Here is a 72,089-nt window from a genome sequence, read left to right as displayed (position 1 = left end):
TGATTGTTGCAATGGGTGGGTCCTGTTGTGGCCAAAGAGTCTGCTTCGTCTGGAGGCGGCCGGGAGCACACCCACGAGCACGCAGCCTCAGCAAGGTATGAACATCAACACCCCACCTACCCAATTAGCGTCGGGTGTCGGGTTGGGTGATAGCGGATGTTGGGAATCGTAGCATAATTTAAAATTTTCCTACGCTCACCAAGATGCATCTATGGAGTCTACTAGCAACGAGGGGAAAGGAGTGGATCTACATACCCTTGTAGATCGCGAGCGGAAGCGTTCCAATGAACGTGGATGACGGAGTCGTACTCGCAGTGATCCAAATCACCGATGACCGAGTGCCGAACGTACGGCACCTCCGCGTTCAACACACGTACGGTGCAGCGACGTCTCCTCCTTTCTTGATCCAGCAAGGGGGGAGGAGAGGTTGATGGAGATCCAACAGCACGACGGCGTGGTGGTGGATGTAGCGGCTCTCCGGCAAGGCTTCGCCGAGCTTCTGCGCGCGAGAGAGAGGTGTTGCAGGGGAGGAGGGAGGCGCCAAAGGCTGTAGTATGCTGCCCTCCCTCCCCCCCCTTTATATAGGCCCCCAAGGGGGGTGCGCAGCCCTTGGAGATGGGATCTCCAAGGGGGGGGCGGCGGCCAAGGGGGAAGGGGTTGCCTTGCCCCCCAAGGCAAGGGGAAACTCCCCCCTAGGGTTCCCAACCCTAGGCGCATGGGGGGGAGGCCCAAAGTGGCGCCCCAGCCCATTAGGGGATGGTTCCCCTCCACTTTCAGCCCACGGGGCCCTCCGGGACAGGTGGCCCCACCCGGTGGACCCCCGGGACCCTTCCGGTGGTCCCCGTACAATACCGATAACCCCCGAAACTTTCCCGGTGGCCAAAACTGGACTTCCTATATATAATTCTTCACCTCCGGACCATTCCGGAACCTCTCGTGATGTCCGGGATCTCATCCGGGACTCCGAACAACTTTCGGGTTTCCGCATACATATATCTCTACAACCCTAGCGTCACCGGACCTTAAGTGTGTAGACCCTACGGGTTCGGGAGACATGCAGACATGACCGAGACGCCTCTCCGGTCAATAACCAACAGCGGGATCTGGATACCCATGTTGGCTCCCACATGTTCCACGATGATATCATCGGGTGAACCACGGTGTCGAGGATTCAATCAATCCGTATGCAATTCCCTTTGTCAATCGGTATGTTACTTGCCCGAGATTCGATCGTCGGTATCCCAATACCTTGTTCAATCTCGTTACCGGCAAGTCTCTTTACTCGTACCGCAATGCATGATCCCGTGACTAACGCCTTAGTCACATTGAGCTCATTATGATGATGCATTACCGAGTGGGCCCAGAGATACCTCTCCGTTTACACGGAGTGACAAATCCCAGTCTCGATCCGTGCCAACCCAACAGACACTTTCGGAGATACCCGTAATGCACCTTTATAGTCACCCAGTTACATTGTGACGTTTGGCACACCCAAAGCACTCCTACGGTATCCGGGAGTTGCACGATCTCATGGTCTAAGGAAAAGATACTTGACATTGGAAAAGCTCTAGCAAACGAAACTACACGATCTTTTATGCTATGCTTAAGTTGGGTCTTGTCCATCACATCATTCTCCTAATGATGTGATCCCGTTATCAATGACATACTATGTCCATAGTCAGGAAACCATGACTATCTGTTGATCAACGAGCTAGTCAACTAGAGGCTTACTAGGGACAGGTTGTGGTCTATGTATTCACACATGTATTACGATTTCCGGACAATACAATTATAGCATGAATAAAAGACTATTATCATGAACACAGAAATATAATAATAACCATTTATTATTGCCTCTAGGGCATATTTCCAACAGTCTCCCACTTGCACTAGAGTCAATAATCTAGTTACATTGTGATGAATCGAACACCCATTGCGTCCTGGTGTTGATCATGTTTTGCCGTAGGGAGAGGTTTAGTCAACGGATCTGCTACATTCAGGTCCGTGTGCACTTTACAAATATCTATGTCTCCATTTTGAACACTTTCACGAATGGAGTTGAAGCGACGCTTGATATGTCTGGTCTTCCTGTGAAACCTGGGCTCCTTCGCAAGGGCAATAGCTCCAGTGTTGTCACATAAAAGAGTCATTGGGCCCGACGCATTGGGAATCACCCCTAGGTCGGTAATGAACTCCTTCATCCAGACTGCTTCCTGTGCTGCCTCCGAGGCTGCCATGTATTCCGCTTCACATGTAGATCCCGCCACGACGCTTTGCTTGCAACTGCACCAGCTTACTGCTCCTCTATTCAATATATACACGTATCCGGTCTGTGACTTCGAGTCATCCAGATCTGTGTCGAAGCTAGCGTCGACGTAACCCTTTACGACGAGCTCTTCGTCACCTCCATAAACGAGAAACATATCCTTAGTCCTTTTCAGGTACTTCAGGATATTCTTGACCGCTGTCCAGTGTTCCTTGCCGGGATTACTTTGGTACCTTCCTACCAAACTTACGGCAAGGTTTACATCAGGTCTGGTACACAGCATGGCATACATAATAGACCCTATGGCCGAGGCATAGGGGATGACACTCATCTCTTCTATATCTTCTGCCGTGGTCGGGCATTGAGCCGTGCTCAATTGCACACCTTGCAATACAGGCAAGAACCCCTTCTTGGACTGATCCATACTGAACTTCTTCAATATCTTGTCAAGGTATGTACTCTGTGAAAGACCAATGAGGCGTCTTGATCTATCTCTATAGATCTTGATGCCTAATATATAAGCAGCTTCTCCAAGGTCCTTTATTGAAAAACACTTATTCAAATAGGCCTTTATACTTTCCAAGAATTCTATATCATTTCCCATCAATAATATGTCATCCACATATAATATGAGAAATGCTACAGAGCTCCCACTCACTTTCTTGTAAACACAGGCTTCTCCATAAGTCTGTGTAAACCCAAACGCTTTGATCATCTCATCAAAGCGAATGTTCCAACTCCGAGATGCTTGCACCAGCCCATAGATTGAGCGCTGGAGCTTGCATACTTTGTTAGCATTCTTAGGATCGACAAAACCTTCCGGCTGCATCATATACAACTCTTCCTTAAGGAAGCCGTTAAGGAATGCCGTTTTGACGTCCATCTGCCATATCTCATAATCATAGTATGCGGCAATTGCTAACATGATTCGGACGGACTTCAGCTTCGCTACGGGTGAGAAAGTCTCATCGTAGTCAACCCCTTGAACTTGTCGATAACCCTTAGCGACAAGTCGAGCTTTGTAGATGGTCACATTACCATCTGCGTCCGTCTTCTTCTTAAAGATCCATTTGTTTTCTATGGCTCGCCGCTCATCGGGCAAGTCAGTCAAAGTCCATACTTTGTTTTCATACATGGATTCTATCTCGGATTTCATGGCTTCTAGCCATTTGTCGGAATCCGGGCCCGCCATCGCTTCTTCATAGTTCGAAGGTTCACCGTTGTCTAACAACATGATTTCCAGGACAGGGTTGCCGTACCACTCTGGTGCGGAACGTGTCCTTGTGGACCTACGAAGTTCAGTAACTTGATCTGAAGCTTCATGATCATCATCATTAACTTCCTCCCTAGTCGGTGTAGGCACCACAGGAACATTTTCCCGCGCTGCGCTACTTTCTGGTTCGGAAGGGGTGACTATCACCTCATCAAGTTCCACTTTCCTCCCACTCAATTCTTTCGAGAGAAACTCCTTCTCTAGAAAGGACCCGTTCTTGGCAACGAAGATCTTGCCTTCGGATCTGAGGTAGAAGGTATACCCAATAGTTTCCTTAGGGTATCCTATGAAGACGCATTTTTCCGATTTGGGTTCGAGCTTTTCAGGTTGAAGTTTCTTGACATAAGCATCGCATCCCCAAACTTTTAGAAACGACAGCTTAGGTTTCTTCCCAAACCATAATTCATACGGTGTCGTCTCAACGGATTTAGACGGTGCCCTATTTAAAGTGAATGCGGCAGTCTCTAAAGCATAACCCCAAAATGAGAGCGGTAAATCGGTAAGAGACATCATAGATCGCACCATATCCAATAGAGTGCGATTACGACGTTCGGACACACCATTTCTCTGAGGTGTTCCAGGCGGCGTGAGTTGTGAAACTATTCCACATTTCCTTAAGTGTGTACCAAATTCGTGACTTAAATATTCTCCACCACGATCTGATCGTAAGAATTTTATTTTCCTGTCACGTTGATTCTCGACTTCACTCTGAAATTCCTTGAACTTTTCAAAGGTCTCAGACTTGTGTTTCATTAGGTAGACATACCCATATCTACTTAAATCATCAGTGAGAGTGAGAACATAACGATATCCTTCGCGAGCCTCAACGCTCATTGGACCGCACACATCGGTATGTATGATTTCCAATAAGTTGGTCGCTCGCTCCATTGTTCCGGAGAACGGAGTCTTGGTCATCTTACCCATGAGGCATGGTTCGCACGTGTCAAATGATTCGTAATCAAGAGACTCCAAAAGTCCATCTGCATGGAGCTTCTTCATGCGCTTGACACCAATGTGACCAAGGCGGCAGTGCCACAAGTATGTGGGACTATCATTATCAACTTTACATCTTTTGGTATTCACACTATGAATATGTGTAGCATCACGTTCGAGATTCATTAAGAATAAACCATTGACCAGCGGGGCATGACCATAAAACATATCTCTCAAATAAATAGAACAACCATTATTCTCAGATTTAAATGAGTAGCCATCTCGAATTAAACGAGATCCAGATACAATGTTCATGCTCAAAGCTGGCACTAAATAACAATTATTGAGGTTTATAACTAATCCCGTGGGTAGATGCAGAGGTAGCGTGCCGACGGCGATCAAATCGACCTTGGAACCATTCCCGACGCGCATCGTCACCTCGTCTTTTGCCAGTCTCCGTTTATTCCGTAGTTCCTGATTTGAGTTACAAATATGAGCAACCGCACCGGTATCAAATACCCAGGAGCTACTACGAGTACTGGTAAGGTACACATCAATTACTTGTATATCACATATACCTTGGGTGTTGCCGGCCTTCTTCTTGTCCGCTAAATATTTGGGGCAGTTCCGCTTCCAGTGACCACTTCCCTTGCAATAAGAGCACTCAGTCTCGGGCTTGGGTCCATTCTTTGACTTCTTCCCGGTAACTGGCTTACCGGGCGCGGCAATTCCCTTGCCGTCCTTCTTGAAGTTCTTCTTACCCTTGCCCTTCTTGAACTTAGTGGTTTTATTCACCATCAACACTTGATGTTCCTTTTTGATCTCTCCTTCCGCTGATTTCAGCATTGAATACACCTCGGGAATGGTCTTTTCCATCCCCTGCATATTGTAGTTCATCACAAAGCTCTTGTAGCTTGGTGGAAGCGACTGGAGGATTCTGTCAATGACCGCGTCATCCGGGAGATTAACTCCCAGCTGAGACAAGCGGTTGTGCAACCCAGACATTCTGAGTATGTGCTCACTAACAGAACTGTTCTCCTCCATTTTACAGCTGAAGAACTTGTCGGAGACATCATATCTCTCGACCCGGGCATGAGCTTGAAAAACCAGTTTCAGCTCCTCGAACATCTCGTATGCTCCATGTTTCTCAAAACGCTTTTGGAGACCCGGTTCTAAGCTGTAAAGCATGCCGCACTGAACGAGGGAGTAATCATCAGCACGCTGCTGCCAAGCGTTCATAACGTCTTGGTTCTCAGGGATTGGTGCTTCACCTAGCGGTGCTTCTAAGACATAATCTTTCTTGGCAACTATGAGGATGAGCCTCAGGTTCCGGACCCAGTCCGTATAGTTGCTGCCATCATCTTTCAGCTTGGTTTTCTCTAGGAACGCGTTGAAATTGAGGACAACGTGGGCCATTTGATCTACAATACATAGTGTAAAGATTTTTAGACTAAGTTCATGATAATTAAGTTCATATAATCAAATTATTTAATGAACTCCCACTCAGATAGACATCCCTCTAGTTATCTAAGTGAAACATGATCCGAACTCAACTAGGCCGTGTCCGATCATCACGTGAGACGGACTAGTCAAGATCGGTGAACATCTCCATGTTGATCGTATCTTCTATACGACTCATGCTCGACCTTTCGGTCCTCCGTGTTCCGAGGCCATGTCTGTACATGCTAGGCTCGTCAAGTCAACCTAAGTGTATTGCGTGTGTTCCGAGGCCATGTCTGTACATGCTAGGCTCGTCAACACCCGTTGTATGCGAACGTAAGAATCTATCACACCCGATCATCACGTGGTGCTTCGAAACGACGAACCTTCGCAACGGTGCACAGTTAGGGTGAACACTTTCTTGAAATTATTATAAGGGATCATCCTACTTGCTACCGTCGTTCTAAGCAAATAAGATGCAAAAACATGATAAACATCACATGCAATCAAATAGTGACATGATATGGCCAATATCATCATGCTCCTTTGATCTCCATCTTCGGGGCACCATGATCATCTTCGTCACCGGCATGACACCATGATCTCCATCATCATGATCTCCATCATTGTGTCTTCATGAAGTTGTCACGCCAACGATTACTTCTACTTCTATGGCTAACCGTTTAGCAACAAAGTAAAGTAAATTACATGGCGTTATTCAATGACACGCAGGTCATGCAAAATAATAAAGACAACTCCTATGGCTCCTGCCGGTTGTCATACTCATCGACATGCAAGTCGTGATTCCTATTACAAGAATATGATCAATCTCATACATCACATATATCATTCATCACATCTTCTGGCCATATCATATCACATATATCACTTGCTGCAAAAACAAGTTAGACGTCCTCTAATTGTTGTTGCAAGTTTTTTTACGTGGTTTGTAGGTTTCTAGCAAGAACGATTTCTTACCTACGTATGACCACAACGTGATTTGCCAATTTCTATTTACCCTTCATAAGGACCCTTTTCATCGAATCCGTTCCGACTAAAGTAGGAGAGACAGACACCCGCTAGCCACCTTATGCAACTAGTGCATGTCAGTCGGTGGAACCTGTCTCACGTAAGCGTACGTGTAAGGTCGGTCCGGGCCGCTTCATCCTACAATGCCGCCGAAACAAGAAACGACTAGTAGCGGCAAGAAGAATTGGCAACATCAACGCCCACAACTTCTTTGTGTTCTACTCGTGCATAGTAACTACGCATAGGCCTGGCTCATGATGCCACTGTTGGGAATCGTAGCATAATTTAAAATTTTCCTACGCTCACCAAGATGCATCTATGGAGTCTACTAGCAACGAGGGGAAAGGAGTGGATCTACATACCCTTGTAGATCGCGAGCGGAAGCGTTCCAATGAACGTGGATGACGGAGTCGTACTCGCCGTGATCCAAATCACCGATGACCGAGTGCCGAACGTACGGCACCTCCGCGTTCAACACACGTACGGTGCAGCGATGTCTCCTCCTTTCTTGATCCAGCAAGGGGGGAGGAGAGGTTGATGGAGATCCAACAGCACGACAGCGTGGTGGTGGATGTAGCGGCTCTCCGGCAAGGCTTCGCCGAGCTTCTGCGCGCGAGAGAGAGGTGTTGCAGGGGAGGAGGGAGGCGCCAAAGGCTGTAGTATGCTGCCCTCCCTCCCCCCCCTTTATATAGGCCCCCAAGGGGGGTGCGCAGCCCTTGGAGATGGGATCTCCAAGGGGGGGGCGGCGGCCAAGGGGGAAGGGGTTGCCTTGCCCCCCAAGGCAAGGGGAAACTCCCCCCCCCCTAGGGTTCCCAACCCTAGGCGCATGGGGGGGAGGCCCAAAGTGGCGCCCCAGCCCATTAGGGGCTGGTTCCCCTCCACTTTCAGCCCACGGGGCCCTCCGGGACAGGTGGCCCCACCCGGTGGACCCCCGGGACCCTTCCGGTGGTCCCGGTACAATACCGATAACCCCCGAAACTTTCCCGGTGGCCAAAACTGGACTTCCTATATATAATTCTTCACCTCCGGACCATTCCGGAACCTCTCGTGACGTCCGGGATCTCATCCGGGACTCCGAACAACTTTCGGGTTTCCGCATACATATATCTCTACAACCCTAGCGTCACCGGACCTTAAGTGTGTAGACCCTACGGGTTCGGGAGACATGCAGACATGACCGAGACGCCTCTCCGGTCAATAACCAACAGCGGGATCTGGATACCCATGTTGGCTCCCACATGTTCCACGATGATATCATCGGGTGAACCACGGTGTCGAGGATTCAATCAATCCGTATGCAATTCCCTTTGTCAATCGGTATGTTACTTGCCCGAGATTCGATCGTCGGTATCCCAATACCTTGTTCAATCTCGTTACCGGCAAGTCTCTTTACTCGTACCGCAATGCATGATCCCGTGACTAACGCCTTAGTCACATTGAGCTCATTATGATGATGCATTACCGAGTGGGCCCAGAGATACCTCTCCGTTTACACGGAGTGACAAATCCCAGTCTCGATCCGTGCCAACCCAACAGACACTTTCGGAGATACCCGTAATGCACCTTTATAGTCACCCAGTTACGTTGTGACGTTTGGCACACCCAAAGCACTCCTACGGTATCCGGGAGTTGCACGATCTCATGGTCTAAGGAAAAGATACTTGACATTGGAAAAGCTCTAGCAAACGAAACTACACGATCTTTTATGCTATGCTTAAGTTGGGTCTTGTCCATCACATCATTCTCCTAATGATGTGATCCCGTTATCAATGACATCCTATGTCCATAGTCAGGAAACCATGACTATCTGTTGATCAACGAGCTAGTCAACTAGAGGCTTACTAGGGACAGGTTGTGGTCTATGTATTCACACATGTATTACGATTTCCGGACAATACAATTATAGCATGAATAAAAGACTATTATCATGAACACAGAAATATAATAATAACCATTTATTATTGCCTCTAGGGCATATTTCCAACAGCGGATGGGGTAAGGAGGAAGCTCCATTAGTCGCTGATGACGTCGCCATGGATGAGGATGAGGATGACGATGGCACTCAACAGCATGTCTATACTGGCGCCTACTCAGGGTCTGAGCGTCATGAGTCGGTGCCTGAATTGCCGTCTCCGGAGGCTGAACATATGATGGACGACCTTCTGGTAGTAAAGAAGTCTAGGAAGAGAGCGAGGAAAGGCAAAAAAGCTGATTCTATGATCCAGCCGCCTCAGCAGCCTCGGCTTCAGGACCGTATAGATATCCCCGATGCGGATAAATGGCATATCCCCGGTCAACCAATCCTACCTGCAAGAGCGCTAGGGGCCAGATTCGGCGATCTAAGGAGACTTCATGACAATGTGCTGCGGATAGAGAAAGGCCTCATCGCCTCGAAAGATCTAGGATACCCACTCTACGTGGTTAACGTTCCGCAGCAAATGTCGTACGTCGACTGCTTCCCCGCGGATAAGTTCTTCCTTCTATTCGATTACATATTCGACATGTTTCACCTGAAGAAGCTGGATTTTACGTTTGTCCGCCTTTATGCCTTGCACATGAACTACATCATCGGGGTTGAGCAGATACCTCATATCTGTGTCGCTGACCCGTACTACATGCACGAGGGCTTCTTGGGAGTCTGCGCAAAGCACTGTGAATACGCGAGGGAATACATCGTCAGTTTCATGCTCGCCAATAAGGACAAGGAGGCGATTCTCGTGCCTTATCATCCCGTGTAAGTCATCCGCGCGGCTATCCTTCCTTCGATTTCAATCATTCATTTGCACGGTGGAGGCTAATTAATTTGAGGTGTACTTATTTTGCGCAGCTGCGGGCGCCTCGTCCTCATCATCCTCTACCCCCGATACTCCCACGCTCTTTACATGGACTCGTCGAAGAACATTCACAAAAAGGATTACACCCACATCAAGGATGTTCTCGACAGTGCTATGTTTTACTACCAAGCATGGGGTGGAGAGGTCAAGGACAAGAAGAGAAGGGGCGACAGGCTCGCCTTCGGCCATAAGACCGACTTCTGCTGGATCCAGCAACCGAGCGATTCTCTTAATGATGGATTCTATGTCCTACACCACATGCTGGAGTACAGACGGGATCACCAGATCCTTCGCATGTCACCTAGATCCGGCGATGCCCATATTCTGCACTGGGCAAATGACATAGGAGATATCGAGGATCATCGACTTCGAGCTGAGTTCTATAACATCCAGTGCGAACTTGCCCAAATCATCATGAAGGAGGTCGTCGGAAAAACAGGGATGTTCTACGGAGAAGGACAAATTTCGTGCGAAGACGTCCGAACATGGGTAGCCTCTCAGCATCTCGACATGAAGCCTTTCACTAAGCTCGGGGACTATCTCCATGACATGGATGGATGGCACGACATGTTGGAGTGATTGTCGATATATGACAATGTGTCCGTTTAGTCCATACTTTCTGTATGACAAAACTTTGAGTTATGCACGGCGAAACTTTATTTGTGATGTAATTAAACCGTCCTCCTCCTCGACTAGCGAAGATCACTCTACTTAGGGCATTTTGGGTACGATGAACTTTGTTATTTATGCTTATGATATGATGTTTCTATTTTTGCCAAGTCTGTCTCTTTCTATTGCTCAACTATGTATGTTGCATATCATCGACTCATGTGACGATGCAGGTGCATAGATCATCGATGGCGAAAAGTGCTACGCCAGGAGTATATATACGATGAGTGGCCGGAGTGTCAGGCCCAGGTGTACCGGTTTCCAGTTTCCGAGCGACAGGTAGTAGTTAGTTTAGGTTCACGCTAATGCGAGAGAGGGATACGAACTCATGTACTGCATAGTTCCGCTCTCACTCAATGATATCTCTTCTCGCGTATATCATTGTTTAGATGGATGACGATGTATTTGCAAGTAATCGAGACTTGAATCGCTATTTTCGAGATGATGACGAGAGACCACTTTGTGTTGGATGATGATTATGATGATGACATGATTTGATGAGACTAGTTGTATGTATATGCTATGATTACATTTGTATGTGTATGATATGCTAAAGATTACTGTATAAAGCCTATTCAAATACAAAATAAAAAACTAATAAAACTAGTAGTAGCGAGGGAAAAAAGTTAGCAGTTGCGCCGCCTTACCAGTAGCGCCTCCCTATAAAAAGCGCTGCCGATAATATCAGCAGCGCTCTTCTCTGAAGCGCGCTACAGCTATCCATGTATAGCAGTGGCGTGGGACGACAGGCGCTACTGCTATACGTTAGCTGTAGCGCCTTATCAGTAGCGCATCGTCCCGCGCTACTGATAGGCCTAAAACCCGCGCTACTGCTAGGCTTTTCCCTAGTAGTGACAGGAGTGCCGCCACGCACGCGCTTGGAATCCATGTCAGATGAGCGGGAATCTTCCTTGCTTAGGTTGGTCTCGGGGGCGTCCACTTCAACGCTGCTAATGGGGTGGCATGGCTCACAGTAGCATCCTTCATTGCCAGCAGAGTGGGCAATATTTCAGCAGTCCTGGCAGATACCGACTCGTCACTCCCCGATGTACGGATGCCTGTTGTTGTAGCCTGCACATCTGCAACCAGCGGAGATGGTCGGCCACTTGCGTCAGAGTTAGTGGGAACAGTTGACAGTGCAGCAGCAGTTTTGTCGACTGGCGCCTCATGAACATCTCAGGTGCCACCTGTTGACAACTTTGAATGAAGGCGTTCGAGTGGGTCCCTAATGATATGCTTGGCCGCGCGTGTAGTAGTCTTCTTCACCCTGCAAAAAGAAAAGCACATGAAAAGGTATTAAGAAATGAACAAAAAATATTTGCCATGGTAGAAATCTAAAAAAATGAAAATTAGGTGGAAAGCTGGTAGTTTCCATGTAGGTGGAATAAGAGTTGCCATGTGGCATAGTTAGCAGTTGCCATGCAAAACCAGCAAGAGTTGCCATGCTAGCCAACTTGAAGAATGAAAAAAATGTATGATCTGCCAGGAATGCAATTTCAAAACTAGGTATGGGATGAGCACACAAGCTAATGGAAAGATGGTAGTTGCCATGTAGGTACAATAAGAGTTGCCATTTGGCCTAGATAGCAGTTGCCATGCAAAACCAAGCAGGAGTTGCCATGCCGTTAAAAAAGAAAGAGATCATTGGAAAAACAGTAGTTGCCATGTGGGACTAATGACAGTAGCCCATGTGGCAAGCTGAACAGATGCATTGAAAAATCAAAAATATAGCACTATGGCAATGAAAGAACAGGGAAAACCTACTTCTTGACTGGCTTTCTCATGTCTGGCAACACGACAGGATCCCCGGTGTTGGACGTCATCATACGAGGAGATGACCTGGTGGAAGGGGTGTCACCAGCAATGGGGGCACCTTTGTTCAATAGAGCAGAAACACGGGTTGGCGTTGGTGCCTGTTTCTTCGTAACTGCTCGTCCACAAGTTGTCGCCTCACTGCACGTATAAGATAGTGGCAAAAAAAAGGTGGCAAGTGTTAGACAGGAAACTCATTGCCGTGCTTAGCAAAACAAATGCAAAAAAGGGTCAGTCTGTTCAAAAAAGATAGACAAAACAAAACACTAAAATAGAAGTCGAACCTCCTCCTAGCAGCTACGGGATCGGTCCTAGACCTCTTGCCAGGAGAACCCTGCCCAACATCCTCTGGAGCCCTCCCCCTCTTTGAGGGCAACACCCCCTCGCCTCTCGCAGTTGTATGTTCTTTGACTTTCTCCGGTGAGGGGACATCTGGTGCAGCCTTGCCCTTCTTACCACCTGCACGAACTTCAACATGTTTATCATCATCGGTGTCGTGCTGCACGTTCTCCATGTCATCGTCATCGTCCTTGTTGAGAGCAGCATCTCCATCTAGTTCATCTTGTGTGTTAGCAAGCTCTTGGGAGCTGTTGTAGTCGTACCGGCCACGGCAACCAGTTGGCCGATGTGTCCGTTCTGCAACAAATGTAGTGAACTGCCTCGCAACCGCGTCTCTGTCAGAGCCATTTAGGGACGTCCAACCCTCAACCAACTCCCCAAGCAAGCTGGTCATTCCGGATGCAATCTGCCCAATTAGATGCTCAACAGGTGCCCTCACCTGTGCACGAAACAAGAAGCAGCAATAACCAACCATATTAGAGTCACTTGCACAAGATCAAAAATAATCCAAAGCAACCATAGATATATATCCTTGATTACCTCAGTAGGGCAAGACGGAGCTGAGTGCACGTCCATCCACTTTCCAAAGTTTTGAGGCCCCCAAACACGCTGTAGTCTATAGCATGCTTGGCCATCAGCTGGAAAAAACAAAAAAATAGCTAGGATGTAAGAGAGAAAATGATGAACACTAACTAACAGTTCATGTATTGCAAATAAAACAAAAAAAAGAGGAAGAGACTAGAAGTTTCAGCACGGATGACAGAGTTGCCATGTGGAGTGAGACATGGATACCATGCGCAGACAGCCATGGCTAACAAGGTAGTCATCTCTTGTTAGCCATAGACGGTTGCCACATGAGGATTTTTCATATGTTATGCAGCAAAAAATTGTAAGAATGCCGTGTAGAGAAAGAAACCAGAACTAACCTGCAGTTTTCCATATTTGGTATCAGTTACCCTGTCTGCAGCAAGCACAGCCTTGACAACATCGTAAGTCCACGCAGAAACATCAAACTTGTGTGTTGGCGGCGGGCCTCCTATCCCAGTGAAGTCCACGGTAGACAGATCAAGACAGTCGACGTACATGAGCTGATGTACAACAATTTTAAAAGGAAAAAATATCAGTTGCCATCATGGTATTTTACAAAAACAAGCTAATGTATGTTCCTACAATCATCAAGTTGAAGTGCATGAAAAGAAAAGAAGAAGTTGCCATCTATCTGTACTAGTTGCCATCATGGTATGATGGCAGTTGCCATCTTGTTATGATCATGGTTGCCATGCATAAATAAAGGTGTTAAAGAGTGTTCACAAAAAGGACTGGTAAAAAAATACCATTAAATGCAGTCGACAACTCTTCTGGTACATCTTGTTTGAGAATGCATCATGTAGGAAGTCGGCGATGAACTTACACCATTTCATGTTCTTCACATCTTTCAGTTTCGCCTGCACGGCATAATTTTCAGGATAACAAGTTGCCGCATCAGAAATCAAATGGAAAAACATAAAAAAAACTGGCAGTGACTAGCTTACACATGACATCGGAGCCAAAAGATTGAAGGACATAATGGAGTATAGATAGATCATTCACCAGGATGGGGAAGCATTTGTTGCTTGGGCGAAGAGAAGTGGTCGGCGCGAAAACAGCTGAGATGAGGTACATGAGTAGCTCCATCATAAAAACCTCGCCATGGGTTGTCATGACCTACAGCGAATCTGCCAGGAAAGTCGTGTTCGGCATGGATTCCAACCCAGGAAACAAACAGGGGAACAACGTTTCCTCGATCTTATTATTGACCTCGTACGGGACTTTGATTTCTCCACGGGGCACACCCAAAGTGCAGAACACGGATTCCTCGTCCAACGGCAGTCTTCCACGTCCCGGAATCACAAATTCCCTGGAGGCGGGGTCGTAAATCTCACCAAGCCAGTCGCATACAGGGTTCACTAGATTCTTGCACCGGATATCCATCAGAGCCTGCATACCCATCTCAGCAGCAGCTCCCTTCTGATCGTCGGTAAATCTGTCGGTCAATGAAGTCAGGCGTTCCTGCGAGGCCCTATTGCGAGTACGTTTCTTCTTCTGCAAAACAGACAAATGATCATTTGTTGTCATGTTTTCACTGTCATGAAAATTTAGTTCATAACAGACGATTGCAAGCTCGATGTGGCATCCAAAAACATATGCAGGGGGAAGGAGACAGTTACCTCATCGCCGTCTTTTCTCCGTCCAGTTGCCCGATTCTGCTGCGGTGCATCCATGAAATCATCATCATCGTTTTGATGATCACCGCGAGCCATTCTGCTGAGGTAAGAACAAACCAAATTGTCAGGGTGGAAATGAAATGTAGGAAGTAAGCAGTTGCCACCTAACAGAATGTGCTTGCCACATGGGCTCAATTGAAATGGCAAATAGTGAAGGCAAATATCACATGAACACACACGCACCCCTATGATTGTCGAAAACATAAATGTGGCAATTAAACACACTGGCTTCATTTAAAAAATGTACAGATCGTAATGCACTTAAAACAAAATGTTGAAGTTGCCATGTTAGCACAAGATATTACGAAAGAAAGGCACAAATCTTCCACTGCACAAACACAAAATGTGGCAGCTCACACCCTGTCCTCATACAAAAATGAGTTGCCATGTGTTCAAAGGCAAATGTGCTAGGTTGAATTTGCCATGTTAAAATGCAACACAAAAATCAAAAAAGCGTTGAAAAACATCTACTGAACAACCTGAAATTGCAATGCACACACTGACCTCATATTAAAAATGAGTTGCCATTTAGTACGGCCAAATATGTTCAGATATCACAAGTCAGCGTGGCAAAACACGAAACTGGGTCTGCAGTACAATGAATTTGCCACATTATCCTGCCTACAACATGGCAACAGCCATGGTGTGTTCACAGAAATACTTGCCACATGGAAAGCATATATATGGCAACTGGCACAGTTGATGTGGAAATTAGTTGCCATCCAGTGCACATAGTTGCTGAAACTAACATGACAACCTAGTTACTATACTTTGCCATGCCACATTATCCTGTCAGTTGCCACAAGTCAGCGTGGCAAAACACAAATTTGGGTCTGTAGTACAGTGAATTTGCCACATTATCCTGCCTACAACATGGCAACAGTCATAGTGTGTTCACAGAAATACTTGCTACATGGAAAGCATATATGTGGCAACTGACACAGTTGATGTGGAAATTAGTTGCCATCCAGTGCACATAGTTGCTGAAACAGCAATGACTACCTATTTACTACACTTTACCATGCCTACAGCGTGGCAACAGCCGTAGCATGTGCACGAAATTAGTTGCCACATGGAAAACATATTTGTGGCAACTATCACAACCAATCAGGAAATTAGTTGCCATACGGTGCAGATAGTTACTCAAACTACCATGTTTGCATTCATACTGCACTTTGAAAAACAACTACCTAGATCTAGGGTTCAATGGCAACTATCATAACTTGAAATTCATCACCAAAATTCTCCCTGCACTGATCGCAAATAGCATTTCGAAGCAATGCGCAACTATCGGACAGAAAAACGACGGCCCAATCCCAAGGCACAACCAGGATTTGGCTCCAGACAGGCCGAACCACACCGGCAACTTAACCGCCTATACAATATAAATGTTTGAATTCCAAAAGCAAAATTTAAATATGTTTTTACATAAATTTCTGATACAAACTACAAATTTACATAAATACTATTTTTTTCAAATCTAGAGTCCTTATGAAGATACAAGTAGCTTAAATTTTAATTATACTTAAACTAGCTAGATATTAATTTAATGGCTTGATAATATAGAAAATGATTTCAAAAAATTGCGTAACTATGCGATTAACATTATAATGTAGTATGTTCCATGTTGAAACAAATTGAAGTACTGTAGATATGTCCCATAAAAAAAGTATTGTACATAAATATTTTTGGAAGCTAGTATACACGGTACCTCCACTTGATGTTTCAAACATAAAAAATATAAATTATTACATATGAAGATAGAGATGAAGATATTTTGGTGCACACTAATGTGAAAGGAAGTTGTAGTGAAAACTTGAAGGGAAAGAAATAGAAAAATAGGTTTGTGGAGTGTAAGTTATTTTTTTGGTGGAGTACAAACTTCTTAGCTTGCCTTGAATGTTATTATGCAGAGCCTTAACAATAAATTTGATTCTTTATGCTAAGAAAAGTTCTTTATCTGTCTGGTTGAGTTGTATGCAGTGTCGTGTTCTCCTACAAAAATAGGCCGGGCATGTGATGATTCTTGTTTTGTTTGCAGTCTACGTGTAATCCAGGACCAAGATATGACAACCTTCCATAATGTTCCGTGCAAGATTTCATTCACCCTTTTCTGCTCGAGGTAGATAAGCATCACTTTATCTGATGATGTGTAGGCACGTAATACTCTAAATAAAGCCAAATGGGATATCTTCGTTCAAGCTACCACCATCCATGCGAAGTTAGCAAGGAGTACACCATTAGCTTACTTTGTGTGCAGAACTACGCATTATAAGGAGTCGAGCCTGATTGCCTATAAATACACATTAAGGTGAGGACATGACAGTTCAACATCTCACAGTCGCACAGGCGATTTAATCAGTCTCACAGGTTAGTATGTGCATATTTGATCTTCTCTGTTATTATAGTTTTCTGCAGGTTATTTTCTGTGACAATTTCGGTTATTTTTTTTATCAAAGGAAGCAAGCGTCACAAGGATGAGTTCTGTGGTGAAGAAGCCGGAGGGAGGGAACACCGATACTGGTGACCATCACAACCAGAAGACGGAGTGGCCAGAGTTGGTAGGGAAGTCGGTGGAGGAGGCCAAGAAGGTGATTTTGCAAGACAAGTCAGAGGCACAGATCGTAGTTCTGCCGGTGGGGACAGTTGTGACCATGGAATATCGAATCGACCGTGTCCGCCTCTTTGTTGACAGTCTCGACAAAATTGCGCAGGTCCCCAGGGTCGGCTAGCAAGCTTAAGAGCTAGCCTGCTCCTGGCATATATGTATTGTAGCTTGATAATCTCTTCTTGGATATAGCAAGATTGAGATATATAGATCATATACAATAAGAGTTGATGCATGGTAAGTGAATGGATAATAGAATAAGTCAGAGAGCGCGTAATATGATTATGGTTTGTATGTAAGTGTGCTTGGTGTCATATATCTGTTCACATATGGATACCATATACTCCATCCGTTCTAAATATTAGTCCTTTAGAGATTTCAATAAGGACTACATGGGATGTATATAGGCATATTTTAGAGTGTAGTTTCACTCATTTTGCTTCGTATGTAGTTCCTTATTGGAATCTCTAAAAGGACTTATATTTAGGAACGGAGGAAGTATTTGAGAATGTAGAATTGAAATAGCTTTGTGGAAAACCAGAATGTGGAACTTGAAAAACACGGTTATGAAAGATAACAGTCAAAACCATAAAAGTAGGAGAGCCACCTAGTAAAATGAGAGCTTATGCAAGGGCAAACAAGCAACGATGTTGGTATCCTAGTACTCCCCACCTTTTGCCAGGACCCGCGTCCGCAAAGAGAAAAACAACTACCCAAGAAGTTGGCCTCCACCACCAAGCACATCCATCGACCATGGGTAGGGTGTGAGCTCTTTGGTGACTATTCCATGAAGAAAATGAGAACTATGGATGCCACTATCACCGGAAACACCTTGGACTCAAGTATTTCGCTTAGAGAATTGCACATCACCGCCTCAATGAGCCCATGGGAAGGTCTGACCTATCTTACCATTGGTGTGTCCCCTCATATCCAGATGACCATTATCCGACAAAGAAAATCAAACAAACTATTTTGATGATGCTTTCAAGGAGGACAAGACGCCCCACAAGCACCGTCAATGGTGGCGTAGACACTTGTCGACTCATAGTTTTCGCTCAAAGTGCTGCTTCATCTGCCCAATGAACCCCGGGGAGGAGGCCTAACACGAACTTGTGCCATATCTGATATCAGTAACACCTGACGACACATGATTTGTGACAACGGTCTCAATTACAACACAATCTCTTATCTAACCGTTGTCAATGTTAGGAGATATATTCCATGTCAATCACGTCTAAATCTGCACCACTCACTATCTCCTATGTTATTATCTTTCGGTCCATGAAGCTTAGACAATATGCATCATAATCTGACATTTCTTGCTTATGGATCCAATCCTTATGTCAAATATGTTAGAATAATCTGAGGCACATCATCGATCGTTCGAGGACCAAACAATCACACGAGGCATGACACTGAGATCGTTAATGAGGCTCACGAACATGGCTACAATCAGGGGCATGACTACCGGCACTCATCCCGTGACACCACCACAATACCACACTCTGGTCGCCCGGGCGCCGGCACACGCCACCAACTCTCCCAACTTGTTTATGCTATTATGTTGGCATAGGTTACATCGTGTGTCTACCCTCTCATTATATAATAGGCTTAGGATACAAGAGTCCTACTAGGATAGTAGACCATTTCATGTCTACAAACTATACGACTCCAAGTCCAAGTGTAACCTACCTTGTACAAAATATTCGATAAAACTCTAACAAACTCTACCCTTGCGAATATTGTTCATCACCTTAGATTCATCCATGCGTCAAACCCCCATGTATATTGGACTTGAGTTAAGCCATGAGCATCGCTGCTACTCCCAAACTCCATGTGGCTCAGCCAGCAACTGTAGTTCCCTCTTTCTTCTTCACGGTCAACACTCAAGGACAATTAAGTTACTATTTACTCTAGTTTGCGCTCCAAACTTCCAGAGTATCCATTCAATGCCATCACACACCTTCCATATTGTCACCTTATTTGACAACACTGTTGTATATTCACGATGGTAGCTTCTTCACTGATCTGTGTCAAAGTGAACAACTCACATATTGAACGTGACATATATGAGTTAGATGAACTCAATATCCTAGCTATCCTTGACCGCCTGTGTAAAACTTGAAAGAATAACCGTCACCCTGTGTCGCCCCAAGTCAAATTCATAGTTGTCTTGCCCTTTTGTGAATGAGCTCTTTTACGGTACCCTGGTACTCCAAAATAGAACAGGGAGTACCAATTAAATCGAACCATCGATTCTAAGGGGTATTATGGACCTTTTGTGTTGCTATAAAATTTTCCCAAAATAAATCTTTTTATTAATAAATCTTCCAGTCTATTTCGTTGACGATGAAAAAAAAAATCCTTTGATACAATCACGCGGCTCTCCCCTTGGAACGCCGTCAAGTGATCTTCCTCGTATCCCTCTCAACTGCGGACCTGCCCTTCCTTCAGCGCACCAATCATCCTCTTCGCAGGTCTAACTATCTTCCTGATGCTCGGCCGCCACACCGCCGATGGTTTCTCCACTTCGCTCATAGCGCTGCTGATGTATGAGGCAATTCCACCTCTGTAACATCGATCTTGTGCATTTGATATCTCATCGTCCGTCTCGACCCCTTTCTCCATGTGTGCATATTTTCGACTGCTGAGATTGGTCCTTAATTTGAACAAAAATCCGATATAGATACTTGAGTGTTAGTAAGAACTTCGTAGATTGAAAACGACGAACTTGCAAAAAAGAACAGAACGCCAGCAGATGCATGTAGTTCTTGTGCATTGAATCCATACGAGCAGCCGTTCAAGCACGTAGAAACGATATCCAGTCAAATCTTTTATTCCTATTCGCAAAAAATAAACGGTGTATTCCTAAAAGAAATCAGATCATTCAAGGTAACTGTTCTTTTTTTTTTAGGATCTTCAAGGTAACTGTTCGATCTGAATATTAGGCGCACGTTATTTGTCATCTTCTGTTACGTTTTCTGTTTTTACGTATCTGCTGTCACGTTTTTACCCTTGAACTGGAGGTACTGCTTAACACTTGGTACTAGTACTCCCTAACACTCTGCGCTGGAGTACCAATAAGCAACATCCGTTGGATTAAAGAAAACGGACGATCTGTGTTGATTTAAGGGTACTGTAAAAGAGCTCTTTCTGAATAGTCTCTTACATGTCCCACCACTATAGCACTCCGCTTCTTTCTGTACTTATCATCCACACTTTGCCATGTGTACTGCCATATCTACTTTCATTTTCTCCTCAACCTCATCCGAGTGGCATCCCTCGCTCAGGTATCCCTCACTCGGGCATGCCCTGCCATATCCCAATGGGACTTTTGCGTCCCTGGGTGGAAGGGGACAAGGATCTCTTTCCTAGCGCCGGCGGCACACCCTTGACTCTGGATGCCCCGTTCCCCTTTATGATGGCTTCTCCTGTGTTCTATGCGTCCGTCGCCTTGGCTCGGCCCTGGTGTAGATCCTTGTGTGTTCGAATACCAAAGTTGGCTTTTCATACTCGCTTGGGTTCCTGGGGATAGTGGCGTTGCGGCCGGCAAGGTGTGCTTTTGGCTTGGGCAAAGCGTTTGTTGTGATCATCCATGTTTTGTGTGGCCGGATACTTGCCTAGCTCTCTGGAGAGCACCTCTTCTTACTGACGGTGCGGTGTCCATCGAGCTAGGACGAGAGTGTTGGGTCCCTCTTAGGTAACAAAGAAGGAAGGATGTCCCTCTTAGGTAACCGAGAAGGAAGGATCATTGTCATCCAAGCCTAGTGGAGTCAGCTTGTTGGCGTTCTCCCTGGCATTCGGCGACTCCTTTGGCTATCTGGTCTTCTTAGCGATTTAGGATCTTGAGGGTGGTGGGCGACACACAGGCTAGCTGTGCTTACAATTATATTTCTTTTACTCGTTTTGTCTGTTGCTTTGTAAGCTACAATTCCAGCTCCATGTATTTTCCGGCCATTGTTATTTGTTGGCCTTGTGTAATCTCTGGCCGGTTGATGGTTTTGTTAATTCAAAGCCGAACTCTTCTTGGGTCGTCTTCTATAAAAAAAAACATATGTTTCCCTCCCATTATTGCCCTTGCATTGTCAGAGTGAAACTCAAATGGCATTAGTAAAAAGAAAGAGTAAAACACATATATCACATATCTCCACACCAAAAGCACATGATACCGAGACGCATGTCCTTCGGGACCCAAAAATTCACTCTGATGTAGCTAGGCGGACGTGGATTTGTGGCACTCAGGTCTTAGGGCACCGAGTCCCTCGCGCGTGCATTTATTTTTCGCTTTGATTTTCAAACTTTTATATCTTTTGAACGCAATGTTCAAATTAAGTTTTGTTTTCATATTCATGTTTCTCGCGACGAGGGCTTTCAAATAAGATTCATTTTGAATATGTTTTTCAGTTTTTGAAAATAAATTTTACGTTTCAACTTTTGAAACTTAGTACGGTTGCCCGATAAAATCATGATTTTTGTGCCGATGACCAATAAAAAAATTCCTTCAAATTTTTGCTATGAAACTTTGTAAGAGAGTGAGAAATCGCAAGTTTCAATTAGCAAATTGTAAGTTTAAATGATAGAAACACAAAATTTATCGTGCCCTTGTGCAGGATCCAATTACTTCGTGAATCGTAAGGCAGTCAAGTGGCTGGGCAGGGCTTGGCAGATGCGTGCCCGGGCACCTGCATGTTCCTATGAATTTCCGGTAACTCGGTAGTTAAATAACATTATAGTAAGTCCATGATTTTCTAAAACTATTATAATAGGTCCATAGTTTCTGGAGAGATAATATTATTATCCTTCCGGTAAGTCAGTAGTTAAATAATATTATAGCAAGTCCATGATTTTGTAGAGACTACAGTATAATAAGTCCATAGTTTTCTGCGGAGATAATATTATTATCCTTCTGGTAAGTCGGTAGTTAAATAATATTATAGTAAGCCCATGATTTTCTGGTGACTACACTTTAATAAGTCCATAGTTTTCTGGAGAGACAATATTATTATCCTTCCGGTAACTCGGTAGTTAAATAATATTATACTAAGTCCATGATTTTCTGAAGACTACACTATAATAAGTTCGTAGTTTTCTGGAGAGATTATATTATTATCCTTAATATTAATATATTATGATTTTAGAATACCTGAAAACATTATCTCTTATCGCGTACGTGGAAGTAAGCATTCAAGATCATATCAATTCGCCAGCTATACCTGTAGGTTGCTTGGTTGACCCAACTTAATGGATATGTCCACGAAGAAGCTTTGCATGCAAGTCATGCGGCACGTGTACATTGCTACAAGCATCTCCAACGGACGCGCCAAAAGACGCGCGCGTGGTAAACTGACATTTTAGCGCACGCGGTAAGTTTTCACACGCTCAGCGGAGGCGGGAAACTACCGCGCGCGGGATGCGATTGCGCGCGCGGGGAAATAACGGCAGCTCGCGCGGTAGATTTGGCGCGCCGGTTCACGCGCCTATAAAACGCTACACTCGCCACGCGCTCCACCACATTGCCACGCGCCCATCCCCTCACCACCTCGTCTCTTCCACCTCTTTCTCGCCGTTTCCAGCGCCCTGCCACCACCGCGCCACCATGCCGCCGCGTTGCCGGGGATCTTCAGGCTACCGCGGCATCCGTGCGCGCCCCAACGGCTGGTACTCCGCCGAGATCCGGTCCAACGATGTCCGGCTCGGCCTCGGCACGTTCGGACCGCGCACGAGGCGGCCTGCGCGTACGACGTGGCGGCGTGGCGCCTAGAGAGGCCTCCGTCCCAGATGAACTTCCGGGACGTCCACACGCGCGAACAGGTGCAAGTCGTCGCCCCTCCGCCTCGTCTGATCACGGACCAGGACCGTGCGGACCACATTCGGCTGCAGCGCCGCCTCCTCGTATATTCTTACCGCCTCCTCTCAAAAGTTTTTAGATCATATTGTCTCTTTTCTTAGATCTGAATTTTCTATGACTGACCTAGGACTCCTTCATCATTTCTTAGGCATTGCTGTTGTTCGAGATTCCTCCAGCCTTTTTCTTTCCCAACGCCAGTATATTCTTGATCTTCTTAATCGTGCTGGTATGCTTGACTGTCAATCATCTCGCACTCCTGTCGATACTAGTTTTAAACTTTCGGCTACCGGTGAACCCTTTTCCGATCCTACTCTCTATCGTAGCCTAACAGGTGCTCTCCAATATCTCACCATTACTCGTCCTGAAATCTCTTTTGCTGTTCAAAAAGCATGTCTCTATATGCATGATCCCCGGGTTCCTCACCATAATCATGTTAAACGCATTCTTCGGTATTTAAAAGGAACTCTCAATCATGGTCTCCACCTCAATAATTCTTCTCCAAACTCGCTTACTGCATACTCTGATGCAGACTGGGCTGGTTGTCCTGACACTCGAAGGTCCACTTCCGGTTTTTGTGTTTTCCTTGGTAACAATTTGATTTCTTGGTCTTCGAAAAGACAGGTTACAGTCTCACGTTCGTCGGCCGAGGCTGAGTATCGCGTTGTGGCACATGCCGTTGCAGATACAATCTGGATTCGGCAGTTACTCTCCGAGCTACACAGGCCTATTGAGCAGGCCACTATTGTCTACTGTGACAACATATCAGTAGTCTACATGACCAGCAATCCAGTTCAACACCGACGCACAAAGCATATTGAGATTGATATTCATTTTGTTGGTGAAAAGGTTGCTCTTGGTCAGGTTCGGGTGCTTCATGTTCCCTCTACGGCTCAGTTTGCTGACATTTTCACCAAGGCACTGCCTACTAAGCCGTTTCAAGATATCTGTTTCAGTCTCAACGTCGTCGAGCCTGCCGTTGATACTGGGGGGATGTTAGAGTAGTCATTATGGTATACGACTTCTAGTCCAAGTCAGTTTTGTACCCCTACCCCAAGTCGGTTTGTACCCTCTTATATACTCTTGTATGCCGCACCAAATCATCAATAAGCAACAGTTTTATTCAGCTTTCAGAAGGTACCATGGGTGGAAAATGAAGCTGCTACCTACTCGTAATCTCTCTACTATATTACATCACTCGACCAATGTGTTATGCAAATCAAGTCTCACGCACAGCGCAACTTTTGCTAGCCTGTCAATCATCCAATATCATCGGCCGTACGTCCATCAGCTCGGAGAAGACCGTCCATCAATCGGTGAGTAGCAACTAGATGTGCCTCAACTGATCTTCTTGTTTAGTTTGTTGCTGAAATACCTCACTCCGCCTCAATTAAGCTATCTCTGATTGATCGATCGATCTCAAGTTATCAACCAGTGCTACGAAGATGAGTTCCTCCGACGACCTCGCCGGTGGAAAGAAGACTTCGTGGCCGGAGGTGGTGGGGCTGAGCATCAAGGAGGCCAAGGAGATCATCCTGAAGGACAAGCCCGACGCCGACATTGTCATGGTGCCGGTCGGCTCCGCCGTGACCGAGGACTTGAGGCCCAACCGTGTCCGCATCTTCGTGGGCACCGTCGCCGAGACCCCCCACGTTGTATAGGTGGATAGCTCTTGCTGGCTTGCTGTGGCCTGCATACATACATGCTGGCTCACGAATAAATGAATATGGAGAAATAAAGAAGTATGCAAGTCATGTGTGCTTAATCGGTCCTTAAAGTGTGCTTAATCGGTGTTGTGGCAATTTTTATTTTATTTTAACTCGTTTTGCCAATTTGTATCGAACTATGTATTTGATGGCTACTTCGTATAATAATATGGATGCATGCATCATTTTAATGCAGAAACCGGGGGTAATCCTTCTTTAAAAAAAATCATGTGCTTGATCGGTCAGTTATGTATGTACATGTATGCCAAACTGTGAAGTTCCAGCCAGAGTAGATTAAGACAAGCCTAATTAAATTTGTGCATATCTCAATGCCATGCATGTAATTTCCGAGCAATCCCAAGTTCACAGCTCAATTTTAATCACCAATTCTGGACAGAAATACCTTTCCTCTAAAAAGTTTAATCACTAATTCACTACCAAGAAAATATCCAAAAAAAGAGAGATGTGTACCTAAGGAAACGACCGAGCACCTAATGATGGTCTTGCGCGTGAGGTCTGGTCTCACATCCTGAGATGGATCTTCCTGCCGAACCAGACGTCCTCACCTGGTGGTCTGATCTTCAGCAGGGCATCCCTCCCAAGCTGAGAAAAGGTGTCAACTGGTTGATCCTCTGCTCGCTATGATGCATGTGCTTGAGAGAAGCACAAGGGTGTGCAACAACACCTCTCTGCTTCATACATCAGTAGTCGATAAAATTCACCAGCATTGCCTTGAGTCACGGAAGATGGAGAAAGATAGTCTTAAGCGAGTAGTTACTTAGTGTTGCGATGACGGAATGGGAAGTTTGGGCTGCCGTTTATGTGGTGCTTATTTGTATATAATTCTTACTTCCTATCTTAATTTTTTTGACAAAAGGAACATATTAATATCACAAAGATACCAATTACACCCGGACTCTATACCAACAAGATGTTCAAAGGCATCAAGAATACACAGCCAAAAAGGAAAATAAAAGGAACAGAAAAAAAGACCCTGCCACGGTGATGAATCACTAGCATCAGTAGCACTCTACCAACCACCGAAGACAACACCCGAAATACAAATGAGGTTCTCCAAAAGCAACGCCCCCAAAAAGGAAACAATGCATAAGCGTTGTCGTTGCTCGATCGAAGATCTTGGATCTTCACCCTGGAGAAAGTCCGAGTTCACCTAAAAACAATGCCTTCAATAAGACCCTGGAGAAAGTCAAGTATGAGGATGATGCATACAGAGAAACTTATTGGCAGAAAGCATATGGAAATGGAAATATGGAATATGGAATATATACCCAACACTACTAACCAGCTAAATGGACTTCGAGCTTACTCTGAACTTGACTGATATGAGTATTTGCATAACACTTGCCCTATTTATAGGGAAGATTTATCACGACAGAAGATGAGATAGATGCTCTCACATGCATGAGACAAGCAGGAGAGAAGATAAGATGCTCTCACACATGCACGCGTGGAGCACGAGAAATTGTTTGCTTGTGCTAACTAGCCGCATATGCAGAGAAGGTAATGTCGCACATGCATGCATGCAGCGTGCGTGGTACACGAGGTGGCTCCTAAATTGGCCACACTTGATTTCGTAGTGGACAACACGTTGGGCTGCTAAAGAAGACAACAACGTACCACGTGATTCAAGGGTGGATGAACGTGTTGCTCGGTGTAGATCATGTCGGCTACTTGGATACTCCCTCGTCAAGGTTTATTAGCCCTACTAGTATTTTGTATCAAATGTTGCTCATTTATATAACTCAGTCACATCGTATTATTTATATAATACAAAAATTACAGAATTGTATTTGCATTCAAAAGAGAATTCACACAATATAGTTTTGTCACATATAGTTTATATTTTATTAGTTCATTTTATGGTCAAAGTTTGACAATAATTGCAATGGGGCATAAGTAAACCGGACAAGGGAGTAACTCAAAACGCAGATAAGCGGGGATGACTACCATAAAAGCAGCTCCTAAGTTGCAAAAATAAAAAATTAAACATGGGCCATTGGATGGATATCGAATGGATGCTCCTGATTGGTGGGTGTTTTGGGGGGGGGGGGGGGGGGGGGGGAGCTGGTGGTCGGACTTGTTTTGTATTACCTCCGTTCCAGATTGGCCGAGGGGAGCTGGTGAATAAAAAAAACCTACATCTAGGTATGTTTGACAAAAACTCTACATAATGCTCACAATTAATTATCACCCCCTCCCCGAATATTAGGAGGGTGGGCCCCTTCCTCCCCTAAGTCATCCAATCCTACCCCCTGGTAGGACTGCGCGTTAAACACGTAAATTATACTTCTTCCATTCCTAAATATAAAACTTTGAGACAATTTTAATTTAAACTGCCCCAACGTCTATGGAGGTAGTATAACGTAGATCAAGCATTGCTGGAAAAAAAATCACTGGTTCCAGACTGGCCCTTAGGATGAATTTTCACACCCAAACAGTTCCTTGTAAGAGCTCTCTTTAGACATGCAATGGTATTTTGCTTTTGATCTGTGTTTCATAGACATTCTTGTCCGCACTCAAATGGACACAAAACAACCCAAATGATTAATATATTTTTACTGAACATGTGTTTTTTTGCGGCGGCGAACTTGTATTATACCATACGTGCCTCCTTTTTAGGGGACATCTGACATCCGACGTCGAGGAAGTGCAGCAGCCTTGGAGATCACCCGTTGTGTGATGTTCACAGAGATATTAACCACATTTTTTTCTATTGTGTCACACCCAGTTCCTTTGGAGATACCTTTGGGAAGTGGTGAGTTACAGTTGATGACGTGCTAATTACTTCCCTGACTTCGGCGAGATTATCCTGGCCAGCTCTGGTTGTGCTCGTGTGATATATTGGGTGGGGCTTCAGGGATGTATATTGGACAATTCGGACTATTACAAATAAACTTGTCTTTGAGCGGATCCATCTTCAACTTGCCACCAACGGGATCTTCAAATTGTGTGTTTTCTTGCAACAAAGGAAGGTCTCGAGAAGAGGCGAGACAAGCACGTGATATGTGTGTGTTTTAAGAATTCCATAGCAAGAATTTGTATCTAGTGACAATATACATCTTTGTGAAATCCTTTTAGTGACGTACGAGCCCACATCAAGTACTTCATTTTTTAGGAGTTGCTATGCAAGTCCAGAGATGAGTTGTCCAGTGCAATCAGGAAATAGGAGATGACCATAGAACATGGAAATAATATTATGTGCGGCTTCATTAGAAGTGTGGGATCGATGTTTTTGTTAAACGTATAGGTATAGGAGGCTATGCGCAGGTTCAATTGTAACTAGAGATAGTTGTGGTCTCTTTCTTATTCTTGTTTTAAACCTCCTATATTCTCTCATGCGGTTGATCCCAACAACCCTTTCTTGTACCACAAACCACAATATCAATATATACCATGCGGGTGCCTGTGTATGGGCATTGAGACGCTTCGATACAATCTCACATGGTATCAGAGCCTCCCTCTTCCGCCACATCTAGCCTCGACTACCTTCCTTCCTCCCGCTGAAAACCCGAGCTCCTACCTTCTCCTCCACCAAACCCAACCATGTCTACCTCCAACCAAGTTCCATCCAATGCCCTTACTAGCACCACATCCGAGCCTCTCACAAGAACCAACTACATCCTATGGAGAACCCAAGCTCGCTCCCAGATCATGGGTGTTGGGCTATATGGGTACATAGATCAAACCACACCCGAGCCAAACAACACCATAGTCACCAAGACCTCAGAAGGAAAGGAGCAAATCGTTCCTAACCCTGAATACAAACCATGGCTGATTCAAGATCAGCAGATTATAGCCTTCCTCCTTCGCAATCTCTCGAAGGAGGTCCTGATCCAAGTCGCCTCTCTAGAAACCTCGCATGCCATATGGTCAGCTCTAGCAAACATGTTCACTGCCCAATCCCGTTCTCGTGTGAACAACTGCCGCATCTCCCTCACCAATGCACAGAAAGGCTCCTTGAGCGCATCCGCATACTTTGGGCAGATGAGAGCACTCTCGAACGAGATCTTCTTTCTTTCATCATTACAGGGCTCGACATGGACTACCAACACCTGATCCCGGCGCTGGACATACGCACCACTTCCCTCTCGGTGGATGATCTCTTCGGCATGGTTTCAAACTTCGACCAGCGCGTTGAGATGTTCCACGGGACAGGGGCGGGCGCCTTCAAATCCACGGCTAATGCTGCATCCCGAGGTCGTGGCAACAACAACTCCAGCCGCTACCACAACTCCAACAGGAGTGGTGGTGGTGGATCTCGTGGTGGCGGCGGCGGCCCTTATCAGAATGGCGGCGGCAACAACGGCGGCGGCGGTCACTACAAAAACTCCAACGCCGGTGGCGGCAGTGGCGGCTACAACAACTACAACAGCGGCGGCGGTGGTGGTGGCGGCCACTACCAGAACGCTGGCGGCGGTGGTCACTACCAGAACAACGGCGGCAACAATAGATGCCCCTAGTACAACAACATCAGGGGGCGTCCCTTCCAAGGGTATGAGGAGTATGAAAATAAGTGTCAGATTTGCAAGAAAGATAACCACATCGCCAAGGATTGTGATTGGCGCTATGCCGAGAGCAACTCCAGCAGAAAGAAAGTTGCAGCAGCAGCAACGGACACATCGTACGGAGTTGACACAAACTGGTACGTCGACTCTGGGGCTACCAACCACATCACCAACGAGCTCGAGAAGGTGACGATGAGCGAGAAGTACCATGGCCAAGATCAAGTTCACAATGCCAATGGTGAAGGTATGGAGATTGATCATATTGGTCATGCAATTGTCAAAACCCCTAGTCGTAATATCCATCTTAGAAATATCTTGCACGTTCCCGAAACAGCAAAAAACATTATTTCTGTTCATCGTATTGCCCTTGACAACAAAGTGTTTCTAGAATTTCACCCATATTTCTTTTTGATTCGAGATCAGGTCACGAGGAACATTCTCTACAGAGGTAGATGTGTGCATGGGCTCTATCCATTGATTCCCCAATTCACAAGCTTCAACAAACAAGTTTTTGGTGTCATCAAACTCTCCTCGGAGCGGTGGCATGCAAGATTAGGACATCCATCTTTTGTTATCGTTCAACAAGTGCTTAGAAATAATCAGCTCCCATGTGTTGGTGAGCTTAGTCTTGAAACTATATGTGATTCTTGTCAGAAAGCAAAATCTCATCAGCTACCATATCCAATTTCTACTAGTGTTTCTACGAGACCATTGCAACTTGTATTTTCTGATGTTTGGGGTCCTGCCCCTATGTCTGTTGGACGTCATACTTACTATGTGAGCTTCATAGATGATTATAGTAAGTATACTTGGATTTATCTTCTTAAAAAACGTTCTGACGTTTTCCAAGTTTTTCAAAATTTTCAAGCACTTGTTGAACGCCAATTTGATACAAAAATTCTCGCCGTCCAATCTGATTGGGGCGGTGAGTATGAGAAACTAGATTTGTTTTTTCAAACCTTGGGTATTTCTCATCATGTATCATGTCCCCATGCACATCAACAGAATGGCTCAGCTGAGCACAAACATCGACATGTTGTTGAAGTAGGTCTAGCCCTACTTGCTGGCGCTTCCATGCCTCTCAAGTTTTGGGATGAGGCCTTCCTTACGGCAGTCCATCTCATTAACATGCTTCCAAGTCGAGTCATCAACAATGATACACCCATGCATAGGCTCCTTCATACTCGACCAGATTATCAATCTCTTCGTGTGTTCGGTTGTGCTTGTTGGCCTAACCTGCGTCCCTACAACAACCCCAAACTCATGTTCCGCTCCAAACAATGTGTTTTTCTCGGCTATAGTGCAAAGCACAAGGGCGTTAAATGCTTAGATGTTCCCACTGGTCGAGTATACATCTCACATGATGTTGTTTTTGATGAAACTGTCTTCCCTTTTGCTCATTTACACCCTAATGCTGGTGCCTTGCTCCGAAAAGAAATCCTTCTTTTACCCTCTCATTTGATTTTCAGCATGGGGATGACAATTGTACTGATCGTATGACTAATGCTTCTAACCATGAAAATGATGATTGTGATGATGCAGGGTCGACTCAGGATGCAGCAGGAATTTTTTTTGAGGCAAAACGTTGAAGAAAATAGTCCAAACAGCCTAAATTTCATGTGGCCGCTACATGCCAACCCTGCACCCCGATCTTCCTCGGGATCGGCGGCCGCAGACCCGCCAACATCCGCTCCGGGATCGATGCCGCGGCAGCAGGCGTGCACGGATGGTGGCGTCAGCACGGGAACGACGCTCCACCCATCTGCGCCTGACACGCGTCAGGGCGTGGACCCGCCTGTCCACACGCGCACGATGTCGCCTTATGAGGACAGATCAGCCGACCGATTCGGTGCGACCCCGCGTGTCTACGCCAGGCGCGCCATCCACTAGTCCCGTGCAGGCACAGATCCACAGGTGGTTACGGAGGCGCATGGGTCGGGCTCAGCAACTGGAGTACCCGGATCTTCTGTGCCGCGCGCCTCCACGTCATGCCCTGGCTCGGCCGCAGAGGATCCCGCAGCTGCCACCAGCAGCGAATCTGCTCCGGGATTGCCAGGAACTCCTATAGCGGACTAGTCTTCAGGATCTTCTGCGCAAATTTCGGGTGCAGTGGTGCAGCAAGTTATAACTCCGCCACGTACAAGGTTACGAGCTGGTGTAATCCAACCTGTCAATTATAAAGTAAAGTTTGGCTTAACCTGCTCCACAGGAGAACCTAGTTCGTTCCAGGAAGCATGCAAGGATGCAAGGTGGAGAAAAGCTATCGAAGAAGAGTTTCAAGCACTTCAGGAAAATAAAACCTGGCATCTAGTTCCTTCACAACAAGGTAAAAATTTGATTGATTGCAAATGGGTATTCAGAATAAAGAAAAAGTCAGATGGTACTATAGACAGGTATAAGGCTAGACTTGTTGCAAAGGGATTCAAACAGAAGTGTGGCATAGACTATGAAGATACATTCAGTCCTGTTGTTAAAGCTGCTACTATAGGCCTTGTTTTGTCCATTGCCGTATCCAAAGGATGGTGTTTCGAACAGCTAGATGTGCAGAATGTGTTTCTTCATGGTGTTCTGGAAGAGGAAGTTTACATGAAGAAACCCCCTGGTTTTGAGGATAAAAACAAACCCTTTCATATATGCAGGCTGGATAAGTCTCTTTATGGGGTGAAACAGGCCCCTAGGGCATGGTACTCTCGGTTGGGTTCAAAGCTACAAGCACTTGGTTTTGCTCCTTCGAAATTTGACACATCTCTGTTTATTTATAATAAGTCAAAGACATCTGTTTTTGTGCTTATTTATGTTGATGATATCATTGTTACAAGTTCATCAAATGAAGCAGTGCCAGACTTGTTGAAGGATTTGAACTCAGAGTTTGCTCTTAAGGACTTGGGAGATTTGCATTTCTTTCTCGGCATAGAAGTTCAGAGAAACAGGGAAGGTGGTCTTCATCTGTCTCAAGAAAAATATGCAACTGATCTTTTAAATAGAGCTAGCTTGCATGGATGTAAATCATCATCTACTCCATTACCTAGCACAGAAAAATTGTCTCTTGCATAAGGAGCACTCCTGGATCAAGAGGATGGCACCAGGTACAGAAGTTTAGTTGGTGCACTTCAGTATTTGACTTTGACTCGGCCTGATATTTGCTTTGCTGTAAACAAAGTTCATCAATTCCTTCATGCACCTACAACATCACATTGGACAACTGCCAAGCGCATACTGAGATATGTAAAGGGCACTTTAGGGCTTGGCTTGACTTTTAGTAAATCATCATCCACATTGGTTAGTGCTTTCTCTGACTCTCATTGGGAAGGCTGTGTGGATGATAGAGGGTCTACATGAGGGTCTGCCATATTCCTTGGACCAAATGTAATTTCACGGTGTGCAAGAAAACAAGCTACAGTGTCCAGGTCAAGTACTGAAGCAGAGTATAAAGCATTGGCAAATGCAACAGTAGAAGTTATATAGGTTAAGTCCATGCTTAAGGAACTTGGGATATATTGTTCTCCAACTCCATGTCTTTGGTGTGACAACCTTGGTGCAACATATCTTTCAGTTAATCCTGTTTTTCATGCACGGACTAAACACATTGAGATTGACTATCATTTTGTTAGGGAAAGAGTTGCAAGCAAATAATTAGAGATACGGTTTGTGCATTCAAAGGATCAAGTTGCAGATGGTTTTACAAAAGCACTACCAACAAGGCCATTTGAAGAATTCAAGCGTAATCTTAACTTGGTCAAGTTATGATTATGGGAGGGTGTTAAACGTATAGGTACAGGAGGCTATACGCAGGTTCAGTTGTAACTAGAGATAGTTGTGATCTCTTTCTTATTCTTGTTATCTCTATGTTAAACCTCATGTATTCTCTCATGCGGTTGATCCCAACAACCCTTTCTTGTACCACAAACCACAATATCAATATATACCATGCGGGTGCCTGTGTATGGGCATTGAGACGCTTCGATACAATCTCACAGTTTTATCACCAGGTGACTAAGTGTCTAAAGCGACATCGTTCACCACTAGCAACTTCGTAGCAATGAAGATCCGGTCGCATGAGACTAACAGTAAAAACTGATATTCAATCTAAATGGTTTCAGTGATAAAATACTGCAGGCAACTAAAACTCACTGATGATGATGATGATGAAAAATTTGGAACTGACTGTCATCCATGTATATATGGTGGTCTGCATGTTTGGAAGAATCAAATGGAACATGAACGCATGCATGGTTCGTACAGCAACAAAGTTGTTTCAAAGAGGATACCAAATGGACTGCCACGTGGAAGGACTAGGTAGCGCATGCCATTCTCTAATTTTGTGGATAATGAGTACTCAGATACAAACCTAGTACTCTTTCAAACAGGAACTAGTCCAAAGCACAAACAACGTAGACATAAGTAGATGAAACGATTCTCTCTCAAAAAAAGGTAGACGAAACGAAAAGTTACACAAATCCATGCCATGCTGATGCTCGACATGCCAGGATTTATTCATCAATTACAAAAAACATATTCATGCGCATGCATGGATGGGGCACGCATACATTTCTTCGCGCTTGCAAAGCTAGAGCTAGCCAGTGAAGGGTGTGCCAATGCCAATTGAAAATGTTATGCAGTTGCCATGTTTAATGAACTGCAGTTGCCATGTTTAATGAACTGCAGTTGCCATGTTTACTGAACTGCAATTGCCATGTTTAATGTACTGCAGTTGCCATGTTTAATGTACTACAGTTGCCATGTTTAATGTACGATATTTGCCATGTTCAAACGAAATGTACTTCTATTTGCCACGACAACATAAGGTGCTACAAAAAACAGCACACAATAGTTCAACAAAAAACACACAAAACTTGTAGATTCCAGGAAGAAATAAAGCGTGCCAGCATGTTCACGGCTTTCCAGGTGGACGAACATACGTTCAATTTTCTATTTTGGGCATGTCGGATTCAGAACGTGAAGACCGGGACAAAGGAAGGAACTACTACGTGAAAGCCTCAATAGGCCAAGGCGAATACTACTGCCAATGCTGCAAATTCGAACGGGACGGCATTGTGTGCTGTCACATACTAAAAGTAATGGACATGAACGCGGTGACACGTATGCCCCGCCATTTCATAAGGCGGCGATGGACTTGGGACGCTGACGACGCATTGGCGCCAGAGACAACAAACGCAGTTTTGGCTGTGCATGACGAGAGACCGGAGTCAACCATGGAAGCTGTGAGGCACGTTGTGTTGACAAAGAACTATGCTGAACTAATTGATGAAGCGTGCAAGAGTGATGAGACAGCGAGGGTCGTAGAAAAACACAGGAAGGCCCTGAAAAGAGAGCTTGATGAGATCAAGAAGAGGAAAGCTGAGGAAGCCTTACACAGGTTCCCCTGCACATCAAGTGTGCCTTCATCCACGGGGCCATCATCTGAAAACTCGGAGATAGGATCTGGAACAGCAAGCACACAAACCCAGGTCGGGAACCCGCCCCGTTCCATCACAAAGGGGCGTCCAAAAGAGATAAGATACAAATCGGGATTGGAGATTCAAGCAAAACACAAGAAAACAAAGAAAGGGACAAGCAATCTGTAAGCAACATTGGAGCACTGTGACATGGTCCTTGGTGAAATTTTATTTTATAATCTAGATGTTCTAAATTTTTAAAAAATGGGAGAATGACTCTTGAGGGGCATCAGAAGTTGAAGGAAAATGCCATGAATGGATAACTGCAGTTGCCACGTGTATGGTACTTAATTTGCCATGTTATGTATACTTAATCTGCCATGTTATGTATTGTTAATCTGCCATGCTATTTTATACTGAATCTGCCATGCTATTTTATACTAAATCTGACATGATAATTTATACTGAACCTGCCATGTTCTGTGTACTGGATCTGCCATGTTATGTATACTGGATCTGCCATGTTAAGTATACTGGATCTGCCATGTTATTTATACTGAATCTGCCGTGTTGTTTATACTGAATCTGCCATGTTAGTTCTACTGAAATATGCCATGTTATTTGTAATGACTATGCATCGCGTATATCTCCGTGTTCATTCAACGCATTTTAGTCACACATAGTGTGTTGTGTGCAATCTATGGGAAACAAGTTGGAAAGCGTCATGTGCAGCAACCGCAAAAAGGTTACGGCTACATGATCAAACTACCATGCTAGCCGGTACAATTAGCGATGAAAAAAAAGAACCAAACAGACAAATGAAAAACGACGATAATTTTCACTAACCATGTCTGATGAACTACATTTGCCATGTTTTAAAACATCGTAGACGCATTCAAAACACCAAACTGGTGCTACCAACGATGAAAGCATAATAATAATGATAAACATAAACGTATCTGCTGTCACGCCTAAATAGGTTCACGTCCACACATATATTTACAGGAAATATTCAAATGTCACCCACACACCACCACTACATACTAGGCTACGCGGGGTTGCAGTCATAACATAGCGCACGGACATAGTTTTGAAAAGAACAAAGGTAGTACCTTACATTCCTCGGCAACAGAATGTAAGGTAGGCATTCGGTATAGAGCACCACGTGATCACTTGTACTTCTTGGTGACTTTGTTGACAGCTTCCTCTACGAACTCACGTGCTCCGGACCGCTTGTTGAAATCTTCATTCGTCAACCAGTTCCATGTGTAAGTTTTCCGAAGCTCAACGACCATTGCAGCTGTGACAACAGGAACCAGTCTACCTTCCCACTTTGCAAGGTATTCCAACGTGTGAAAGCCACAGTCCGTCCTGTACAAGAAAAGAATCAGGTGAACTCGCAAAGGACAGAGATAACAATGATAAACTTCAATTCAAATGTAACAAAGAGGGTTAGCATTGGTGTAGAGGGCAGATGAAGAAAGAGATGGGAAATTACTTGTTCCCTTGCTTCGTAGTCGCCACGTACTCAATTGGAAAATGTCTGATCTGGACCTTTGAGTGTTCGTAGTGACGGTTCCATGTCTCTTTGAGGTTGTTGATGAAGTATTCACCATGCGTAGTAAGGTCTGCATCAGCTGCCGAACGCATTGAATCAAGCACCTCAAAACGTTGGTTCTTCAGGTCAAGGCAGACCGCGTAGTGGTGACCACACTTGTCGTGCGGGTCATGTGGTGCAAGCTCCTGGAACATGGGGAACAGGACCTGCAAGTAAAATAAAGGAAAGAAGAAGTAGAGTTCACATGAAGAACATAAAATGGTGTAATTGGGAAAATGACGTGTAAGGATATCACCGGTTGCGGTAAGAGGCACATGAGTGACATAAAGCAGCAAGGGGCCAAAAAGTAGAATCACATAGAAATGTTTAGTTATAGTGGGTACTTATAGGAAGTTGCCATCCATGTATGAACAAAGTTGCCCTGTATTTTACTTTGAAGTTGACACATAGTTTGTACGGGGATGCAAATCAAAAGTCAGTTTACATGGCAGCTGTTGCCACATGAAACAGCTGCTACATAAACAGGGTGTAGCTACTGGCAAAAAACATACCATGGGAGGAAAAAATGTGCAAAAAGGGAAGGAGTACTCACACATTTCTTCATTGTGAGCTTGAATTCACCGTGCGCAGCAAAATGCTTCCTCAGGATTTTGTGGTGGAAGTCACCATCCCATATTTTGCAGGTCACACTGTAATGCATGATTGTTTTGCCGTGAGACATATCCATATGCTTGTTGATGAAGTCAATCCCACATGCAACTACATTCGTCGAAATTTTACTGAGTGGCCTCACGGACTCGGCAGGATCACCCAGGTCGACGTACGTCGCTTCGCATTGTATGACCTTGGTTCTGTCCAAACATGAGCTGTATGAAAATGATATAACATGAAAGAATCATGTCTAATAAGTAAAAAAAGAAGAGATAAAACGTAAACGGATCATATCTAGAAAGGAGAAAAAAGATGAATGGTAAAAAGAGCAAAGCAAAATGAGAGGTTATGTGGTGTGGTCATTACGCTTTCAGCTCCTTCATGTGCTTGCTGCTGGCCCTCGCATTTCCAAATCACTTGACAATATCGTACAGCTGGTTCTGCTCCTTTGTGGCCTTGACTTCGGGCTTGTAGTCATCCACGGGAGGTGGGTGAACTACCCTCTGCTGCCTCACAGAACTAGGGGTGGCACTTCTAATGGTATCCTCAGATACCGTCTCAGCAGGCACGTTGGAACTTGATTGCCCCTGACCTCGTGAGGACCTCCTCTGCAATGTTGCCTCCTCAATCCTGCGGTAAACTTCATCAAGTGATGGCAAAATCTCCTCAGGGGTTCCTGCAAGGATCAAAAAGTGGGTTAGGATACCTGGAAAACAAAACAAATGTAGTGTGAAAATAAAAAGGTGCATGATATGAAATGTAGGTACAAAAAGTAGGGAGTTGCCATGTGGAGGCAAATCCAGTTGCCATGTGTATCGCACTGTAATTGCCATGTGAAAGCAACTGCAGTTGCCATGTTGTGTCAACTCCAGTTGCCATGTGGTTGCCGAATCAAAAATGCAGCATGGAAACAAAAATGCAGGTGACATGCTGTAGCAAATCCAGTTGCCATGTGTAGTGCATTGTAGTTGCCATGTGAGAACAAGTACAATTGCCATGTTGTATCAACTTCAGTTGCCATGTGGTTGCCGAATGGAAAATACAGCATGGCAACAAAAATGTAGGTGACATGGTGCAGCAAATCCAGTTGCCATGTCATCACATAACAGTTGCCATCACAGGTGAGAACCCCAGAAAAATTGCTTGGGACAAAAGTCAGACTACACAGATGTATACAAGAAAATGATAAGCGCAGAAGAAATGTACCTTGGACGATCGGCTCTGCGAACTTGATAGCCTTCCTGACCTCGACCATTGGTTGTGCCATCATTGCGGCCATGCCTCCCGGGAAAGCAAAGGCAACTGGCGTAGGATCTTGCACCACTGGTTGATCTTGACTGATGCCAAGGCTAAAGCTCGGTGGGGTGAAGGCCATTGGGTGCCTCTCATGCCTACTGGCCGGACCGCAAACAACTTGCGGGGCAGAATCCAAGGGTGAGAGATCAACAAACATATCTGAATCGGCCGCTGCAGAATCATCGGGCTTATTCGTAGGGCGAGGCGTGTTGTCTGCGGTATCAGTCGCAACTTTCTTGACAATCTTCTTGTTTGGGCTGTAGGGGACACCAACATTGACTGGGAGCTTGGAAGTGCGCAGATTTAGGCTGGGGTTCTCCACTGCGGGTAAACACGCAGTTTGCTCCGGACGTTTACCTCCATCACTCGTGCCCGGCTTGACACCTGCATCAGTTGTACTCCGGTCTTCCGGTTTCTCCATAACATTGCTTTTGGCAGGTGGTGGGAACAGTGTGGACACAGGAACATAACCAGACTCATCTCTACTGCTCCTAGCTATAGCCGGTGCGTTGGGTATGTCTGTTGATTGCTTGCGGGGGCTACGACGCCTAGGTGGAAGACCAACTCGCGAAACAGTCGCCTTAGCAACCTCTGCACCACCAGGAGGTGGAGCTGTTGTGCAAGACTCTCACCTGTAGATGGCATATCATTATGAACTGTCGCCTCAGCCACTTCTGTCGTGGACACACACTTCTAGGGAAAATCCTATACACAGAACTTTAGCAGTAGCGTATGTTAAAAAAGGGCGCTACTGCTAGACAGCAGTAGCGCGCGCGGAATAACCGCGCTGCAAGATACATATATAGCAGTAGCGCGTCCCGCTGTAACAGCGCTACTACAAAAATTCCCACCACTAAGCGGATCGGCTACACATAGTAGTAGCGCTCTTTCAGAAACAGCGCTGCCGCTAATTTTGTTGTAGCAACGCGTTTATGTGTAAGGCGCTACTGCTGACCAAAATAAAATAAAATGAAAAACAAGTAGAAAAGTAAATGAAAATGAAAGAAATAGAAAAAGGAGAAAGGAAAAAAATAAAATAAAATGTAAAGAAAAATAAATGAAAAAAGGGGGAAAAAGGAGAAAGGAATAGCAGTAGCGTGTTTCAGGAAACACGTTGTAGCTAGCTTAGCTATAGCGCGTTTTCAAGAATGCGCTACCGTTACGTTCCACTTAAACAACGGTTTCCTTCCCCCCGGCCACCACTTCTTCCCCAAATCCCTCGCCCTCGCCGCCGTCTCTCCAATTCGCCGTCGCCCCGCTTCGCCGCCGTTTCCTGCCGGCGTGGACGCCCGCAACCTCACCATCTCCCCCCGAGGCCGCCGTCATCCTCACCGCCGCCGCCCGAGGCCGCCCTCAGCCTCACCGCCGCCGCCCGAGGCCGCCCTCGACCTCACCGTCGCCGCCCCCACCTCACCGCCGCCCGAGCCCGCCTAGGACCGCCGTTGCCCATGCCCGAGCCCGCCCTCTCCGCCCCTGCCTCCGCCGAGCACCTCCCCGCCACCGTCTCCCCTCTCTGTAAGTCCCCCACCCCTCCCCCCCACTCCTCTCTCTCTGCATTTTAGAGCAAAAATTAGTAGAGAAAAAGTTAGTTTATAGCAAAAAATTTAGTTTAGAGCAAAGGATGTTAAGTAGTAGATGTTCGAGCAAAAATTAGTTTAGAGCAAAAAATTTGGTTTACAGCAAAAGTTAGTTACGGCAGTAGGGTTTAATTAGGGTATATGCTGCTTGTAGTATATAGTGATACCAGTAGATGTTAATTAGGTTAGGGCAGTAGTGGTACTAGCAGATGTTAATTAGATGTTTTTCAGTTAGGGCAGTAGAGTTTTGCTAGGTTAATTAGGTTAGTAGTGCTGCTAGTAGTAGTGGTACAGTAGGTTAATTAGGTGAAGTTAAATGAATAACCTAAATGAATGAAATTAGTAGGTAACTAATTTTTTTTCCTTTCATCATTATAGAGCACTAAAGTTAACTGAATTTTGTTCTATTAGTAGTTAAATGAATTTTCTTCTACACTTTGTTTTTGAATTAGCTTGTGAAATTTCAAAATGTGGTTGCTCGTGTATATTTGGACATGTGTTGCGGTGTCGAAGAGGGATATTTGAACACTGTTTCCAGGGAATGAAGCTGAGTGGCCTATGTTTTGCCAGAATGTTGATTCATTTCCGTTCCGGCAAATTCCAGGTTCTCGATTTGTCCACTTTTTAGCAATGGTCATGCCGAAATTTTCCGTGAATTTCGGCATGACTTGTGCTACAAACTAGGACATACCGAGTGCCCGGGATTTGCCGCACCAGGAAGGAGTCAATGTTCCTGCAAAACAATAGGCCTTTTTTATGTCATTATTCATTTTATTAGGTCTAGAATTAATTGAATAGATTTAATCATAGGAAACATGGCTAGCAACGATGAAGGACAGGGTTCTGGTGATTGCGACGACATCTACCGGGCGGCAGATGAATTTTTGAGCCTTGCCGACGATCAACCGATGTTGTTGCTGGGCCCACTGGTGGCATGGGGGACTGAGACCGACACGCAGACCGGTGCTGAGACTGAGACCGGTGCTAAGACTCAGACCGACATCGAGACCGACGCTGAGACTGAGACTGGCGCTGCCTCGGGGAGTGGAGCCGGTGTAGAACCGAAAGCAAAGAGGCAATGACTTCCTAACAAACTTAGGACTACTAGACTGGTGGTCACGGAGGTGGACGGTGGCAATTTTGAGCCAAAGGCGCCCGAGGAAGCGCGCTCGTGCTACGGCAATCAAATAGGCTGCAGCGTACGGACAACCGCCACCATCAACGGTGAGAAACTATAGAAGATAAGATAATATGAGGCCCTCCCTCCTAAAGAAGTTTCACCAGATATTCTTGTTCCCGGGCCAGAATGAGAAGGATTATGAAGATCCAGATAAGGACCCGGCAATGAAGAAGATAAACAAACACGCCATGACCAAGTTTAGCGACGCGTTGGCCGCCTGGAAAAATCGAGTGAAAGCAAGGATCATCGACAAGAAGGAACCCTACTCCGAGATTGTAAAGGATAATCCGACAATCACAGAAGAGTAGTTTCAAATATTCAAGGAGGCTTGCGAGGCCGAAGCTGCCAAAAAAAAGTCAAAGTACATGAAGGGGCTTCAAGAGAGGAACATTGGGAGCCACCACCTCGGAAGCCGTGGTTACGGCGGAAAGAGGTCCAAATGGGCGAAGGAGGACGCGGAAGCCGCGAGTCTGGGCATCCCAGACCCCTTGGCGGAGTTCACCGTCCCGCAGGAACGTGATGTTCTCAGTGCCCGACACCGTTGGGACCAAGTGAAGAAGGTTTACGAGACAAACCCGGTCACGACGGAGTTCATGAGACTGCTGGTAATTTTAGTTTCTGATCAATTCGACTGCACACGTTAGTCATATTTGTATATGATCCTTGTGCCTTTTGCAGAGAGAGCAGCACAAGATTGCGGCCGAAAGCGACTCGCTGTCTGAGGCATTGGCGAGGCCCAAGTGGGTGTTGGAAATATGCCCTAGAGGCAATAATAAATGGTTATTATTATATTTCTTTGTTCATGATAATTGTCTATTGTTCATGCTATAATTGTATTATCCGGAAATCGTAATACATGTGTGAATACATAGACCACAACGTGTCCCTAGTAAGCCTCTAGTTGACTAGCTCGTTGATCAACAGATAGTCACGGTTTCCTGAGTATGGACATTGGATGTCATTGATAACGGGATCACATCATTAGGAGAATGATGTGATGGACAAGACCCAATCCTAAGCATAGCATAAAAGATCGTGTAGTTTCGTTTGCTAGAGCTTTTCCAATGTCAAGTATCTTTTCCTTAGACCATGAGATCGTGCAACTCCCGGATACCGCAGGAGTGCTTTGGGTGCACCAAACGTCACAACGTAACTCGGTGACTATAAAGGTACACTACGGGTATCTCTGGAAGTGTCTGTTGGGTTCGCACGGATCGAGACTGGGATTTGTCACTCCGTGTGACGGAGAGGTATCTCTGGGCCCACTCGGTAATGCATCATCATAATGAGCTCAATGTGACTAAGGCGTTACTCACGGGATCATGCATTGTGGTACGAGTAAAGAGACTTGCCGGTAACGAGGTTGAACAAGGTATTGGGATACCGACGATCGAATCTCGGGCAAGTAACATACCGATTGACAAAGGGAATTGCATACGGGATTGATTGAATCCTCGACATCGTGGTTCATCCGATGAGATCATCGTGGAACATGTGGGAGCGAACATGGGTATCCAGATCCCGCTGTTGGTTATTGACCGGAGAGGCGTCTCGGTCATGTCTGCATGTCTCCCGAACCCGTAGGGTCTACACACTTAAGGTTCGGTGACGCTAGGGTTGTATAGATATGTGTATGCGGAAACCCGAAAGTTGTTCGGAGTCCCGGATGAGATCCCGGACGTCACGAGGAGTTCCGGAATGGTCCGGAGGTGAAGAATTATATATAGGAAGTCAAGTTTCGGCCACCGGGAAAGTTTCGGGGGTTACCGGTATTGTACCGGGACCACGGGAAGGGTCCCGGGGGTCCACCGGATGGGGCCACCTGTACCGGAGGGGCCCTTGGGCCAAAGTGGGAAGGGAACCAGCCCCTAGTGGGCTGGGCGCCCCCCCATGGGCCTCCCCCCATGCGCCTAGGGTTAGAAACCCTAGGGTGGGGGGGCTTCCCACTTGCCTTGGGGGGCAAGGCACCCCCTTGGCCGCCGCCCCCCCACCCTAGATGGGGTTTGGCCGGCGCCCCCCCTCCCAGGGGCCTATATAAAGGGGGGAAGGGAGGGCAGTAGCATTACAGCCTTGGGCGCCTCCCTCCTCGCCTGCTACACCTCTCCCTCTCGCAGAAGCTCAGCGAAGCCCTGCCGAGACCCGCTACATCCACCACCACGCTGTCGTGCTGCTGGATCTCCATCAACCTCTCATTCCCCCTTGCTGGATCAAGAAGGAGGAGACGTCGCTGCACCGTACGTGTGTTGAACGCGGAGGTGCCGTCCGTTCGGCACTCGGTCATCGGTGATTTGAATCACGGCGAGTACGACTCCGTCATCCACGTTCATTGGAACGCTTCCGCTCGCGATCTACAAGGGTATGTAGATGCACTCCTTTCCCCTCGTTGCTAGTATGCTCCATAGATGGATCTTGGTGAGCGTAGGAAAATTTTAAAATTATGCTACGATTCCCAACAGTGGGACACTCCATTCAACCGGGCATTGAACATATTGAAACGACTCCCGGTGGATACTCGACCGTCGTATGGACGCGTGCACGGTGTCGGAGACGGCGCCACGTGGAAGAAGTGCTACCGTGAGACCACGGAGGAGAGAAAGGAAAGACAGAGGTTAACTGAAGAAAACATCGACAAGAAGGTTGAGATTGCCGTTGAGAATAAGTCATCTCAGACAGTCGCAAGAGCGGTAGCTGCCGCAAAACAGGTGGTTGCAGATATATGTACTTCCTTGGTTCCGGCCATTTTCACTTGGACCAGGCAAATCCAGAAAAAAAATGCAGAGGACTTTCCCCTTGCTGACTTCTTGGGGAGCAGCTCGACTAGCGTTGCACCAGCACCTGCTCCCGCACCGGCTCCGGCACCGGACGTGCTCGGCGGTGCTTCGTCTTTGGCAGAGCTCGACGCCCTCACGGTATCTGTCACACCGGCCCCCTTCAATAAATGTATAATCTCCCATTTTCGTTGCCTTTCGGATGTCTCACGTCGCAGAATTTTCTTTGCAGGCTGACGAAACCCCATGCACCATATTGTACACCATCAGCGACCAGAAGGTGGACGTGGGGAAGGCGACGATAATGGAGCCGAAGGAACCATTGTTCCAGAGCCGGCCGATCCCCCTGAACGTCTTCAAGGTTTCCGTGGCCAGTGTCAAACCGGGCCATGAGAATTTGCCTCCTCTGATACTAGTGCGGGATGACGACGAGACCCCGTGGCGGCTTGGTGATTGTTGCAATGGGTGGGTCCTGTTGTGGCCAAAGAGTCTGCTTCGTCTGGAGGTGGCCGGGAGCACACCCACGAGCACGCAGCCTCAGCAAGGTATGAACATCAACACCCCACCTACCCAATTAGCATCGGGTGTCGGGTTGGGTGATAGCGGATGGGGTAAGGAGGAAGCTCCATTAGTCGCTGATGACGTCGCCATGGATGAGGATGAGGATGACGATGGCACTCAACAGTATGTCTATACTGGCGCCTACTCAGGGTCTGAGCGTCATGAGTCGGTGCCTGAATTGCCGTCTCCAGAGGCTGAACAAATTATGGACGACCTTCTGGTAGTAAAGAAGTCTAGGAAGAGAGCGAGGAAAGGCAAAAAAGCTGATTCTATGATCCAGCCGCCTCAGCAGCCTCGGCTTCAGGACCGTATAGATATCCCCGATGCGGATAAATGGCATATCCCCGGTCAACCAATCCTACCTGCAAGAGCGCTAGGGGCCAAATTCGGCGATCTAAGGAGACTTCATGACAATGTGCTGCGGATAGAGAAAGGCCTCATCCCCTCGAAAGATCTAGGATACCCACTCTACGTGGTTAACGTTCCGCAGAAAATGGCGTACGTCGACTGCTTCCCCGCGGATAAGTTCTTCCTTCTATTCGATTACATATTCGACATGTTTCACATGAAGAAGCTGGATTTTACGTTTGTCCGCCTTTATGCCTTGCACATGAACTACATCATCGGGGTTGAGCTGATACCTCATATCTGTGTCGCTGACCCGTACTACATGCACGAGGGCTTCTTGGGAGTCTGCGCAAAGCACTGTGAATACGCGAGGGAATACATCGTCAGTTTCATACTCGCCAATAAGGACAAGGAGGCAATTCTCGTGCCTTATCATCCCGTGTAAGTCATCCGCGCGGCTATCCTTCCTTCGATTTCAATCATTCATTTGCACGGTGGAGGCTAATTAATTTGAGGTGTACTTATTTTGCGCAGCGGCGGGCGCCTCGTCCTCATCATCCTCTACCCCCGATACTCCCACGCTCTTTACTTGGACTCGTCGAAGAACATTCACAAAAAGGATTACACCCACATCAAGGATGTTCTCGACAGTGCTATGTTTTACTACCAAGCACGGGGTGGAGAGGTCAAGGACAAGAAGAGAAGGGGCGGCAGGCTCGCCTTCGGCCATAAGACCGACTTCTGCTGCATCCAGCAACCGAGTGATTCTCTTAATGATGGATTCTATGTCCCACACCACATGCTGGAGTACAGATGGGATCACCAGAACCTTCGCATGTCACCTAGATCCGGCGATGCCCATATTCTGCAATGGGCAAAGGACATAGGAGATATCGAGGATCATCGACTTCGAGCTGAGTTCTATAACATCCAGTGCGAACTTGCCCAAATCATCATGAAGGAGGTCGTCGGAAAAACAGGGATGTTCTACGGAGAAGGACAAATTTCGCGGGAAGACGTTCGAACATGGGTAGCCTCTCAGCGTCTCGACATGAAGCCTTTCACTAAGCTCGGGGACTATCTCCCTGACATTGATGGATGGCACGACATGTTGGAGTGATTGTCGATATATGACAATGTGTCCGTTTAGTCCATACTTTCTCTATGACAAAACTTTGAGTTATGCACGGCGAAACTTTATTTGTGATGTAATTAAACCGTCCTCCTCCTCGACTAGCGAAGATCACTCTAGTTAGGGCATTTTGGGTACGATGAACTTTGTTATTTATGCTTATGATATGATGTTTCTATTTTTGCCAAGTCTGTCTCTTTCTATTGCTCAACTATATATGTTGCATATCATCGACTCATGTGACGATGCAGGTGCATAGATTATCGATGGCGAAGAAGTGCTACGCCAGGAGTATATATACGATGAGTGGCCGGAGTGTCAGGCCCAGGTGTACCGGTTTCCAGTTTCCGAGCGACAGGTAGTAGTTAGTTTAGGTTCACGCTAATGCGAGAGAGGGATACGAACTCATGTACTGCATAGTTCCGCTCTCACTCAAAGTGATAGCTCTTCTCGCGTATATCATTGTTTAGATGGATGACGATGTATTTGCAAGTAATCGAGACTTGTATCGCTATTTTCGAGATGATGACGAGAGACCACTTTGTGTTGGATGATGATTATGATGATGACATGATTTGATGAGACTAGTTGTATGTATATGCTATAATTACATTTGTATGTGTATGATATGCTAAAGATTACTATATAAAGCCTATTCAAATACAAAACAAAAAACTAATAAAACTAGTAGTAGCGAGGGGAAAAAAGTTAGCAGTTGCGCCGCCTTACCAGTAGCGCCTCCCTGTAAAAAGCGCTGCCGATAATATCAGCAGCGCTCTTCTCTGAAGCGCGCTACAGCTATCCATGTATAGCAGTGGTGTGGGACGACAGGCGCTACTGCTATACGTTAGCTGTAGCGCCTTATCAGTAGCGCATCGTCCCGCGCTACTGATAGGCCTAAAACCCGCGCTGCTGCTAGGCTTTTCCCTAGTAGTGACAGGAGTGCCGCCACGCACGTGCTTGGAATCCGTGTCAGATGAGCGGGAATCTTCCTTGCTTAGGTTGGTCTCGGGGGCGTCCACTTCAACGCTGCTGATGGGGTGGCATGGCTCACAGCAGCATCCTTCATTGCCAGCAGAGTGGGCAATATTTCAGCAGTCCTGGCAGATACCGACTCGTCACTCCCCGATGTACGGATGCCTGTTGTTGTAGCCTGCACATCTGCAACCGGCGGAGATCGTCGGCCACTTGCGTTAGAGTTAGTGGGAACAGTTGACGGTGCAGCAGCAGTTTTGTCGACTAGCGCCTCATGAACATCTGAGTTGCCACCTGTTGACAACTTTGAATGAAGGCGTTCGAGTGGGTCCCTAATGATATGCTTGGCCGCGCGTGTAGTAGTCTTCTTCACCCTGCAAAAAGAAAAGCACATGAAAAGGTATTAAGAAATGAACAAAAAATATTTGCCATGGTAGAAATCTTAAAAAATGAAAATTAGGTGCAAAGCTGGTAGTTGCCATGTAGGTGGAATAAGAGTTGCCATGTGGCATAGTTAGCAGTTGCCATGCAAAACCAGCAAGAGTTGCCATGCTAGCCAATTTGAAGAATGAAAAAAATGTCTGATCTGCCAGGAATGCAATTTCAAAACTAGGTATGGGATGAGCACACAAGCTAATGGAAAGATGGTAGTTGCCATGTAGGTACAATAAGAGTTTCCATTTGGCCTAGATAGCAGTTGCCATGCAAAACCAAGCAGGAGTTGCCATGCCGTTAAAAAAGAAAGAGATCATTGGAAAAATAGCAGTTGCCATGTGGGACTAAAGACAGTAGCCCATGTGGCAAGCTGAACAGATGCATTGAAAAATCAAAAATATAGCACTATGGCAATGAAAGAACAGGGAAAACCTACTTCTTGACTGGCTTTCTCATGTCTGGCAACACGACAGGATCCCCGGTGTTGGACGTCATCATACGAGGAGATGACCTGGTGGAAGGGGTGTCACCAGCAATGGGGGCACCTTTGTTCAATCGAGCAGAAACACGGGTTGGCGTTGGTGCCTGTTTCTTCGTAACTGCTCGTCCACAAGTTGTCGCCTCACTGCACGTATAAGATAGTGGCAAAAAAAAGGTGCCAAGTGTTAGACAGGAAACTCATTGCCGTGCTTAGCAAAACAAATGCAAAAAAGGGTCAGTCTGTTCAAAAAAGATAGACAAAACAAAACACTAAAATAGAAGTCGAACCTCCTCCTAGCAGCTACAGGATCGGTCCTAGACCTCTTGCCAGGAGAACCCTGCCCAACATCCTCTGGAGCCCTCCCCCTCTTTGAGGGAAACACCCCCTCGCCTCTCGCAGTTGTATGTTCTTTGACTTTCTCCGGTGAGGGGACATCTGGTGCAGCCTTGCCCTTCTTACCACCTGCACGAACTTCAACATGTTTATCATCATCGGTGTCGTGCTGCACGTTCTCCATGTCATCGTCATCGTCCTTGTTGAGAGCAGCATCTCCATCTAGTTCATCTTGTGTGTTAGCAAGCTCTTGGGAGCTGTTGTAGTCGTACCGGCCACGGCAACCAGTTAGCCGATGTGTCCGTTCTGCAACAAATGTAGTGAACTGCCTCGCAACCGCGTCTCTGTCAGAGCCATTTAGGGACGTCCAACCCTCAACCAACTCCCCAAGCAAGCTGGTCATTCCGGATGCAATCTGCCCAATTAGATGCTCAACAGGTGCCCTCACCTGTGCACGAAACAAGAAGCAGCAATAACCAACCATATTAGAGTCACTTGCACAAGATCAAAAATAATCCAAAGCAACCATAGATATATATCCTTGATTACCTCAGTAGGGCAAGACGGAGCTGAGTGCACGTCCATCCACATTCCAAAGTTTTGAGGCCCCCCAAACACGCTGTAGTCTATAGCATGCTTGGCCATCAGCTGGAAATAACCAAAAAATAGCTAGGATGTAAGAGAGAAAATGATGAACACTAACTAACAGTTCATGTATTGCACATAAAACAAAAAAAAGAGGAAGAGACTAGAAGTTTCAGCACGGATGACAGAGTTGCCATCTGGAGTGAGACATGGATACCATGCGCAGACAGCCATGGCTAACAAGGTAGTCATCTCTTGTTAGCCACAGACGGTTGCCACATGAGGATTTTTCATATGTTATGCAGCAAAAAATTGTAAGAATGCCGTGTAGAGAAAGAAACCAGAACTAACCTGCAGTTTTCCATATTTGGTATCAGTTACCCTGTCTGCAGCAAGCACAGCCTTGACAGCATCGTAAGTCCACGCAGAAACAACAAACTTGTGTGTTGGCGGCGGGCCTCCTGTCCCAGTGAAGTCCACGGTAGACAGATCAAGATAGTCGACGTACATGAGCTGATGTACAACAATTTTAAAAGGAAAAAATATCAGTTGCCATCATAGTATTTTACAAAAACAAGCTAATGTATGTTCCTACAATCATCAAGTTGAAGTGCATGAAAAGAAAAGAAGAAGTTGCCATCTGTCTATACTAGTTGCCATCATGGTATGATGGCAGTTGCCATCTTGTCATGATGGCAGGTGCCATCTTGTTATGATCAGGGTTGCCATGCATAAATAAAGGTGTTAAAGAGTGTTCACAAAAAGGACTGGTAAAAAAATACCATTAAATGCAGTCGACAACCCTTCTGGTACATCTTGTTTGAGAATGCATCATGCAGGAAGTCGGCGATGAACTTACACCATTTCATGTTCTTCACATCTTTCAGTTTCGCCTGCACGGCACAATTTTCAGGATAACAAGTTGCCGCATCAGAAATCAAATGGAAAAACATAAAAAAAAACTGGCAGTGACTAGCTTACACATGACATCGGAGCCAAAAGATTGAAGGACATAATGGAGTATAGATAGATCATTCACCAGGATGGGGAAGCATTTGTTGCTTGGGCGAAGAGAAGTGGTCGGCGCGAAAACAGCTGAGATGAGGTACATGAGTAGCTTCATCTTAAAAACCTCGCCATGGGTTGTCATGACCTGCAGCGAATCTGCCAGGAAAGTCGTGTTCGGCATGGATTCCAACCCAGGAAACAAACGGGGGAACAACATTTCCTCGATCTTATTATTGACCTCGTACGGGAGTTTGATTTCTCCATGGGGCACACCCAAAGTGCAGAACACAGATTCCTCGTCCAACGGCAGTCTTCCACGTCCCGGAATCACAAATTCCCTGGAGGCGGGGTCGTAAATCTCACCAAGCCAGTCGCATACAGGGTTCACTAGATTCTTGCACCGGATATCCATCAGAGTCTGCATACCCATCTCAGCAGCAGCTCCCTTCTGATCGTCGGTAAATCTGTCGGTCAATGAAGTCAGGCGTTCCTGCGAGGCCCTATTGCGAGTACGTTTCTTCTTCTGCAAAACAGACAAATGATCATTTGTTGTCATGTTTTCACTGTCATGAAAATTTAGTTCATAACAGACGATTGCAAGCTCGATGTGGCATCCAAAAACATATGCAGGGGGAAGGAGACAGTTACCTCATCGCCGTCTTTTCTCCGTCCAGTTGCCCGATTCTGCTACGGTGCATCCATGAAATCATCATCATCGTTTTGATGATCGCCGCGAGCCATTCTGCTGAGGTAAGAACAAACCAAATTGTCAGGGTGGAAATGAAATGTAGGAAGTAAGCAGTTGCCACCTAACAGAATGTGCTTGCCACATGGTCTCAATTGAAATGGCAAATAGTGAAGGCAAATATCACATGAACACACACGCACCCCTATGATTGTCGAAAACATAAATGTGGCAATTAAACACACTGGCTTCATTTAAAAAATGTACAGATCGTAATGCACTTAAAAAAATGTTGAAGTTGCCATGTTAGCACAAGATATTACGAAAGAAAGGCACAAATCTTCCACTGCACAAACATAAAATGTGGCAGCTCACACCCTGTCCTCATACAAAAATGAGTTGCCATGTGTTCAAAGGCAAATGTGCTAGGTTGAAATTGCCATGTTAAAATGCAACACAAAAATCAAAAAAGCGTTGAAAAACATCTACTGAACAACCTGAAATTGCAATGCACACACTGACCACATATTAAAAATGAGTTGCCATTTAGTACGGCCAAATATGTTCAGATATCACAAGTCAGCGTGGCAAAACACGAAACTGGGTCTGCAGTACAATGAATTTGCCACATTATCCTGCCTACAACATGGCAACAGCCATGCTGTGTTCACAGAAATACTTGCCACATGGAAAGCATATATATGGCAACTGGCACAGTTGATGTGGAAATTAGTTGCCATCCAGTGCACATAGTTGCTGAAACTAACATGACAACCTAGTTACTATACTTTGCCATGCCACATTATCCTGTCAGTTGCCACAAGTCAGCGTGGCAAAACACAAATTTGGGTCTGTAGTACAGTGAATTTGCCACATTATCCTGCCTACAACATGGCAACAGCCATGCTGTGTTCACAGAAATACTTGCCACATGGAAAGCATATATATGACAACTGACACAGTTGATGTGGAAATTAGTTGCCATCCAATGCACATAGTTGCTGAAACTGACATGACAACCTAGTTACTATACTTTGCCATGCCACATTATCATGTCAGTTGCCACAAGTCAGCGTGGCAAGACACAAATTTGGGTTGTAGTACAGTGAATTTGCCACATTATCCTACCTACAACATGGCAACAGTCATAGTGTGTTCACAGAAATACTTGCTACATGGAAAGCATATATGTGGCAACTGACACAGTTGATGTGGAAATTAGTTGCCATCCAGTGCACATAGTTGCTGAAACAGAAATGACTACCTATTTACTACACTTTACCATGCCTACAGCGTGGCAACAGCCGTAGCATGTGCACGAAATTAGTTGCCACATGGAAAACATATTTGTGGCAACTATCACAACCAATCAGGAAATTAGTTGCCATACAGTGCAGATAGTTACTCAAACTACCATGTTTGCATTCATACTGCACTTTGAAAAACAACTACCTAGATCTAGGGTTCAATGGAACCTATCATAACTTGAAATTCATCACCAAAATTCTCCGTGCACTGATCGCAAATAGCATTTCGAAGCAATGCGCAACTATCGGACAGAAAAACGACAGCCCAATCCCAAGGCACAACCAGGATGTTGCTCCGGACAGGCCGAACCACACCGGCGTGACCGCCACCGCGGCGGCGACGAAACTGCTCAATGCCACCGAAAACGGCAAGCACAAGACTCCGCCGCCCGGCGGGAACGCCGGCGCATCGCGAACCCGCCTGAATCTCGATGAATCTCGAGCGAAGCATCGACCACGGAGGGGAAGGGAGAAATGCAGGCAAGGATTTTGAGCGTGGGAGGGAGCATTACCTTCAATCTGCAGGCGCTCCGGCGAAGACACTCCGGTCCGGCGAGTCCCACCGACGGCCGCGAATGCCGTCAACTCTTCCGCCTCTGCCGTCGCCTTCTCCTCTCGCCTTCTCCTCCAATCGACCGAACTGCGGGGTGGGTTTTGCAAGTAACTGCCTTCTCCTCCAATCGACCGAACTGCGGGGTGGGTTGTGTGAGTAACTGAGGGGAGGAGTAAATGGAACCGTGAGGGGAGGGGGCGAAGTTCGCGACGTGTTTGACGGCAACCACGGTCGGGCGTGGCGTGCGGGCGGAGAGCAGTTCCACTGCATGCCCCCGAGTGGCAACCGCTGACCGCGGGGAGGCAACCGGCGTGTGGGCGAACTATGTCACACACCACACACACGCCCTGTCCTACGTGGCACACAAAATCAGTCAAAACGTGCCAAGATCGTGCAGATACTGCTGGACGACGATGGAGGCGTGTGGTTGAGATGGCTAACGCCCACACGTGTGGGCGTTAACATTTCCGTTTAACTAAGGCCAGAGCCCATTATGCGTAAAGGTGCAGTCTGGTAATGGCCAGAACAGAACCACAGTTTGGCAAAAAAGAGCAAGAACATCTTTGATTTTCGCCCATGGAAGGAGGATTTATTTTAGGAAATCCAAAAAGCAATTAAATGTTCAAAGAAATAACAAATTAATTCGAAAAGGCATTCCATACAAACACTAAAAAACATATGGAAAATTTCCAAGTGCATATTTAAATGGAACAACTAAACAAGAACAACACAAGTTCAATTTTTTTTGCGGGGAGCACACATTCAAATTCGCTAGAGCACGTCGTAGATTTGGTAACTTAACCGCCTATACAATATAAATGTTTGAATTCCAAAAGCAAAATTTAAATATGTTTTTACATAAATTTCTGATACAAACTACAAATTTACATAAATACTATTTTTTTTCAAATCTAGAGTCCTTATGAAGATACAAGTAGCTTAAATTTTAATTATACTTAAACTAGCTAGATATTAATTTAATGGCTTGATAATATAGAAAATGATTTCAAAAAATTGTGTAACTATGCGATTAACATTATAATGTAGTATGTTCCATGTTGAAACAAATTGAAGTACTGTAGATATGTCCCATAAAAAAAGTATTGTACATAATTATTTTTGGAAGCTAGTATACACGGTACCTCCACTTGATGTTTCAAACATAAAAAATATAAATTATTACATATGAAGATAGAGATGAAGATATTTTGGTGCACACTAATGTGAAAGGAAGTTGTAGTGCAAACTTGAAGGGAAAGAAATAAAAAAATAGGTTTGTGGAGTGTAAGTTATTTTTTTGGTGGAGTACAAACTTCTTAGCTTGCCTTGAATGTTATTATGCAGAGCCTTAACAATAAATTTGATTCTTTATGCTAAGAAAAGTTCTTTATCTGTCTGGTTGAGTTGTATGCAGTGTCGTGTTCTCCTACAAAAATAGGCCGGGCATGTGATGATTCTTGTTTTGTTTGCAGTCTACGTGTAATCCAGGACCAAGATATGACAACCTTCCATAATGTTCCGTGCAAGATTTCATTCACCCTTTTCTGCTCGAGGTAGATAAGCATCACTTTATCTGATGATGTGTAGGCACGTAATACTCTAAATAAAGCCAAATGGGATATCTTCGTTCAAGCTACCACCATCCATGTGAAGTTAGCAAGGAGTACACCATTAGCTTACTTTGTGTGCAGAACTACACATTATAAGGAGTCGAGCCTGATTGCCTATAAATACACATTAAGGTGAGGACATGACAGTTCAACATCTCACAGTCGCACAGGCGATTTAATCAGTCTCACAGGTTAGTATGTGCATATTTGATCTTCTCTGTTATTATAGTTTTCTGCAAGTTATTTTCTGTGACAATTTCAGTTATTTTTTTTTATCAAAGGAAGCAAGCGTCACAAGGATGAGTTCTGTGGTGAAGAAGCCGGAGGGAGGGAACACCGATACTGGTGACCATCACAACCAGAAGACGGAGTGGCCAGAGTTGGTAGGGAAGTCGGTGGAGGAGGCCAAGAAGGTGATTTTGCAAGACAAGTCAGAGGCATAGATCGTAGTTCTGCCGGTGGGGACAGTTGTGACCATGGAATATCGAATCGACCGTGTCCGCCTCTTTGTTGACAGTCTCGACAAAATTGCGCAGGTCCCCAGGGTCGGCTAGCAAGCTTAAGAGCTAGCCTGCTCCTGGCATATATGTATTGTAGCTTTCTAATCTCTTCTTGGATATAGCAAGATTGAGATATATAGATCATATACAATAAGAGTTGATGCATGGTAAGTGAATGGATAATAGAATAAGTCAGAGAGCGCGTAATATGATTATGGTTTGTATGTAAGTGTGCTTGGTGTCATATATCTGTTCACATATGGATACCATATACTCCATCCGTTCTAAATATTAGTCCTTTAGAGATTTCAATAAGGACTACATGGGATGTATATAGGCATATTTTAGAGTGTAGTTTCACTCATTTTGCTTCGTATGTAGTTCCTTATTGGAATCTCTAAAAGGACTTATATTTAGGAACGGAGGGAGTATTTGAGAATGTAGAATTGAAATAGCTTTGTGGAAAACCAGAATGTGGAACTTGAAAAACACGGTTATGAAAGATAACAGTCAAAACCATAAAAGTAGGAGAGCCACCTAGTAAAATGAGAGCTTATGCAAGGGCAAACAAGCAACGATGTTGGTATCCTAGTACTCCCCACCTTTTGCCAGGACCCGCGTCCCCAAAGAGAAAAACAACTACCCAAGAAGTTGGCCTCCACCACCAAGCACATCCATCGACCATGGGTAGGGTGTGAGCTCTTTGGTGACTATTCCATGAAGAAAATGACAACTATGGATGCCACTATCACCGGAAACACCTTGGTCTCAAGTATTTCGCTTAGAGAATTGCACATCACCGCCTCAATGAGCCCATGGGAAGGTCTGACCTATCTTACCATTGGTGTGTCCCCTCATATCCAGATGACCATTATCCGACAAAGAAAATCAAACAAACTATTTTGATGATGCTTTCAAGGAGGACAAGACGCCCCACAAGCACCGTCAATGGTGGCGTAGACACTTGTCGACTCATAGCTTTGGCTCAAAGTGCTGCTTCATCTGCCCAATGAACCCCGGGGAGGAGGCCTAACACGAACTTGTGCCATATCTGATATCAGTAACACCTGACGACACATGATTTGTGACAACGGTCTCAATTACAACACAATCTCTTATCTAACCGTTGTCAATGTTAGGAGATATATTCCATGTCAATCACGTCTAAACCTGCACCACTCACTATCTCCTATGTTATTATCTTTCGGTCCATGAAGCTTAGACAATATGCATCATACTCTGACATTTCTTGCTTATGGATCCAATCCTTGTGTCAAATATGTTAGAATAATCTGAGGCACATCATCGATCGTTCGAGGACCAAACAATCACACGAGGCATGACACTGAGATCGTTAATGAGGCTCACGAACATGGCTACATCAGGGGCATGACTACCGGCACTCATCCTGTGACACCACCACAATACCACACTCTGGTCGCCCGGGCGCCGGCACACGCCACCAACTCTCCCAACTTTTTTATGCTATTATGTTGGCATAGGTTACATCGTGTATCTACCCTCTCATTATATAATAGGCTTAGGATACAAGAGTCCTACTAGGACAGTACACCATATCATATCTACAAACTATACGACTCCAAGTCCAAGTGTAACCTACCTTGTACAAAATATTCGATAAAACTCTAACAAACTCTACCCTTGCGAATATTGTTCATCACCTTAGATTCATCCATGCGTCAAACCCCCATGTACATTGGACTTCAGTTAAGCCATGAGCACCGCTGCTACTCCCAAACTCCATGTGGCTCCACCTGCAACTGTAGTTCCCTCTTTCTTCTTCACGGTCAACACTCAAGGACAATTAAGTTACTATTTACTCTAGTTTGCGCTCCAAACTTCCAGAGTATCCATTCAATGCCATCACACACCTTCCATAGTGTCACCTTATTTGACAACACCGTTGTATATTCACGATGGTAGCTTCTTCACTGATCTGTGTCAAAGTGAACAACTCACATATTGGACGTGACATATATGAGTTAGATGAACTCAATATCCTAGCTATCCTTGACCGCCTGTGTAAAACTTGAAAGAATAACCGTCACCCTGTGTCGCCCCAAGTCAAATTCACAGTTGTCTTGCCCTTTTCTGAATGAGCTCTTTTACGGTACCCTGGTACTCCAAAATAGAACAGGGAGTACCAATTAAATCCAACCATCGATTCTAAGCGGTATTATGGACCTTTTGTGTTGCTATAAAATTTTCCCAAAATAAATCTTCCAGTCTATTTCGTTGACGATGAAAAAAAAATCCTTTGATACAATCACGCGGCTCTCCCCTTGGAACGCCGTCAAGTGATCTTCCTCGTATCCGTCTCAACTGCCGACCTGCCCTTCCTTCAGCGCAGCAATCATCCTCTTCGCAGGTCTAACTATCTTCCTGATGCTCGGCCGCCACACCGCCGATGGTTTCTCCACTTCGCTCGTAGCGCTGCTGATGTATGAGGCAATTCCACCTCTGTAACATCGATCTTGTGCATTTGATATCTCATCGTCCGTCTCGACCCCTTTCTCCATGTGTGCATATTTTCGACTGCTGAGATTGGTCCTTAATTTGAACAAAAATCCGATATAGATACTTGAGTGTTAGTAAGAACTTCGTAGATTGGAAACGACGAACTTGCAAAAAAGAACAGAACGCCAGCAGATGCATGTAGTTCTTGTGCATTGAATCCATACGAGCAGCTGTATATAGTTTTGGCACATATAGTTTATATTTTATTAGTTCATTTTATGGTCAAAGTTTGACAATAATTGCAATGGGGCATAAGAAAACCGGACAAGGGAGTAACTCAAAACGCAGATAAGCGGGGATGACTACCATAAAAGCAGCTCCTAAGTTGCAAAAATAAAAAATTAAACATGGGCCATTGGATGGATATCGAATGGATGCTCCTGATTGGTGGGTGTTTTGGGGGGGGGGGGAGCTGGTGGTCGGACTTGTTTTGTATTACCTCCGTTCCAGATTGGCCGAGGGGAGCTGGTGAATAAAAAAAACCTACATCTAGGTATGTTTCACAAAAACTCTACATAATGCTCACAATTAATTATCACCCCCCTCCCCGAATATTACGAGGGTGGGCCCCTTCCTCCCCTAAGTCATCCAATCCTACCCCCTGGTAGGACTGCGCGTTAAACACGTAAATTATACTTCTTCCATTCCTAAATATAAGACTTTGAGACAATTTAATTTAAACTGCCCCAACGTCTATGGAGGTAGTATAACGTAGATCAAGCATTGCTGGAAAAAAAAATCATTGGTTCCAGACTGGCCCTTAGGATGAATTTTCACACCCAAACAGTTCCTTGTAAGAGCTCTCTTTAGACATGCCATGGTATTTTGCTTTTGATCTGTGTTTCATAGACATTCTTGTCCGCACTCAAATGGACACAAAACAACCCAAATGATTAATATATTTTTACTGAACATGTGTTTTTTTGCGGCGGCGAACTTGTATTATACCATACGTGCCTCCTTTTTAGGGGAGATCTGACATCCGACGTCGAGGAAGTGCAGCGGCCTTGGAGATCACCCGTTGTGTGATGTTCACAGAGATATTAACCACATTTTCTTCTATTGTGTCACACCCAGTTCCTTTGGAGATACCTTTGGGAAGTGGTGAGTTACAGTTGATGACGTGCTAATTACTTCCCTGACTTCGGCGAGATTATCCTGGCCACCTCTGGTTGTGCTCGTGTGATATATTGGGTGGGGCTTCAGGGATGTATATTGGACAATTCGGACTATTACAAATAAACTTGTCTGTGAGCGGATCCATCTTCAACTTGCCACCAACGGGATCTTCAAATTGTGTGTTTTCTTGCAACAAAGGAAGGTCTCGAGAAGAGGCGAGACAAGCACGTGATATGTGTGTGTTTTAAGAATTCCATAGCAAGAATGTGTATCTAGTGACAATATACATCTTTGTGAAATCTTTTTAGTGACGTACGAGCCCCCATCAAGTACTTCATTTTTTAGGAGTTGCTATGCAAGTCCAGAGATGAGTTGTCCAGTGCAATCAGGAAATAGGAGATGACCATAGAACATGGAAATAATATTATGTGCGGCTTCATTAGAAGTGTGGGATCGATGTTTTTGTTAAACGTATAGGTATAGGAGGCTATGCGCAGGTTCAATTGTAATTAGAGATAGTTGTGGTCTCTTTCTTATTCTTGTTTTAAACCTCCTATATTCTCTCATGCGGTTGATCCCAACAACCCTTTCTTGTACCACAAACCACAATATCAATATATACCATGCGGGTGCCTGTGTATGGGCATTGAGACGCTTCGATACAATCTCACATGGTATCAGAGCCTCCCTCTTCCGCCACATCTAGCCTCGACTACCTTCCTTCCTCCCGCTGATATCCCGAGCTCCTACCTTCTCCTCCACCAAACCGAACCATGTCTACCTCCAGCCAAGTTCCATCCAATGCCCTTACTAGCACCACATCCGAGCCTCTCACAAGAACCAACTACATCCTATGGAGAACCCAAGCTCGCTCCCAGATCATGGGTGTCGGGCTATATGGGTACATAGATCAAACCACACCCGAGCCAAACAACACCATAGTCACCAAGACCTCAGAAGGAAAGGAGCAAATCATTCCTAACCCTGAATACAAACCATGGCTGATTCAAGATCAGCAGATTATAGCCTTCCTCCTTCGCAATCTCTCGAAGGAGGTCCTGATCCAAGTCGCCTCTCTAGAAACCTCGCATGCCATATGGTCAGCCCTAGCAAACATGTTCGCTGCCCAATCCCGTTCTCGTGTGAACAACTGCCGCATCTCCCTCACCAATGCACAAAAAGGCTCCTTGAGCGCATCCGCATACTTTGGGCAGATGAGAGCACTCTCAAACGAGATCTTCTTTCTTTCATCATTACAGGGCTCGACATGGACTACCAACACCTGATCTCGGCGTTGGACATACGCACCACTCCCCTCTCGGTGGATGATCTCTTCGTCATGGTTTCAAACTTCGACCAGCGCGTTGAGATGTTCCACGGGACAGGGGCAGGCGCCTTCAAATCCACGGCTAATGCTGCATCCCGAGGTCGTGGCAACAACAACTCCAGCCGCTACCACAACTCCAACAGGAGTGGTGGTGGTGGATCTCGTGGTGGCGGCGGCGGCCCTTATCAGAACGGCGGCGGCAACAACGGCGGCGGCGGTCACTACAAAAACTCCAACGCCGGTGGCGGCAGTGGCGGCTACAACAACTACAACAGCGGCGGCGGTGGTGGTGGCGGCCACTACCAGAACGCTGGCGGCGGTGGTGGCAGTGGTCACTACCAGAACAACGGCGGCAACAATAGACGCCCCTAGTACAACAACATCAGGGGGCGTCCCTTCCAAGGGTATGAGGAGTATGAAAATAAGTGTCAGATTTGCAAGAAAGATAACCACATCGCCAAGGATTGTGATTGGCACTATGCCGAGAGCAACTCCAACAGAAAGAAAGTTGCAGCAGCAGCAACGGACACGTCGTACGGAGTTGACACAAACTGGTACGTCGACTCTGGGGCTACCAACCGCATCACCAACGAGCTTGAGAAGGTGACGATCGCGAGAAGTACCATGGCCAAGATCAAGTTTACAATGCCAATGGTGAAGGTATGGAGATTGATCATATTGGTCATGCAATTGTCAAAACCCCTAGTCGTAATATCCATCTTAGAAATATCTTGCACGTTCCCGAAACAGCAAAAAACATTCTTTCTGTTCATCGTATTGCCCTTGACAACAAAGTGTTTCTAGAATTTCACCCATATTTCTTTTTGATTCGAGATTAGGTCACGAGGAACATTCTCTACAGAGGTAGATGCGTGCATGGGCTCTATCCATTGATTCCCCAATTCACAAGCTTCAACAAACAAGTTTTTGGTGTCATCAAACTCTCCTCGGAGCGGTGGCATGCAAGATTAGGACATCCATCTTTTGTTATCGTTCAACAAGTGCTTAGAAATAATCGGCTCCCATGTGTTGGTGAGCTTAGTCTTGAAACTATATGTGATTCTTGTCAGAAAGCAAAATATCATCAGCTACCATATCCAAATTCTACTAGTGTTTCTACGAGATCATTGCAACTTGTATTTTCTGATGTTTGGGGTCCTGCCCCTATGTCTGTTGGACGTCATACTTACTATGTTAGCTTCATAGATGATTTTAGTAAGTATACTTGGATTTATCTTCTTAAAAAACGTTCTGACGTTTTCCAAGTTTTTCAAAATTTTCAAGCACTTGTTGAACGCCAATTTGATACAAAAAATTTCGCCGTCCAATCTGATTGGGGCGGTGAGTATGAGAAACTAGATTTGTTTTTTCAAACCTTGGGTATTTCTCATCATGTATCATGTCCCCATGCACATCAACAGAATGGCTCAGCTGAGCACAAACATCGACATGTTGTTGAAGTAGGTCTAGCCCTACTTGTTGGCGCTTCCATGCCTCTCAAGTTTTGGGATGAGGCCTTCCTTACGGCAGTCCATCTCATTAACATGCTTCCAAGTCGAGTCATCAACAATGATATACCCATGCATAGGCTCCTTCATACTCGACCAGATTATCACTCTCTTCGTGTGTTCTGTTGTGCTTGTTGGCCTAACCTGCGTCCCTACAACAACCGCAAACTCATGTTCCGCTCCAAACAATGTGTTTTTCTCGGCTATAGTGAAAGCACAAGGGCGTTAAATGCTTAGATGTTCCCACTGGTCGAGTATACATCTCACATGATGTTGTTTTTGATGAAACTGTCTTCCCTTTTGCTCATTTACACCCTAATGCTGGTGCCTTGCTCCGAAAAGAAATCCTTCTTTTACCCTCTCATTTGATTTTCAGCATGGGGATGACAATTGTACTGATCGTATGACTAATGCTTCTAACCATGAAAATGATGATTTTGATGATGCAGGGTCGACTCAGGATGCAGCAGGAATTTTTTTTGAGACAAAACGGTGAAGCAAATAGTCCAAACAGCCTAAATTTCTTGTGGCCGCTACATGCCAACCCTGCACCCCGATCTTCCTCGGGATCGGCGGCCGCAGACCCGCCAACATCCGCTCCGGGATCGATGCCGCGGCAGCAGGCGCGCACGGATGGTGGCGTCAGCACGGGAACGATGCTCCACCCATCTGCGCCTGACACGCGTCAGGGCGTGGACCCGCCTGTCCACACGCGCACGATGTCGCCTTGTGAGGACAGATCAGCCGACCGATTCGGTGCGACCCCGCGTGTCTACGCCAGGCGCGCCATCCACTAGTCCCGTGCAGGCACGGATCCACAGGTGGATACGGAGGCGCACGGGTCGGGCTCAGCAACTGGAGTACCCGGATCTTCTGTGCCGCACGCCTCCACGTCATGCCCTGGCTCGGCCGCAGAGGATCCCGCAGCTGCCACCAGCAGCGAATCTGCTCCGGGATTGCCGGGAACTCCTATAGCGGACTAGTCTTCAGGATCTTCTGCGCCAATTTCGGGTGCAGTGGTGCAGCAAGTTATAACTCCGCCACGTACAAGGTTACGAGCTGGTGTAATCCAACCTGTCAATTATAAAGTAAAGTTTGGCTTAACCTGCTCCACAGGAGAACCTAGTTCGTTCCAGGAAGCATGCAAGGATGCAAGGTGGAGAAAAGCTATGGAAGAAGAGTTTCAAGCACTTCAGGAAAATAAAACCTGGCATCTAGTTCCTTCACAACAAGGTAAAATTTTGATTGATTGCAAATGGGTATTCAGAATAAAGAAAAAGTCAGATGGTACTATAGACAGGTATAAGGCTAGACTTGTTGCAAAGGGATTCAAACAGAAGTGTGGCATAGACTATGAAGATACATTCAGTCCTGTTGTTAAAGCTGCTACTATAGGCCTTGTTTTGTCCATTGCCGTATCCAAAGGATGGTGTCTCGGACAGCTAGATGTGCAGAATGTGTTTCTTCATGGTGTTCTGGAAGAGGAAGTTTACATGAAGCAACCCCCTGGTTTTGAGGATAAAAACAAACCCTTTCATATATGCAGGCTGGATAAGTCTCTTTATGGGGTGAAAGAGGCCCCTAGGGCATGGTACTCTCGGTTGGGTTCAAAGCTACAAGCACTTAGTTTTGCTCCTTCGAAATTTGACACATCTCTGTTTATTTATAATAAGTCAAAGACATCTGTTTTTGTGCTTATTTATGTTGATGATATCATTGTTACAAGTTCATCAAATGAAGCAGTGCCAGACTTGTTGAAGGATTTGAACTCAGAGTTTGCTCTTAAGGACTTGGGAGATTTGCATTTCTTTCTCGGCATAGAAGTTCAGAGAAACAGGGAAGGTGGTCTTCATCTGTCTCAAGAAAAATATGCAACAGATCTTTTAAATAGAGCTGGCTTGCATGGATGTAAATCATCATCTACTCCATTACCTAGCACAGAAAAATTATCTCTTGCATAAGGAGCACTCCTGGATCAAGAGGATGGCACCAGGTACAGAAGTTTAGTTGGTGCACTTCAGTATTTGACTTTGACTCGGCCTGATATTTGCTTTGCTGTAAACAAAGTTCATCAATTCCTTCATGCACCTACAACATCACATTGGACAACTGCCAAGCGCATACCGAGATATGTAAAGGGCACTTTAGGGCTTGGCTTGACTTTTAGTAAATCATCATCCACATTGGTTAGTGCTTTCTCTGACTCTCATTGGGCAGGCTGTGTGGATGATAGAGGGTCTACATGAGGGTCTGCCATATTCCTTGGACCAAATGTAATTTCATGGTGTGCAAGAAAACAAGCTACAGTGTCCAGGTCAAGTACTGAAGCAGAGTATAAAGCATTGGCAAATGCAACGGCATAAGTTATATAGGTTAAGTCCATGCTTAAGGAACTTGGGATATATTGTTCTCCAACTCCATGTCTTTGGTGTGACAACCTTGGTGCAACATATCTTTCAGTTAATCCTGTTTTTCATGCACGGACTAAACACATTGAGATTGACTATCATTTTGTTAGGGAAAGATTTGCAAGCAAATAATTAGAGATACGGTTTGTGCATTCAAAGGATCAAGTTGCAGATGGTTTTACAAAAGCACTACCAACAAGGCCATTTGAAGAATTCAAGCGTAATCTTAACTTGGTCAAGTTATGATTATGGGAGGGTGTTAAACGTATAGGTACAGGAGGCTATACGCAGGTTCAGTTGTAACTAGAGATAGTTGTGATCTCTTTCTTATTCTTGTTATCTCTATCTTAAACCTCCTGTATTCTCTCATGCGGTTGATCCCAACAACCCTTTCTTGTACCACAAACCACAATATCAATATATACCATGCGGGTGCCTGTGTATGGGCATTGAGACGCTTCGATACAATCTCACAGTTTTATCACCAGGTGACTAAGTGTCTAAAACGAGATCGTTCACCACTAGCAACTTCGTAGCGATGAAGATCCGGTCGCATGAGACTAACAGTAAAAACTGATATTCAATCTAAATGGTTTCAGTGATAAAATACTGCAGGCAACTAAAACTCACTGATGATGATGATGATGATGAAAAATTTGGAACTGACTGTCATCCATGTATATATGGTGGTCTGCATGTTTGGAAGAATCAAATGGAACATGAACACATGCATGGTTCGTACAGCAACAAAGTTGTTTCAAAGAGGATACCAAATGGACTGCCACGTGGAAGGACTAGGTAGCGCATGCCATTCTCTAATTTGTGGATAATGAGTACTTAGATACAAACCTAGTACTCTTTCAAACAGGAACTAGTCCAAAGCACAAACAACGTAGACATAAGTAGATGAAACGATTCTCTCTCAAAAAAAGGTAGACGAAACGAAAAGTTACACAAATCCATGCCATGCTGATGCTCGACATGCCAGGATTTATTCATCAATTACTAAAAACTTATTCATGCGCATGCATGGATGGGGCATGCATACATTTCTTCGCGCTTGCAAAGCTAGAGCTAGCCAGTGAAGGGTGTGCCAATGCCAATTGAAAATGTTATGCAGTTGCCATGTTTAATGAACTGCAGTTGCCATGTTTAATGAACTGCAGTTGCCATGTTTACTGAACTGCAATTGCCATGTTTAATGTACTGCAGTTGCCATGTTTAATGTACTACAGTTGCCATGTTTAATGTACTATATTTGCCATGTTCAAACGAAATGTACTTCTATTTGCCACGACAACATAAGGTGCTACAAAAAACAGCACACAATAGTTCAACAAAAAACACACAAAACATGCAGATTCCAGGAAGAAATAAAGCGTGCCAGCATGTTCACGGCTTTCCAGGTGGACGAACATACGTTCAATGTTCTATTTTGGGCATGTCAGATTCAGAACGTGAAGACCGGGACAAAGGAAGGAACTACTTCGTGAAAGCCTCAATATGCCAAGGCGAATACTACTGCCAATGCTGCAAATTCGAACGGGGCGGCATTGTGTGCTGTCACATACTAAAAGTAATGGACATGAACGCGGTGACACGTATGCCCCGCCATTTCATAAGGCGGCGATGGACTTGGGACGCTGACGACGCATTGGCGCCACAGACAACAAACGCAGTTTTGGCTGTGCATGATGAGAGACCGGAGTCAACCATGGAAGCTGTGAGGCACGTTGTGTTGACAAAGAACTATGCTGAACTAATTGATGAAGCGTGCAAGAGTGATGAGACAGTGAGGGTCGTAAAAAAACACAGGAAGGCCCTGAAAAGAGAGCTTGATGAGATCAAGAAGAGGAAAGCTGAGGAAGCCTTACACAGGTTCCCCCGCACATCAAGTGTGCCTTCATCCACGGGGCCATCATCTGAAAACTCGGAGATAGGATCTGGAACAGCAAGCACACAAACCGAGGTCGGGAACCCGCCCCGTTCCATCACAAAGGGGCGTCCAAAAGAGATAAGATACAAATCGGGATTGGAGATTCAAGCAAAACACAAGAAAACAAAGAAAGGGACAAGCAATCTGTAAGCAACATTGGAGCACTGTGACATGGTCCTTGGTGAAATTTTATTTTATAATCTAGATGTTCTAAATTTTTTAGAAATGGGAGAATGACTCTTGAGGGGCATCAGAAGTTGAAGGAAAATTCCATGAATGGATAACTGCAGTTGCCACGTGTATGGTACTTAATTTGCCATGTTATGTATCCTTAATCTGCCATGTTATGTATAGTTAATCTGCCATGCTATTTTATACTGAATCTGCCATGCTATTTTATACTAAATCTGCCATGATATTTTATACTGAACCTGCCATGTTCTGTGTACTGGATCTGCCATGTTATGTATACTGGATCTGCCATGTTAAGTATACTGGATCTGCCATGTTATTTATACTGAATCTGCTGTGTTGTTTATACTGAATCTGCCATGTTAGTTCTACTGAAATATGCCATGTTATTTGTAATGACTATGCATCGCGTATATCTCCGTGTTCATTCAACGCATTTTAGTCACACATAGTGTGTTGTGTGCAATCTATGGGAAACAAGTTGAAAAGCGTCACGTGCAGCAACCGCAAAAAGGTTACGGCTACATGATCAAACTACCATGCTAGCCGGTACAGTTAGCGATGAAAAAAAAGAACCAAACAGACAAATGAAAAACGACGATAATTTTCACTAACCATGTCTGATGAACTACATTTGCCATGTTTTAAAACATCGTAGACGCATTCAAAACACCAAACTGGTGCTACCAACGATGAAAGCATAATAATAATGATAAACATAAATGTATCTGCTGTCACGCCTAAATAGGTTCACGTCCACACATATATTTACAGAAAATATTCAAATGTCACCCACACACCACCACTACATACTAGGCTACGCGGGGTTGCAGTCATAATATAGCACACGGACATAGTTTTGAAAAGAACAAAGGTAGTACCTTACATTCCTCGGCAACAGAATGTAAGGTAGGCGTTCAGTATAGAGCCCCACGTGATCACTTGTACTTCTTGGTGACTTTGTTGACAGCTTCCTCTACGAACTCACGTGCTCCGGACCGCTTGTTGAAATCTTCATTCGTCAACCAGTTCCATGTGTAAGTTTTCCGAAGCTCAACGACCATTGCAGCTGTGACAACAGGAACCAGTCTACCTTCCCACTTTGCAAGGTATTCCAACGTGTGAAAGCCACAGTCCGTCCTGTACAAGAAAAGAATCAGGTGAACTCGCAAAGGACAGAGATAACAATGATAAACTTCAATTCAAATGTAACAAAGAGGGTTAGCATTGGTGTAGAGGGCAGATGAAGAAAGAGATGGGAAATTACTTGTTCCCTTGCTTCGTAGTCGCCACGTACTCAATTGGAAAATGTCTGATCTGGACCTTTGAGTGTTCGTAGTGACGGTTCCATGTCTCTTTGAGGTTGTTGATGAAGTATTCACCATGCGTAGTAAGGTCTGCATCAGCTGCCGAACGCATTGAATCAAGCACCTCAAAACGTTGGTTCTTCAGGTCAAGGCAGACCGCGTAGTGGTGACCACACTTGTCGTGCGGGTCATGTGGTGCAAGCTCCTGGAACATGGGGAACAGGACCTGCAAGTAAAATGAAGGAAAGAAGAAGCAGAGTTCACATGAAGAACATAAAATGGTGTAATTGGGAAAATGACGTGTAAGGATATCACCGGTTGCGGTAAGAGGCACATGAGTGACATAAAGCAGCAAGGGGCCAAAAAGTAGAATCACATAGAAATGTTTAGTTATAGTGGGTACTTATAGGAAGTTGCCATCCATGTATGAACAAAGTTGCCCTGTATTTTACTTTGAAGTTGACACATAGTTTGTACGGGGATGCAAATCAAAAGTCAGTTTACATGGCAGCTGTTGCCACATGAAACAGCTGCCACATAAACAGGGTGTAGCTACTGGCAAAAAACATACCATGGGAGGAAATAATGTGCAAAAAGGGAAGGAGTACTCACACATTTCTTCATTGTGAGCTTGAATTCACCGTGCGCAGCAAAATGCTTCCTCGGGATTTTGTGGTGGAAGTCACCATCCCATATTTTGCAGGTCACACTGTAATGCATGATTGTTTTGCCGTGAGACATATCCATATGCTTGTTGACGAAGTCAATCCCACATGCAACTACATTCGTCGACATTTTACTGAGTGGCCTCACGGACTCGGCAGGATCACCCAGGTCGACGTACGTCGCTTCGCATGGTATGACCTTGGTTCTGTCCAAACATGAGCTGTATGAAAATGATATAACATGAAAGAATCATGTCTACTAAGTAAAAAAAGAAGAGATAAAACGTAAACGGATCATATCTAGAAAGTAGAAAAAAGATGAATGGTAAAAAGAGCAAAGCAAAATGAGAGGTTATGTGGTGTGGTCATTACGCTTTCAGCTCCTTCATGTGCTTGCTGCTGGCCCTCGCATTTCCAAATCGCTTGACAATATCGTACAGCTGGTTCTGCTCCTTTGTGGCCTTGACTTCGGGCTTGTAGTCATCCGCGGGAGGTGGGTGAACTACCCTCTGCTGCCTCACAGAACTAGGGGTGGCACTTCTAATGGTATCCTCAGATACCGTCTCAGCAGGCACGTTGGAACTTGATTGCCCCTGACCTCGTGAGGACCTCCTCTGCAATGTTGCCTCCTCAATCCTGCGGTAAACTTCATCAAGTGATGGCAAAATCTCCTCAGGGGTTCCTGCAAGGATCAAAAAGTGGGTTAGGATACCTGGAAAACAAAACAAATGTAGTGTGAAAATAAAAAGGTGCATGATATGAAATGTAGGTACAAAAAGTAGGGAGTTGCCATGTGGAGGCAAGTCCAGTTGCCATGTGTATGGCACTGTAATTGCCATGTGAAAGCAACTGCAGTTGCCATGTTGTGTCAACTCCAGTTGCCATGTGGTTGCCGAATCAAAAATACAGCATGGAAACAAAAATGCAGGTGACATGCTGCAGCAAATCCAGTTGCCATGTGTAGTGCATTGTAGTTGCCATGTGAGAACAAGTACAATTGCCATGTTGTATCAACTTCAGTTGCCATGTGGTTGCCGAATGGAAAATACAGCATGGCAACAAAAATGTAGGTGACATGGTGCAGCAAATCCAGTTGCCATGTCATCACATAACAGTTGCCATCACAGGTGAGAACCCCAGAAAAATTGATTGGGACAAAAGTCAGACTACATAGATGTATACAAGAAAATGATAAGCGCAGAAGAAATGTACCTTGGACGATCGGTTCTGCGAACTTGACAGCCTTCCTGCCCTCGACCATTGGTTGTGCCATCATTGCGGCCATGCCTCCTGGGAAAGCAAAGGCAACTGGCGTAGGATCTTGCACCACTGGTTGATCTTGACTGATGCCAAGGCTAAAGCTCGGTGGGGTGAAGGCCATTGGGTGCCTCTCATGCCTACTGGCCGGACCGCAAACAACTTGCGGGGCACAATCCAAGGGTGAGAGATCAACAAACATATCTGAATCGGCCGCTGCAGAATCATCGGGCTTATTCGTAGGGCGGGGCGTGTTGTCAGCGGTATCAGCCGCAGCTTTCTTGACAATCTTCTTGTTTGGGCTGTAGGGGACACCAACATTGACTGGGAGCTTGGAAGTGCGCAGATTTAGGCTGGGGTTCTCCACTGCGGGTAAACACGCAGTTTGCTCCCGACGTTTACCTCCATCACTCGTGCCCGGCTTGACACCTGCATCAGTTGTACCACGGTCTTCCGGTTTCTCCATAACATTGCTTTTGGCAGGTGGTGGGAACAGTGTGGACACAGGAACATAACCAGACTCATCTCTACTGCTCCTAGCTATAGCCGGTGCGTTGGGTATGTCTGTTGATTGCTTGCGGGGGCTACGACGCCTAGGTGGAAGACCAACTCGCGAAACAGTCGCCTTAGCAACCTCTGCACCACCAGGAGCTGGAGCTGTTGTGCAAGACTCTCACCTGTAGATGGCATATCATTATGAACTGTCGCCTCAGCCACTTCTGTCGTGGACACACACTTCTAGGGAAAATCCTATACACAGAACTTTAGCAGTAGCGTATGTTAAAAAAGGCGCTACTGCTAGACAGCAGTAGCGCGGGCGGAATAACCGCGCTGCAGATACATATATAGCAGTAGCGCGTCCCGCTGTAACAACGCTACTACAAAAATTCCCACCACTAAGCCAATCGGCTACACATAGTAGTAGCGCTCTTTCAGAAACAGCGCTGCCGCTAATTTTGTTGTAGCAACGCGTTTATGTGTAAGGCGCTACTGCTAACCAAAATAAAATAAAATGAAAAACAAGTAGAAAAGTAAATGAAAATGAAAGAAATAGAAAAAGGAGAAAGGAAAAAAATAAAATGTAAAGAAAAATAAATGAAAAAAGGGGAAAAAGGAGAAAGGAATAGCAGTAGCGTGTTTCAGGAAACGCGTTGTAGCTAACTTAGCTATAGCGCGTTTTCAAGAATGCGCTACCGTTACGTTCCACTTAAACAGCGGTTTCCCTCCCCCCGGCCACCACTTCTTCCCCAAATCCCTCGCCCTCGCCGCCTTCTCTCCAATTCGCCGTCGCCCCACTTCGCCGCCGTTTCCTGCCGGCGTGGACGCCCGCAACCTTACCGTCTCCCCCCGAGGCCGCCGTCATCCTCACCGCTGCCGCCCGAGGCCGCCCTCAGCCTCACCGCCGCCGCCCGAGGCCGCCCTCGACCTCAACGTCGCCGCCCCCACCTCACCGTCGCCCGAGCCCGCCTAGGACCGCCGTTGCCCGTGCCCGAGCCCGGCCTCTCCGCCCCTGCCTCCGTCGCCGAGCACCTCCCCGCCACCGTCTCCCCTCTCTGTAAGTCCCCCACCCCTCCCCCCCACTCCTCTCTCTCTGCATTTTAGAGCAAAAATTAGTAGAGAAAAAGTTAGTTTATAGCAAAAAATTTAGTTTAGAGCAAAGGATGTTAAGTACTAGATGTTAGAGCAAAAATTAGTTTAGAGCAAAAAATTTGGTTTACAGCAAAAGTTAGTTACGGCAGTAGGGTTTAATTAGGGTATATGCTGCTTGTAGTATATAGTGATACCAGTAGATGTTAATTAGGTTAGGGCAGTAGTGGTACTAGCAGATGTTAATTAGATGTTTTTCAGTTAGGGCAGTAGAGTTTTGCTAGGTTAATTAGGTTAGTAGTGCTGCTAGTAGTAGTGGTACAGTAGAATAATTAGGTGAAGTTAAATGAATGAAATTAGTAGTTAACTAATTTTTTTTTTCCTTTCATCATTATAGAGCACTAAAGTTAACTGAATTTTGTTCTATTAGTAGTTAAATGAATTTTCTTCTACACTTTGTTTTTGAATTAGCTTGTGAAATTTGAAAATGTGGTTGCTCGTGTATATTTGGACATGTGTTGCGGTGTCGAAGAGGGATATTTGAACACTGTTTCCAGGGAATGAAGCTGAGTGGCCTATGTTAATTGAATAGATTTAATCATAGGAAACATGGCTAGCAACGATGAAGGACAGGGTTCTGGTGATTGCGACGACGTCTACCGGGCGGCAGATGAATTTTTGAGCCTTGCCGTCGATCAACCGATGTTGTTGCTGGGCCCACCGGTGGCATGGGGGACTGAGACCGACACGCAGACCGGTGCTGAGACTGAGACCGGTGCTAAGACTCAGACCGACATCGAGACCGACGCTGAGACTGAGACTGGCGTTGCCTCGGGGAGCGGAGCCGGTGTAGAACCGAAAGCAAAGAGGCAATGACTTCCTAACAAACTTAGGACTACTAGACTGGTTGTCACGGAGGTGGACGATGGAAATTTTGAGCCAAAGGCGCCCGAGGAAGCACGCTCGTGCTACGGCAATCAAATAGGCTGCAGCGTACGGACAACCGCCACCATCAACGGTCAGAAACTATAGAAGATAAGATAATATGAGGCCCTCCCTCCTAAAGAAGTTTCACCAGATATTCTTGTTCCCGGGCCAGAATGAGAAGGATTATGAAGATCCAGATAAGGACCCGGCAATGAAGAAGATAAACAAACATGCCATGACCAAGTTTAGCGACGCGTTGGCCGCCTGGAAAAGTCGAGTGAAAGCAAGGATCATCGACAAGAAGGAACCCTACTCCCAGATTGTAAAGGATAATCCGACAATCACAGAAGAGCAGTTTCAAATATTCAAGGAGGCTTGCGAGGCCGAAGCTGCCAAAAAAAGTCGAAGTACATGAAGGGGCTTCAAGAGAGGAACATTGGGAGCCACCACCTCGGAAGCCGTGGTTACGGCGGAAAGAGGTCCAAATGGGCCAAGGAGGACGTGGAAGCCGCGAGTCTGGGCATCCCAGACCCCTTGGCGGAGTTCACCGTCCCGCAGGAGCGTGATGTCCTCAGTGCCCGGCACCGTTGGGACCAAGTGAAGAAGGTTTACGAGACAAACCCGGTCACGACGGAGTTCATGAGACTGCTGGTAATTTTAGTTTCTGATCAATTCGACTGCACACGTTAGTCATATTTGTAAACGATCCTTGTGCCTTTTGCAGAGAGCAGCACAAGATTGCGGCCGAAAGCGACTCGCCGTCTGAGGCATTGGCGAGGCCCAAGTGGGTGTTGGAAATATGCCCTAGAGGCAATAATAAATGGTTATTATTATA

The 72,089-nt window shown here is 45.5% G+C and overlaps 1 protein-coding gene and 3 long non-coding RNA genes across 5 annotated transcripts; 3 read left to right on the top strand and 1 right to left on the bottom strand.

Moving 5' to 3' along the window:
- The first annotated feature begins 17,142 nt into the window (after nucleotides 1-17,142).
- On the top strand, nucleotides 17,143-17,781 carry LOC123162859 (uncharacterized). Its single transcript, XR_006481516.1, has 2 exons — nucleotides 17,143-17,229; nucleotides 17,319-17,781. It is a non-coding gene; the product is annotated as an uncharacterized lncRNA (long non-coding RNA).
- Nucleotides 17,782-24,412: 6,631 nt separating this feature from the next.
- On the bottom strand, nucleotides 24,413-26,419 carry LOC123179914 (uncharacterized). Of its 2 annotated transcripts, none has more exons than XR_006490609.1 (3): nucleotides 26,322-26,419; nucleotides 25,490-26,215; nucleotides 24,413-25,017 (listed from the first exon to the last, which is right to left on the bottom strand). It is a non-coding gene; the product is annotated as an uncharacterized lncRNA (long non-coding RNA). The 2 variants fall into 2 exon arrangements; XR_006490608.1 differs by having other exon boundaries at nucleotides 24,413-25,002.
- On the top strand, nucleotides 24,437-25,213 carry LOC123179913 (subtilisin-chymotrypsin inhibitor-2B). Its single transcript, XM_044591823.1, has 2 exons — nucleotides 24,437-24,628; nucleotides 24,737-25,213. Exons 1-2 carry the CDS (start codon nucleotides 24,518-24,520, stop codon nucleotides 24,971-24,973), a joined length of 348 nt encoding a protein of 115 aa, XP_044447758.1. The 5' UTR covers nucleotides 24,437-24,517; the 3' UTR covers nucleotides 24,974-25,213.
- A 27,618-nt stretch (nucleotides 26,420-54,037) lies between the features above and the next one.
- On the top strand, nucleotides 54,038-54,747 carry LOC123162853 (uncharacterized). Its single transcript, XR_006481504.1, has 2 exons — nucleotides 54,038-54,174; nucleotides 54,265-54,747. It is a non-coding gene; the product is annotated as an uncharacterized lncRNA (long non-coding RNA).
- The last annotated feature ends 17,342 nt before the right edge of the window (nucleotides 54,748-72,089 follow it).

The sequence above is a fragment of the Triticum aestivum genome, chromosome 1D (genome assembly GCF_018294505.1).
Source record: "Triticum aestivum cultivar Chinese Spring chromosome 1D, IWGSC CS RefSeq v2.1, whole genome shotgun sequence".
NCBI lineage: Eukaryota > Viridiplantae > Streptophyta > Magnoliopsida > Poales > Poaceae > Triticum > Triticum aestivum.
This window is presented reverse-complemented; position numbering and strand designations above follow the sequence as displayed.

What these genes read in the sequence shown, in the direction of transcription:
- LOC123179913 (XM_044591823.1), top strand. Translation starts at nt 24,518, where the DNA reads ATGTGTTATGCAAATCAAGTCTCACGCACAGCGCAACTTTTGCTAGCC. An exon ending in AGAAGACCGTCCATCAATCG is followed by an intron (nt 24,629 to 24,736) that starts GTGAGTAGCAAC and finishes ATCGATCTCAAG; the next exon opens with TTATCAACCAGTGCTACGAA.